Raw genomic sequence first — 72,089 nt, forward strand, 5'->3', positions numbered from 1 at the left:
TAATCGTTCGTTGTGGGCCAGGGACCGCAGGCATGGACAAGCTTTCTGGGTGACCGTGGAAGCTTATCAGCCAGAAGAGTGGATGGCATGCTTTCGGATGTCGCGTGATACGTTTTACTACCTGCTGGAACTTCTCACTCCAGCACTCACCAGGGGAAATCCAAACTACCGCAAGACCATTGAGCCGTGCAGGAGACTGGCGATTGTGTTGTGGTGGTATGCAACCCCGGGGGAATACTACACCATCGCCTGCTTAAATTTAAATGTAGTACCCACTTAGATTACCACAGCAGTGGCAAACGCAGGATTTGCATGGGGGGGTTTCCAGAACTGGGCGGAGCCAATCACGGGGGTGGGGACTGAGGTGACCCAGTATATGCTGGGTCCGTAAAACTAATGTGTCTCTGTGTGTGTGTGTGTGTGTGTGTGTGTGTATATATATATATATATATATATATATATCTCTACACATATATATGCTTGTGCCATTATGCCACAGTTTACACTGCACCACTGGCTGTTGGAGTGATGCAGGTCGTTGATTAAGTGGATGCATTAAAATCATTTATACTAAAGTCCTGGAGTGCCATGTCCTGTCTTGGACATTTGTTTGTTCTGACTCTTCTACATATATATATATATATATATATATATATATCTACACACACACATATATATATATATACATACACACACACATACATATACACGGGTGGTCTTCAGTATGCCGGCGGTCGGGCTCCCGGCGACCAGCATACCGGCGCCGGGAGCCTGACCGCCGGCATACCGACGTTTATTCTCCCTCGTGGGGGTCCACGACCCCCCTGGAGGGAGAATAGAATAGTGTGGCGCGCGTAGCGTGGCGAGCGCAGCGAGCCCGCAAGGGGCTCATTTGCGCTCGCCACACTGTTGGTAAGCCGGCGGCCGGCCTCCCGGCGCCGGTATGCTGGTCGCCGGGAGGCCGGCCGCCGGGAGATCGTAGTGAACCCATATACACATATACATAGCATATTAAACATGCATATATATATATATATATATATATATATATATACACACACATACAGTACACATATATATACACATGTATATATATATATATATATATATATATATACAAACAGAGAACCCAGCACTCACCAAAGTAAACTCACTTATCCTCAACAATTCAATAAATAAATGATGGGGGTTTAGTTGGTGGATTGGCCAATGCACGGAAGCCTGTATACCGATTCAAGGTACCCCACCTTCATACAGGTCCTACACTATCACAGAGTCTTAAAACCTGACTACCAGTGTGGCAGGTACACATTACATCTAGCAGGCAGATGATGCAGCAGTGTGGTAGTCAGGTTTTAAGACTCTGTGATAGTGTAGGACCTGTATGAAGGTGGGGTACCTTGAATCGGTATACAGGCTTCCGTGCATTGGCCAATCCACCAACTAAACCCCCATCATTTATTTATTGAATTGTTGAGGATAAGTGAGTTTACTTTGGTGAGTGCTGGGTTCTCTGTTTGTATTTATTAGAGCGATGTGGTCATGGGCTACATGCACCCCGCCCTGTGAGTGGTAAGTACAGCTGTGTACCCCGCTTCTGTGGTGGAGAGTGCAGTGTTACATGCACCCCACCCTGTGAGTGGTAAGTGCATAGCTGTGCCCCGCTTCTGGTGCGGTGAGTGCTGTGGTTTTTACTCTGTGTGTATATGAAGGGGTTAATCTATGGTTAGCTCTTATTAACCGTGGCCACTAGCTTTCTCATGCACCCCTGTGTGGACTTTATTATCCTGAACCTGTCTCAGCTGTTTTTTAGCAATCATCTTTGAGCCAGTGCAATAGGTGACTAGTGTGCCTTTAAAAGCCATAAAGTCTGTGGCAGGTACACATTACATCTAGCAGGCAGATGATGCAGCAGTGTGGTAGTCAGGTTTTAAGACTCTGTGATAGTGTAGGACCTGTATGAAGGTGGGGTACCTTGAATCGGTATACAGGCTTCCGTGCATTGGCCAATCCACCAGCTAAACCCCCATCATTTATTTATTGAATTGTTGAGGATAAGTGAGTTTACTTTGGTGAGTGCTGGGTTCTCTGTTTGTATTTATTAGAGCGATGTGGTCATGGGCTACATGCACCCCGCCCTGTGAGTGGTAAGTACAGCTGTGTACCCCGCTTCTGTGGTGGAGAGTGCAGTGTTACATGCACCCCACCCTGTGAGTGGTAAGTGCATAGCTGTGCCCCGCTTCTGGTGCGGTGAGTGCTGTGGTTTTTACTCTGTGTGTATATGAAGGGGTTAATCTATGGTTAGCTCTTATTAACCGTGGCCACTAGCTTTCTCATGCACCCCTGTGTGGACTTTATTATCCTGAACCTGTCTCAGCTGTTTTTTAGCAATCATCTTTGAGCCAGTGCAATAGGTGACTAGTGTGCCTTTAAAAGCCATAAAGTCTGTGGCAGGTACACATTACATCTAGCAGGCAGATGATGCAGCAGTGTGGTAGTCAGGTTTTAAGACTCTGTGATAGTGTAGGACCTGTATGAAGGTGGGGTACCTTGAATCGGTATACAGGCTTCCGTGCATTGGCCAATCCACCAACTAAACCCCCATCATTTATTTATTGAATTGTTGAGGATAAGTGAGTTTACTTTGGTGAGTGCTGGGTTCTCTGTTTGTATTTATTAGAGCGATGTGGTCATGGGCTACATGCACCCCGCCCTGTGAGTGGTAAGTACAGCTGTGTACCCCGCTTCTGTGGTGGAGAGTGCAGTGTTACATGCACCCCACCCTGTGAGTGGTAAGTGCATAGCTGTGCCCCGCTTCTGGTGCGGTGAGTGCTGTGGTTTTTACTCTGTGTATATATATATATATATATCTATCATGTGTGTGTTTATATGTATGTATGTATGTATGTATATACATGTGTATATATGTAGGCACATGGATATATATGTACTATAATTAAAATAAAGTAAACTTTTATTGCACTTGCAAGTGCCACCAGGAAGACAGCAGGCTGCAGAGGACGCTAGACAGTCATTAATAATACTCATGCAGCTAAAAAAAAAAAAAAAAAAAAAATTTTTTTTTTTTTTTTTTTTAGTGTAGGTGGGTTTTTGGGTACTCGGAAACCCCCCCTGGGTGCGCCACTGCACAGCAGCTGGAAGGGGTTTGTCAGACCCCACAAAAATAAACAATATACAGAAAAATACCAGCGCTAGGAGTTGTATCGCCAAATATTCAATGAATCAATTATATTGACAATGGATCAGTTAAAAAAAAGAAGTTTAATAAAGCATAGATACTAATAAATCACACATATTATAAAAAAAAAATTCATAAGAAAAGTACTGAATAAAATATGAATAGACATAAAAATAAATATTGGCTCTGAGATAAAAATTGTTTCAAGTTGCTGATATGGACCCAACCAATATTTAATGATCCCGGACTTTAATATAAAGGCAAGTTTCCTCCTCCTTAAGTAATTTGTACAGTCAGCTGGTAATACCCTTAGTGGTACCTCTCACACACAGTTCCACGAGGTGATGATTGTAGTTACTCGTCTGTGTAGATAGTTCAAGGGGTTTCCATGGTTTTGCTGAATAGACTGGAAAGGAGTGAAGAAAAGTTCTGGTCCTTGGAAATCCAAGTAAAACAGAAAAAGTCCTTATCTGGATCAAGCTGGATAATAGGTTGGAGTCCCACAGCAGTACCTTAACGCGTTTCTCTGAGCTAGGTCGCTCAGCTTCTTCAGAAGTAAACCTCAGAGTCATTAGGAGCCATTTTTATACCTCACTAATGAGTGATTCACATTACAGCTGTGTTTATTATAATTAACTGATCCAGAGTCGAAAATAAAAATGCATATATTTCCAGAGAGACAGTCCTAAAATAGTTACCATGAGTTCAGTTATACACAATTATTTTTAGTGCAAATGATAAAACAGACACAAATATGGCGGTCATGTGACCTATCTGGCACTCACCAGTTATTTCATTATATTATCTGGTGTGTTGTGAGCCATCCGCTAGGTCCTATGTTTCCCACACTGCATCAGGACGCCCACCTGTGTGAAGGGCGGGCGCACCTGTGTTGCGCTCCGCAGCGCGTTGCCACAACCCACGGACTCCGTGACCGGAAGTAGTCTGTGGGACGCACGGCTGGAACGCACCTGATGCCATGTGGGACCACATCACGTGCCCCAGAGTGGACACGTGATCGGAACAGTCGAATAGCCCACCTTGTTTTTCAGTTGCTAGGATACATTCAAATGAGGACAGTCCGTTCTCATACAAAGCAGCGTGTTAAAAAGTCATTCATTAAGATTGAATTGTTCATTCTAAGAATTCATCAGTATACTGGAGGCGTAATAGAGTGGTAAAGAGGGTGATATTCATTTGTACATACACTATAAAGATATATACATATTATAAAATCAAATTAAAAAAGTCAATTATTGTAAAGGTAGCAGCATTATTTATATAATAAATTATTTATATAATAGTTATTTGTTTAATCCCAGATCAAAACCATAAATAGAAAGTGAAATGGGGTATGTTGAAAATTTAGAGGTTGACAGATAATAAATGATAATCAAACAGACCTAATTTTACAGTAGATACATGCGTTCATAAATATGTAGATGTGTGTATATATACACACACAAGCACACATATAGAGAAAGGGGTTTCCCACTTATTAGACATACACACTGGAGCCCTATCATACATACATACATACATACATACATACATACATGCACACAAAGGTGAGCATATATATATATATATATATATATATATTGATATATAGGGTATTTCTATTTGTATTGTATAGTAGGATAGAATTTGGACTTTTTCTTAAAAATATAAATATTTTTAATGTCATATATTTTCTTTGGACTAACCGAATGTATCTCATTCTCTTGGATAAGTTCTTCGAGTGTCGCTAATGCTAGTTCATCTGAACTGTCTAATATTATCGGAATGGACATATCATTCTTTTGTTGTAAAGCTTTATTGGCGAAATAGCGCTTTCTACACATTGTACGGACATATCTATTCAGATCGACATATAGGTCGAATATATTTGGTGTACATGTGGGAGAAAATTTTAATCCTTTCGCAAGGAGGGACATTTCGGCACTATTCAGTTGTTTGGAGGAAAGATTAAATATATTGGTGGGGTCAGTTTTGGTTTTATCTAGTATCTCCTTTGGTTTTTTCCTTCCCGATCTACATCCCCTAACTCTTCTCCATTGTATTCTCTTAGTCTTTTGTTGCTGTTTTGAGGATTTTCCTGATTTTTGTGTGATTGGTCCCAGCTGTTCTGTCGCGGGCGTTTCTCTAAAAAATCAGATCTGGTTTTCCCAATCGATACTCTTGTTCTCCTTTATTGTGATCTTCCTGTATTTCTCTATTATAGGTCTTCCTCCTAGCCCCCAAATCTATTCTGGGTGATCTTTGTGGTGTGATGTTCTGTTCCCTAAGAACCTCATACCTGTTCTTATGTGCATAATTGGGCTCTCTATTTTCATCTCTATTTTCAAAAAATAAAAACTGAGGATAATAATCTATCATTTATCTGTAAATATATTTCATGTGCAGGGGAAATTAAAAATATTATAAAAAGAAACTATAAAATATTAAGACATGATAATATATTGGGGTCCATTCTTCCACCTACCCCTAGTGTTATATATAAGAAAAACAAATCTTTAAAATCGATGCTAGCTCCTAGTCATCTGAGAGATACTAAAGAGGAAACAAATGAGACTAAAGGGCCCTACTCATTTCCCGATGCGCCGCCGAGGTGGCCGACGAGCGACCCGGCAGCGGGGGGGCAGTGACGGGGGGAGTGAAGTTTCTTCACTCCCCCCGTCACGCGGCTGCATTGAAGTGCAGGCAAATATGGACGAGATCGTCCATATTGGCCTGCATGCACAGCCGACGGGAGACCAGCGATGAACGAGCGCGGGGCCGCGTATCGTTCATCGCTGGAGTCTCCACACTGAAAGATATGAACGAGTTCTCGTTCATTTATGAACGAGATCGTTCATATCTTTCAGAATATCGGCCAGTGTGTAGGGCCTATAAGGGATCAAACTGGCTAACTTCAATAGAAAGACCATCTGTTTTTTTCCAATGTGGTCACAATAAATGTATCACATGTAAATATATTGAGAGAAGAACAATACAAATAGAAATACCCTATAAAAAAAGAGATGTATACCATAAAAACTTTTATTAATTGTAATTCATCATATGTAATATATTTACTTCTATGTAGTTGTAATTTTCCCTATATAGGACGGACGACCCGAATACTTAAAACACGCTTTCTGGAACACAGAAGGAATATACTTAGGAAATATATGAAACATAGTGTATCACGACACTTCTGTGAAAAACACGATGGTAACCCTGAAACTTTAAATCTTATAGCTCTGGAACTAATACAGGCCACTGCAAGAGGGGGGGGATAGGTATACTAATCTCTGTAAGAGGGAAGTCTTTTGGATGCTACAATTTAATTCCCTGTACCCGGATGGGCTGAATGAGAATATGGAAATGAATTCCATTATATGAAAACTGTGGTCTATCTTCCCTCAGCATTGTTATTATTATTATTATTATTATTTTTTATATGCATATGCATCTATATCAATATATATATGTATATATTTATATATATATATGCTCACCTTTGTGTGCATGTGTATATATATATGTATGTATGATCGGGCTCCAGTGTGTTGGTCTAATAAGTGGGAAACCCCTTTCTCTATATGTGTGGTTGTGTCTGTATATATACACACATCTACATATATAAATAATGCTGCTACCTTTACAATAATTGACTTTTTTTTAATTTGATTTTATAATATGTATATATCTTTATGGTGTATGTACAAATGAATATCACCCTCTTTACCACTCTATTACTCCTCCAGTATACTGATGAATTCTTAGAATGAACAATTCAATCTTAATGAATTACTTTTTAATACGCTGCTTTGTATGAGAACGGACTGTCCTCATTTGAATGTATCCTAGCAACTGAAAAACAAGGTGGGCTATTCGACTGTTCCGATCACGTGTCCACTCTGGGGCACGTGATGTGGTCCCACATGGCATCAGGTGCGTTCCAGCCGTGCGTCCCACGGACTACTTCTGGTCACGGAGTCCGTGGGTTGTGGCAACATGCGACGGAGCGCAACACAGGTGCGCCCGCCCTTCACACAGGTGGGCGTCCTGATGCAGTGTGGGAAACATAGGACCTAGCGGATGGCTCACAACACACCAGATATTATAATGAAATCACTGGTGAGTGCCAGATAGGTCACATGACCGGCATATTTGTGTCTGTTTTATCATTTGCACTAAAAATAATTGTGTATAACTGAAGTCATGGTAACTATTTTAGGACTGTCTCTCTGGAAATATATGTTCCTTTTTATTTTCGACTCTGGATCAGTTAATTATAATAAACACAGCTGTAATGTGAATCACTCATTAGTGAGGTATAAAAATGGCTCCTAATGACTCTGAGGTTTACTTCTGAAGAAGCTGAGCGACCTAGCTCAGAGAAACGCGTTAAGGTACTGCTGTGGGACTCCAACCTATTATCCAGCTTGATCCAGATAAGGACTTTTTCTGTTTTACTTGGATTTCCAAGGACCAGAACTTTTCTTCACTCCTTTCCAGTCTATTCAGCAAAACCATGGAAACCCCTTGAACTATCTACACAGACGAGTAACTACAATCATCACCTCGTGGAACTGTGTGTGAGAGGTACCACTAAGGGTATTACCAGCTGACTGTACAAATTACTTAAGGAGGAGGAAACTTGCCTTTATATTAAAGTCCGGGATCATTAAATATTGGTTGGGTCCATATCAGCAACTTGAAACAATTTTTATCTCAGAGCCAATATTTATTTTTATGTCTATTCATATTTTATTCAGTACTTTTCTTATGAATTTTTTTTTATAATATGTGTGATTTATTAGTATCTATGCTTTATTAAACTTCTTTTTTTTAACTGATCCATTGTCAATATAATTGATTCATTGAATATTTGGCGATACAACTCCTAGCGCTGGTATTTTTCTGTACCATCGCCAGCTTGTTCGGTGTTGGCATATCGAAGGTGTGTGCTAGTGCGGGAAGTGACCCAGGCATTGCTGGATACCCTTCATCTCTTTACCGCAAAGTACCCGGCTGGATGATACCATCAAAGGTTTCCAGAAACGTAAATATTCCCAGTGTGCTGGAGCCATAGATGGGACCCACATACCCATTGTTGCCCCTAGAGACAACCCAGCCGATTACTACAACCGAAAAGGCTGGCGCTCCATCATCCTGCAGGCTGTAGTGGACCATAAGTACTGGTAAGTAGTATGGTGTTTTAATGTGATTCATATGCTGGGCCCATGATGTGTATTGTTAAACACAGCTAATACGTATACTATTCAGTTTCACAGATGTCTTTATTGGCTGGCCTGGTCGTGCTCACGACTCCCAAGTACTTGGCAACTCGGAATTGTTCCAGATTGCAGAGGAGAACCAACATGGCTGGTTGTTCCGTAGAGAGGTAAATATTTATCCTTTGATGGGTTATATTTTTGGTATATGGGTATATATGGGTAATATTACTGCAACTGTGGCAGACAGGGCATGCTGGCATGTCTAGTTCCACAACAGCATCTGGGAGGGTTAGTCGTTAGGGAAGGGTTGGGAGGGTTTATGATACTTATCTTACCCATGTCAGGATTAGATTGTTGGTATTCATAATTATTCCCTGTACTTTCCTGAACATTATGTGTGCCACCTATACTATATATTAATTTTTATTTCCCATTACAGAACTCAAAGTTTCTTGATGGGGTAGAGATCCCGATGCACCTTATTGGAGATGCGGCATACCCTTTGAGGTGATGGCTCATCAAGGGCTTCACACAGCATCTGCCATTCTCTCCGGAACAGGAGCATTTCACGCACACTCTCAGATCGGCCAGGATGGTGGTGAAGAACGCCTTTGGGAGACTGAAGGGGTGCTGGCGGTGTCTACTAAAGCGCAATGACATTGCCATCACCCTGGTGCCGGATGTGGTTGCTGCTTGCTGTATCTTGCACAACTTTTGCGAGATACAGAAGGAACACTTTTTACCTGAGTGGAATGTTGTGGACACAGAACTGTGCGATACTCCTTTAGTATCAGCCTACGAGGGGGAGATAAGTAGTGGCAGTGCAGAGGAGATACGCAACACCCTCACTGCTAACTTAAGTAATATGACACAGTAGAGGACACATGGGATATGTTGCAAAACATTTGTGGTTTTATTTTTTGTTCTTTAAAAGTTATGGTTTTATTGTTTCAATAAAGTTCTGTACATGTTACCTCACATGTATGAGTTTAATTATAACTTATTTGCAGTATAAACTGCTGAAAAGTGCTGAATACACATAAACATCATTCTCGAAAACATTAAAGAAGAAGAAAAAAAAAAAAAGAGTATTTGCCACTGTAGGCACATAAATAGAGGGTATAATGCTTGTACATTTTGCTAAACGTACACCCCCATCTATGGAAGTGGCTGAGGTAATGGCCTGGTTATTGCCGGACACTTGACAGGCCTGTAAAGTGCTGAATACACATGAACGTTTGCAAAAACATTGAAGAAGAACAAAAAAAGAGTATTTGCCAATGTAGGCACATAAATAAAGGGCATAATGCTTGTACATTTAGCTTAACTTACACCCCTATCTGTAGAAGTGGCTGAGGTAATGGCCAGCTATGGGCCGGACAGTTGACATTATTTACAACTGTCTGTACGAAGTGCTGCCCAGCGGACGGGTGAGTTGCCATGTGGAGTATTATTCACTGTGGCATCTGGATACGTATACACAGTGCCATGTGTAGTATTATGCCCTGTGCCATCTGAACTATTATGCACTCTTTCATGTGGACTGCTATGCATTGTAACATCAGGACTGGTCTGCTTATTGACTTGTGGATTGCTACGCGCTGGGTCGTGTGATAAATTATTTGCTGTGCCATCTAGATAACTGTGCACTGCGCCATAGTTAGTAGTATATTATGTGGAGTAGCAGTACGTTGATTTGAGTGGTTTGTTGCCATAAACTGCATGCCTCTGCTATGATGCTGGTAGTTTGCAAAATTGCCCTCAGAATATTGAGGAGGAGTATACACTGGATAAGGGTGTGGAGGGTGCGAATTGTGTAATCTAGACACCAGACCGTTAAGAAAGGAAATTTGAGCCTCTCTGTTCTCCCTAGAAATGCGTTCATGCATACCCACAAGTTGTGTGAGAAATGAATTTTGTAACTCTTTCTCGTTGTCAAAAAAGCGTTGTAGTCGGGTATCCTCCTGTGCCTGCATTTCAGCATCGGATTCTCGCAGCTGATTGACTAGGATTCTTGTCATAACGCGCGTAGCTTGCTCCATCTTTGAAGTTTTTTTCTTACGTTCTGGTATGTCAAACACTAGAAATGAAAGGTAAACAACATTTTTAAAATAGCAACGAGCAGTGGTGTCAGTATATATGTGCTTGAGGCCTTCTTCCTCAGGCGCACTAGCTTCACACTGTAACATTAAATTTTTTAGTATTGCTCATGACAAAGATATCATGTGTGATTTATGGAAGTGCGCAATTGTACAAACACTGCATGCTATGCACGATGTCTTTTTTCTTCGTGCTATTAGCATGCAGGTGTGGCCTATGATGTTGTTAGCAGTCGTTATTAGTCATAAATGGTGCAATAGGTAATGTGCCTTCTAATATTGTTGAAATACAGAAACAGACAGGAACTGAATGTGTAACGCAGCATTAAAAAATAATAACAAGTGCAAACAACATCATTGTGGAATACGGCCCATACTATATACTGGATTTTAAATATAAGAAAAATCTTAAGTGTGTGTAAAATAAAACAAAAACAACTTACTGTTCCTCCGCAACTTTGGCACCTCAGTCTGCGCAGAAGTCGGTGTCCCAGCCGGGGTCACCGTGCTGCTTCCACTGGCATCAACCTCGATAGTATTGGTGACTGGGTCCCCGATGGCAGCCATTGGATCGGTGTCACTGATCTCAGTGATGTCATCATACAGCATTGGTGGCATCAGTGGGATGGATTGGCTGTTCTCCGGGGTAGCACTTCGTGAGGACGCACAACTGGACGATGAAATGGCAATGGGATTAACCAGTGCAGAATTGCCAAATATTTAATTGCACTGATTGCAGTAAAGCCACTCCATTCTAGCAGCACCACTTTTCCTCCTGTTGTGGTCGTGAACTTTGTTGTAATATTTTCTGAGAGCTTTCAATTTATTCACTACCTGCTGCTGTGTCTGCACAATGCCCCTTGAGGTAAGTATCTTGGCAATGTTGGTGTACACTGTGGCATCCTTCACTGTCCCAGTGATCTGCTTCCGGATCTCCTCCTCCCCTCTAACAGAAAGCAGCTCCCTGATCTCTTCCTCCTTCCAATGCGCCATGCTGTCTCTCTCATCCGTCTCCCCTGCAGCACAATTGTGACCTCAGACGCCAGCGCCACGCCCGCTCAGCCAATCAGAGACCCTGCTGCTCAGCCAATCAACAGTGCACCGCCAGCTCAGCCAATAAGCGCTGTCAGCAGCGACCCATTTCTAAAATACCGGGTCGGACCCTTTCAGACAGCCGGCAACCCGTGTAAGAGCCGGGAAAAACCAAGGTAAATTCCTGGGTCGAATTCCCGGGAACTCAGTCCCGTGTTGACCCTTTCAGACAGAAAAAAATCCTGGGTCGACTCTTCAAGAGTCGGGAAATTACCGGGTTCTTTTCTCTGTCTGAAAGGGGTATTAGTTATTTCTAGCTGTGTATAAATCAAAATTTAAGGAATACTTGCATATACGGTGTACAGGGTCTATGGAAATTAACTATATTTTGATACGGGCAAGTTTTACTTGCCTCCTCTTACTTCGACATGACAATGTGTGTAATTCCTCTTTCTCGCTGTTATACGACCTGATGTATTGGCTACTATTTTTATGTTTACAATGTCACATTGTGTCATCATGCCGTGGACTACACTTGCGTTCCGGCCCTGCCGTTGTTTGACTCTGTATAATCTCAAGATGTGTCAATAAAAAATACTTTATTTAAAAAAAAAACACACACACTTGGTATACTGTCATGGACAAATAGGATTTTCAATGGGTAGTGGATGTGTCACCCCTAACTTTCACCAACATTCTCCCGTTCTCGGTTTAAAAATGTTAGCTAACGTATATGTACTGTATAACTTACTGTGGAACAGTCTACACACACAGCACAGTAAGGGGTAACCAGTTCTAAACAATTCATTATAGTGAATCATTCTGGTCTACTGGGATTATCTATCATCTACACAAAGATATACAGCAGACCGAAATACACTGATGGATAAAATCTAATGTCACGTATAATACAAACTGGTTGATTTCATTTAGATAGCAATTTGTAACAAGTGAAAATGAATCTCCAGCATAACATATCTGAAAATGAAGAAATCTGATACCATAAAATACTCAGTGACTTTGGGGGTAATTCAGAGTTGATCGCATCAGCAAATTTTTTAGCAGTTGGGCAAAACCATGTGCACTGCAGGTGTGACAGATATAACATTTGCAGAGAGAGTTATATTTGGGTCGGTTATTTTGTTTCTGTGCAGGGTAAATACTGGCTGCTTTATTTTTACACTGCAATTTAGATTTCAGTTTGAACACACCACACCCAGATATAACTCTCTCTGCACGTTATATCTGTGCCCCCCCCCCCCAGTACTGCACATGGTTTTGCCCTACTGCTAACATATCTGCTGCTGCGATCAACTCTGAATTAGGCCCTTTAATCAAACAAATACGAAAGTTGTTACTGTGTGCTAAATAAACAGAATGGGACATGTTTTACCTACATAGTGTCCCCTCTAATCCTTTTCATTCCTTAACTTTAGAAAAAGGTACATCTTTCAGTACATCCAATCACATATACATTATCCAGCCACTAGCACTGCCTGGTCACAGGAGGGAGTACAGTATAATCATTTTATGTGGCCACCATAAATGGTCTCTGTAGACTGAAAGATATCGCAGAACATTATAACATGCTCTTTGGACTTCTCCTGTCAGCCAATCTCTCAGCCAGTGTGCTGGGGATATAAAAGTGACTAGAAGGTGTTGAGTGTCGGGTGCAATCTTCATAACAAGGAAAGTATACTGCCCACTGTATTATACTAGGGGATAACGGATAACATTCTACATCTCTACTACAAAGGGATCAAAATAACAGGAATAATGCTAGGACAATTAGTGTAATTCCTATACCAGCACTGGTGAACTTAAAATACTTTTTGCATAGAAAGTGATCCAGAAATATAAAGTAAGCGCAAATAGTGGTTCTTAGGGCAGTGGTTTCCCAAGGTCAAAACTCGATTTACTCCTCCACCTCAATAGCTTAATGAAATTAAGGCTTGCATTGAAAATTTTGTCATGCTGAAAGACCATCTTGTAGAAGGTGTCAATGGGCAGGTCACCATTAGGATCAGCATACTTTAATGTTGTCATCGGGGTGTAGAGGGTGTTTGTCTGGTGACGGAATGGTGGGTTCTCGGACAATATAATCTTTAGCGTGTGCTGTAAATAAAATAAAATAAATAACCACAGTTACACATGTTATCGTGCATAAACCAGTCTGCTTTTCTAGCAGGAGACACCCACTTCCACTAGCAGCTCAAGTCTCCCTGTATCAACATGTTATTAATTACTTCATAACTATGTACAGGGGCGCCAGAACGTGTTGTGGTTGGGGGGGCATATATAAAAAATAAAAATTGGCGCTCCCCCCCCCCCCCCCCCCCCCGATTATCCACCCCCACCCCACCCCATGCGGGGAGCACTTACCCCCTAGATCACCGCGGAGAATCTGACTTCAAAACTCCGGCGCCACAGCGTGCTGCCCAGTGTCCTCCTGTCCTAGCCGTCTCTCACAGACACATTACTGGTAGGAGGCGTGGCCATGCTGAGCCTGCTGGGACATCCCCTCCTCCTCCTTAGAGTGTTGCCTCTGTGAAGAGCCGGCTGGACAAGACAATGCGGCGCCAGAGTTTTGAAGTCACAGTCTCCGCGGTGATCTGGGGGGTAAGCGGTCACCCTCCCCACGCCTGCGCCTCTGTCATGTTTGGGGGGGAGGCATGCTGCCCCCTTGCCCCCCCCCACCCCCCATTCCGGCGCCTATGACTATGTACATTTTCATTATTAGATAGTTAAAATGACAAGTCTGTAGAACAACATAGCAATGGCAGCCTGCACAGGGGGCACATGCAAGCAACATTTAGCATACAGAATTACAATAATGAGGGGTCTATTCATGAAGCAGTAAAAAGAGTGGAGACGTGAGCCTGTGGCAACCAATCAGCTGCTCGGTACACCTGTATAATATGGAAATGATAAATGTTACTTCAATGCTGATTGGTTGCCATGGGCAACTTCTCCACTGGCTTACTTCTCTACATTTTCCACTGCTTCATGAATAGACCACTGAGTCAGCTAATTGAACATCGATTGTAGGGAAAGACCCAAATAACAAGGCAAGTAATGGATCACAGCACAGTGCAGCACAATCCAGTGCTATATGAAAAAGGGGAACAAGAGGAAAGTGTGATAACTTTAGGGGTCTATTCAGGATGCTGCTTTACACATTAAAAATGTGGAAAGGGGTATTTCTGCGTTTTTAATACAACCCCGCTATTCAGCAAAGGCTTAACGGAGAAGTTAACACAGTTATCTTCTCCATTTATACCCATCTCGCTGAATATCGCACAGTAGGTTACTCCACTAATCTCTACTGTGGTTTAACGTTTTATGCTATTCAAGCAAGCATAAAAACGTTATACTTCCTGAAAAATATTTACTTTATATAATGCCATAAAATGGCGTTATATAAAATAAATCCTTAATTTTTGACCAAAAATCCCAGCAGAAAGGGATTTTAAACATATTGTTTACACCAGGGCATTCTTGTAAAACTCTTAGTGGGTGACAATGCACTTTATTTGCAACTGTATACTCCCTAGTCAATGCCAGTTTGTATAATGTCACATGGGCATAGGGAACAATGGGGGTAATTCCAAGATGATCGCAGCAGGAATTTTGTTAGCAGTTGGGCAAAACCATGTGCACTGCAGGGGAGGCAGATATAACATGTGCAGAAAGAGTTAGATTTGGGTGGGTTATTTTATTTCTGTGCAGGTTAAATACTGTCTGCTTTATTTTTACACTGCAAATTAGATTGCAGATTGAACACACCCCACCCAAATCTAACTATCTGCACATGTTAAATCTGCCTCCCCTGCAGTGCACATGGTTTTGCCCAATTGCTAACAAAATTCCTGCTGCGATCAACTTGGAATTACCCCCAGTATAATAATACTTAGGGCAGGGTGAATGTGCATAAATAACCCCTGTACTATAGGCATGATCCTATATGTAAGTGGTTCCCAAACATGTTTGAATCACGGCAAACTAGAGTATCAGTATTTTATTCAGAGCACCCCTAGGTCAAAAGTTTCTTAATGAGAAATTTATAAAAAAATATTACATCAAAAAAATTGTGTTTGTCATCCTGAATTCAGTTATGTTGTGAGACAGAATTTGCTTATGTTTGCATTTTTATGATTGGCAGCAACAAGCACTAGTTTTGCGCCTATTACATTTACCATAAATAACTTGAAATGGTCATGGGACCACCAATCCAAGGAACCCTTGCAAGTGCCACAAAGCACCCCAGGGTGCCACTGCACACTGTTTGGGATCCACTGCAATATCTCCAAACCAGTTTGATAGAGCTGGGCAGGATAAACATCTACACTTGTTACCTCTGCCACATCTTCTGCTGTCTGGCCAAGGCTTTGGAAGATCGATTTATAGTTTTTAAGATAGACATTGGTGAACATTTCAGCAGTTTCCTTATCTGCAGCAGAAAGGTCCATTTTCATTCCATCTTCAAAAACCTTCTTTTCAAACTCTGTGATGACTGGACCAGGTTCAATGAGGCTTAACCTGTAATACAATAATAGACACAGTTATGTCTACACCTTATTTCCATGCAAAAGACTCTCGACTGCGCACTCCTGATTAGAGATGTGTGGTTTGGTTCTCTAGAAATCCGAATCCACAAGAATTTTGTGGAGTCAGACCACAACTCAGTCCCAGTTTGGATCTTCGCGTGGTCTGGAATTCGGATTTTAAATCTGAATTTCAGGTTTTGGATTGCAAAAATGACATTATTTTTAGCTGTTTTTTTTTTTATTTTTATCACTGATTTTTTAAAATTGATTTTTAAACCAAACTGAATCCGTTTTTTTTTTTTTGTAAAAACCAAAACACGAGGGTGAAATTATAACCAAAATCAAAAAGTTCACATACATCTCTACTCCTGATGATTTTTATTTTTTTGGGGGGTCATTGCTTTGAGAAAAAAATAAATAAATCATTAACACGTTTCACTCTTCGTGTTGTTACAGGACCATCCTAGTATCACAGTGTTTTTTTAGCCTAGTCTAAATTTGTACCCAGGGGTGCCATGATGGGGTCTGAGGTACTTGGGCCCAGGACACTCCAGGAACCCAGGAGTGCAGGGGGGATGAAATCACACCAACTATGATTCTGTATCATTGCCTACCACAATACAGTAACCATGGCCTTCTATGCGGACACAGTAGGAATATTTGGCCTTATTCAGGTTTGTTAGCGAACCAAAAAAGCATAATAATGGGAAGCAGTTAAAATACCACTAGTCGGGATCCTGGCGGTCACAATGCCGCCGCCAGAATCCAGACTAGCGGTGAGAACCCGCTGCCGGAATACCAGCGCCACACGCTATTCTCCCTCTGTGGGTGTCCACGACACCCATAGATGTAGAATATAACCTGTGGCGAGCCACTGTGCCTGCAGCTTGTCGAGCTGTCGAGCGCAGCGAACCTGCAAGGGGCTTTCTAGTGCTCACCATGCTGCCGGCATACTGGTGGCCGGGATGCTGCTGTCGGTAACCCACACTAGTGGGCAAAACCATGTTGCACTGCAAGTGGGGGAGATGTAACATGTGCAGAGAGAATTAGATTTGGGTGGGGTTTGTTCAAACCGAAATCTAAATTGAAATGTAAAAAATAAAGCAGCCAGTATTTACCATGCACAGAAACACTATAACTCACTCAAATCTAAATCTCTCTGCACATGTTACATCTTCCCCACCTGCAGTGCAACATGGTTTTACCCATTAGTGTGCTTATCTGGTTTGCCAGCAAACCTGAATAATCCCCATTGTCTGCAATGGGGTATAGCTGCACCCCTTCCAGTGGCCACTTAATTTTTACGGGCTGAAGGCCAAAGGAGCTGAGGAAGTTTCCAAGGGAGGAGGTATAGATTGAGAAGAGAAGAAGACTAATAACAGACCCTTCGGGGACACCAACAGGTAGAGAAAGAGAGGGGGAGGGGGAGACAATGATAGAGATGGAAAAGGAGAGTTTGATGAAGTAAGAGATGAGCCATGAAAGGACAGTCACAGAGGCCAATGTAGTGGAGTGTGGGGAGAAGGAAAGTGTTCAAGGCAAACTGAAACAATAACTGCACTAGAATGTAGGGGGGAAAAATTAGTAAATATGACCCTCATTCAGATGTGGACAGAGTAGCTGCTTATGTAGAAAAGTATTGATGTTTGGTACTTTGCGCATGCCTCAGAGGACTGAGATTTCCTGGATTCTAGGTAGGACTTGCGACGGGCAGCTTGCACAACCCTATGAGTCACGCAGCTGGCTGATGGTGCCGGGGAAGATAAGATACTGCGTCTGTGGACACAGTTTGGATCAGTAATGTATCAGGAGATGCAACTCCTCCTGCTGCATTACCATATTAGAGCTTCTATGTAAGCAGCAGTGATAATCCCTCCCACCACATCTGAATGGGGGCCAATGTGTTGAAGGCAGCAGACAGATAAAGGAGGATAAGGAGAGAGAAGTGGCCCTTGGATTTGACCGTGAGAAGGTCATATTTGACCTTGGTGAAGGCAGATCCTGTAGAGTGGAGGGGACAGAAGCCTGACTGAAGGGTCAAGAAGTGAATGGGTGGAAAGGAATGAATTCAGGCAATGAAGTTGATCTCTTTGTGTTACAGTTCTCAGGTCTATGATTGCCTCTATGTAATCCAGCACTCCTCCCCATTTGGACATTTGTTCTAATTAGCATATTATATACATAAGCCAGATTGCTAGCTACAGTATATTTTCCCTCCTCGTATGCCTAAATAAGCTCATGATAAACATATAATCATTAGTTTCAAACATTAATTCAAAATGTTGGCGTAGTTCATGAAGAGGTCACCATGAATTGGTATAATGACTGATATTAATAAGATAATGCCACAAACGCGTAAGTGGTTTTTCCACAATCCTGATAGCTGAAGGACGTCACACTTACTGCAGTTTGAATTTCAGAGCCTGTATTGCAAGACTTTCACAGAATCCTTCAACAGCAAACTTGGAGGCTGCATATATGTCATTAAACAGAATACCTGTAAGAAGAACAGGTGAGTGTGTTTAGAAACCAGCCTATCAAGTAATTTGAGATATCAGTGAAAGTGTTATTCTATTTAATTCTAAAGTGCTTGCTGCATTTGCATGCGCACACACACACACACACACAATAATACAGTTGTGCTTTGCGTGCTCTTCGACAATGATGTGAGAATATGTGTTCCTGTAGCCACACCACATTTAGACAACTTTTACCCATTTTACACCGCCACAATAATGGCTTGTGGAAGCAGTGGATGCACCCTAACAAAATGGGTCTATCTGCTGCCAGGATTGCATCCAGATGCGGCCACAGTTTACAGCCCCGATCGGCCTCTGCTGACAGCCACTGTTCAATAGACCTACAAGGCTGCAGTTCCCAACTTCTGCTGTAAGCAGCAAGCCGTAAGACTTAAAACACAAAGCACCCAACAGGATTTGCACACTCTCCTCGGTCACAGATGGAACACTGTCTGGTGAGCTTCTGGGGATGAGGATTTGTTGATATAAAATCTAAAAGTGCTCCTATTATATATCCACAGCTGTGAGACAGTATACAGTGGTGCTTAAAAGATTATGAACCTTTCAGAATTTTCTATATTTCTGCTGAAATTTGGACTAAAACTACCTCACAAGTCCTAAAAGTAGATAAAAAGAAACAAACAAATGAGTCAGGTCTATTGGTAAGCTCTGGTGGTGTGCTAGCCACCACCATCTTGTCACTGGCCTCCTGTTTGGCTTGTATTCCCAACTTACCGATGGCTAATTCTGTGCAGCAAATCCTTCAAGCAATTCTTGCCTCTACGCAGAGGCTCCTTACGAAGCTCGGAGATTTGGTAGCTGTAACTTTGAATTCTGTCACTGCAGTCTGCGCTCATGACGTGCTGTTGCAGCCTCTGGATTTCTCCTTCCCAAGGCATGCGATTCCAACTGATATGGATGTTGCCTTAGTCCGTGGGTGCCAAGACTCCATTTTGAAGATCCGTTCTACACCTTTGCTGTCGGTGGTGACATTTACAGATCCTTTATTGCCATGCCTCAGGTACTTTTCTGTCCGTTCCCGCAATGGCGGGAGGTTCCTGGACTTATCCTTTACGTACTTTATGCCCCGATGTGTTTACCCTTGGATAACCGGAGACGAGACTGATACTGTAATATTGCACGCGATGGAGGCCTGGCCGGATTAATTCTCATCTTTGTTACCAATATTTTTGTTTTATTATTTGTATATTTTTATTACCTGCATTTATGATATGGTCGAATATTCTCCTATCTATGCTATGTATACGTTTATATACTGTTTGGTATGCTATATGGGAGGAACGCTATATCCTTTTGTGGGAGAGCCAGACTTAGCCTAGCTTAAGGTCATTAGTTTATTGCTCCTGTTAGTTTCGTGTTCTATTATCCTTCTGGAATGGGTGGGGGGTTGCTAGTTAGAGTAGTTAAGGGGAATGGGGGGGATTTGATAGTTAGTGTAGTTAGGGTAGGGGATGGGGGGTTTTAGGGATCCAAGTATACCTAAGTTGGGGGTAGGCTATACAGGGTGGGGGGTTAATGGGGTGGTTTGTTTTTGTGGGTTTTGTTTTACTTTATGTGGCTGTTTGGCAGATGTTTTATATCCTATTGGATTATATTTATCAATGCTGTGTCTTTATGGTGACATGTGTATGGGACTAGGTACTCCCCTCTTTATTCTGTGGATAGAATGTATGGGCTCACATGGCGCCTGTGGGCCTCTGCGCAATATGGTATGGGGAGACAATCTGCATATCCTGACTCGTATGTCATGTGTCCTCTTGGTTTGTAATTTATGATGTATATTCTATATTCTGCCTCGTACACCTGCCCTTGCTACTGTATTTTCAGTTTGTTCTTTGTTTTTATTTTTGTACTTCTACAAAAATATAAACTCTCAATAAAAAGTTATTGAATTAAAAAAAAAAAAATTAGATGTTAAACTATTGGATGACAATCAGGTGTGAATGGACAACCCGTCTTTTTAAAAGAACAGGGATCTATCAAAGACTGATGTTCACGACACTTGTTTGTGGAAGTGTATCATGCCACGAACAAAGGAGATTTCTGAGGACCTTAGAAGAAGAATTGTTGATGCTCATCAGACTGGAAAAGGTTACAAAACCACCTGTAAAGAGTTTGGACTCCACCAATTAACAGACAGGCAGATTATGTGCAAATGGAGGAAATTCCAGACCATTATTACCCTCCCCAGGAGTGGTCGACCAACAAAAATCACGCCAAGAGCAAGGCTTCTAATAGTTTGCAAGGTCGCAAAGGAACCCATAGTAACCTCTAAGCAAATGAAGGCTTTTCTCACATTAGCTAATGTTAATGTTCATGAGTCCACTGCCAAGCCAGAAGGCTATTGGAACATTGTTTCGTGGACAGATGAGTCCAAAATAGAGCTTTTTGGATTAAATGAGAAGTGTTATGTTTGGAGAATGGAGAACACTGCCTTTCTGCATAAAAATGTCTTACCATCTGTGACTCATGGTGGTGGTACAGGTTGAGTATCCCTTATCCAAAATTTAAAATCCCACATTTTTGGGTCCCCTACTGAGATAATGACATATATATATATATATATATATATAAATATATAAATTATATATTATGTGTATATATAAATATATTATATAGATATATAGCATAATATATATAGATATATAGTATAATATAATATACATATATATGTGTCATTATCTCAGTAAGGGAACCAAAAATGTGTGATTTTGAATTTGAAGGGATACTCAACCTGTATCATGGTTAAGGCCTGTTTTACTGCATCTAGCTCAGGACGACTTGCCATCATTGAAGGGACAATGGGGGTCATTCCGACCTGTTAGCATGCTGCCGTTTTTCGCAGCGCAGCGATCAGGTCACTACTGCGCATGTGTCGTACGAGTACAAAAGCGGATCGTTGCTGAGTGATTTAACGACGAATCCATTCGCACAGTCAAACACAAGGAGATTGACAGGAAGAGGGCGTGTATGGGTGTCAACTGACCGTTTTCTGGGAGTAATAGGAAAAACACAGGCGTGACCAGGCGTTTGCAGGGCGGGTATCTGACGTCAATTCCGGAACCTCCGCCGCTGGAATCATCGCACAGGATAAGTAACTACAGGGCTGGTCTTGTTTTGCACAAAATGTTTTTGTACCGCGCGGCTGCACATGCGATCACACACTTGCAAAGCGAAAATACACTCCACCGTGGGCGGCAACAATGTGTTTGCACGGCTGCTAAAAGTAGCTAGCGAGTTATCAACTTAGAATGAGGGCCTTTGTACGGTGGAATGGGGTACAATTCCTCCAAGCTGATGTTCAGGACTAATCAGCAATTACCGGAAACATTTCCATGCAGTTATTGCTGCACAAGGGGGTCATATCAGTTACTAAAAGCAAAGGGTCATATACTTTTGACACTCACAGATATGTTATAGTGGATAATTTTCCTCAATAAGAAAATGAGCATGTCTAATTGTTTTGTGTCATTTCTTTGATTTAGTTCTCTTTATCTGCTTTTAGGGCTTGTGTGAAAATCTGAGGTAGATTTAGGCCACATTTTAGAAGAAATCTAGAAAATTCTGAAGGGGTCACAAACTTTCAAGCTCCACTGTGTATAACTTGATCCAGTACAAAGCTGCTTAACAATTACTAACATTTGGATACTAATGCTGTGTTATTTGGGCTGCTCAGAGCCGGTCCTAACCAATATGATGCCCTAGGCAAGATTTTGGCTGGTGCCCCCTAGCACCACCGCTGGTTCTGCCTCTGACCTTGCACCTCTTTCCCAGCACCATCACCCCTCACCCATAGCAGTCCTTGTACCCCCTATATTTTAAATAGGAACAGTTCGCACATTTGACGCACAGCCCAAAAAGGGGTATCTTCTTGCTGGGAAGGGGCATGGCCACACAATAGTAACCCCAATTCCAATTATGCCACACAGTACTGCATCTTTATTCACATTTTATCTTGCGATAGTGTCCATAATGCATATTACATCCCACAGTAGTATCACTTTACCTTATAAACGTTACTCCTCACAGTAGAGCCCCTTATGCACATTACATCATACTGAATTGCTCCTTATTCACATTACTCCACACCTTATTGCTCTTTATTCACATTAGACGACACAGTAGTGCCCTTTCTATATGCAACGCCACATAGTAGAGCACCTTATACACATAATGCCACACATTAGTAATGCATTTATACACAATTCCACACAGTAATGCCCCTTACACATATGAGACACATTAATGTCCTTATAAACATAATGCACCTTACACATTATGACAACCTTTATTTGTGCCCTTTAACACATAATGTCGCACATTATTAATGTCCTTATACACATAATGACACACATAGTGCCCCCTACACATTTGCTGCACATTATTAGTGCCCCTATACACATAATGACACACATACAGTAGTACCCTGTTACACATATGCCGCACATTATTAATGCCCTTATACACATAATGACACACATAGTAGCCCTTTACACATATGTTGCACATTATTAATGCATTTTTACATGACACACATAATGCTCCTTACACATATTCCGAACACTACTGCACAACCAACCCACTCACATGCACACAGCACTCACACTTCCACTAACACTGTGACCTCTGCCTCTGCTTGGATACAGATGTGTCCTCACAAATCTTGCATCAATGCTAACGTCGGGCACCTTTTTTTTAATGAAAATACATCTTATTTGCATTGCTATGTGGCTAGGATGCACAAGCAGCTTCTGCTGATCAAACTGATATGCAGCATGCCTATATACCATGTGAGACTGTGGCTGTATCTGCATATGAAATGCTACATACAGAATATAGGCATGCCGCATATCATTTTAATCAGCAGAAGCTGATGATGCCCCTAGGCATATCAAATGCCCTAGGCAATTGCCTTGTTTTCCTATGCCTATGGCCGGCTCTGGGGCTGCTACTTGTTGCATGCTTAATTGGATCTGAAAAGAAGAGCTATACCAACAGTGCATAAGATTTTGGGGGTAATTCAGATCTGACCGCTGAGCTATGTTTTTTGCTGCCCTGCAATCAGATAGTTGCTGCCTACGGGGGGAGGGTTAAATCGCTGTGCAACTGTGCGATCGCTTGTGTTGTGCACTCTGCGCAGCCCAAGAATTACTAACCCAGTGTGATAGAATCCTGATGATCAGGCTGGAGCTGACGTCAGATACCCTCACTGAAAACGCTTTAGCCCGCCTGCATTTTTCCAGACACTCCCTAAAAATGGTCAGTTGCCACCCACAAACGGCCTCTTCCTGTCAGTCTCCTTGCGAACGCCCATGCGAATGGGTCATTCACACCATCCCGTCGCTGACACGCGATGCCCATTGTAGCCTTCCGACGCGCCGGCGCATTGCAGTGCATATGCACGCGCAGTTAGAAAATGATCGCCCATTGTGCGAAAATGCACAGCAGCGATCAGATCTGAATTAGGCCCTTTGTTTAATATATTTTTTCTTCCTGCTTATACAAATCATGTAGTGATGATGCATGGATATATATTTTTATACTTTTAAGTTTGTTGCCTTGCTTATGAGAAAAGCAACTATTAGTTTATATTGCATTATTTTGACAGTGTATTTTCTGTGGATTGATAGGTATTTTATTCAAAGATAGTAATAAATGTGAATATGAACACCCAAATGCTTATGGACAGCACTCCTATATGTTCTTGTCAGATTGTACTTTTGTGAGGGTCAGCTCCTCTTATCCGTGGAGAATAGATGCAGTCCATTTCAGAGGGCTTATATTCTTGTGAATAAGCACAGCAGTTAGCACACACCAACTAGCTCCGTCCTATTGTTGTTCTGTTTAATAAGGGAGAGACCACACTGCAGAAGGAAATTTTGAAATGAAAGATCTGTTGCCTAACCCTTATTATTTCTCTACTGGCGTTTGTTATAAAACCAAATTAACGGACAGAATGCAACTTTTTAAATGTATAATACAGGAGGTGAAGAGTATGTTGCATTGTGAAAGGAATGATAAAATAAACCCTGTAGTTACTGCCTTGGTAGGAAGATTGTTAAGTACTCCTCTTCTGACACCCCCGCTGACATACAGTAGGTAAAACTGGGGGGTGGTCCGGGGGAGCACCAGACTACCCAATAAGCTGGGTACACACGGGACGATCTAGCCAACTATTTATTATCGTTCCGTGTGTACAGGCTAGATCGTTCACTAGGCGCGGTCCCGCGGGTAAACGACAAAGTCATTGATAGACTGTGCAGCAAGGACAATTTTGGCTAGATCGTTCATGATCGTTCACTGTCTACATGGTGTGTATGAACGATGAACGATTTTGGCTAGATGATGTCATCTAGCCACTAAGAAAATATTTAAATTTGGAGCCAAAAACCATCTAGCCAACATCTTTGAAAGACTGAAAGATTTGGCTAGATCTTTCCATGTGTACACTCTAGATTGTTGAGTCAGGAGCAGGGAGCTGAAAGTGAAAGATTTTATCTTTCGGTCTTTCAGTTTTTCGGTCTATTTGTGTGTACCCAGCTTGAGCCTGAAACAACTATTTATAAATTTAATTAGTGTCCACCCGGTCAGGAATGCAATTACTGACCGTGAGGACGATAGCTGCGTTATAGCTCCACAGCTCCGCCTCCCCGTGTTAACAGTCAATATAATCATATTGTATGTGCGCGGCGTGATGTGATGACATTACGCCGCACTTGCGTGGCCCAAGCCCTCCAGGCCGCACTGTCTGTGATGAGTGAGGAGAAGCTGCTGTGCTGTCCTCCCTCCCATGCTGTCTGACTGCCTCTGTCCTGCGGGCTGCAGCCATACTACTCTGTCCGCCCAAGCCCACCTGGCTGTGCTGTCTCAACTCATCAGAAAAGCTGCTGTCCTCCGTCCACCCGCGCTGTCTGACTGTCTCTGGGCTCTGTCCTGCGGCCATTCCACGTTCCTGCACAGATTGCTGCCTTGCTGGGTATTATAATAATACTTGGGGGATCTGGAATAAAATGTCAGAGGGCACCTTAATGTGGGAGGTGAGAGGATGTGGCCCTGTGAATATAGGAAGTTGCCATGCCTCTGTGAAGCAGCACTGCACCACTGGGAGATGAATGGGCCATTTGTGGACCGTCACATTTCTGAGTGACGCGGGGTGGGAGATGATGTTTTGCAGAGAGAGACAGCGCATGCGGAGATAATGGTGTGCTGAGAGATGATGCAGGGGGAGATGATGGTGTGCTGTGAGATGATGCAGGGGGAGATGATGGTGTGCAGAGAGATGATGCAGGGGGAGATGATGGTGTGTTGAGTGACGATGCAGGGAGAGAGGATGGTGTGCTGAGAGATGACGCAGGGGGAGATGATGGTGTGCTGAGTGACAATGCAGGGAGAGAAGATGGTGTGCTGAGAGATGATGCAGGGGGAGATTATGCAAGGGGAGATGATGGTGTGCTGAGAGATGATGCAAGGGGAGATGATGGTGTGCTGAGAGATGATGCAGGGAGAGATGATGGTGTGCTGAAAGATGATGCAGGGGGAGATGATGGTGTGCTGAGAGATGATGCAGGGGGAGTTGATGGTGTGCTGAGAGATGATGCAGGGGGAGATGATGGTGTGCTGAGAGATGATGCAGAGGGAGATGATGGTGTGCTGAATGGCAATGCAGGGGGAGATGATGGTGTGCTGAGTGATGATGCAGGGGAAGATGATGGTGTGCTGAGTGACAATGCAGGGGGAGATGATGGTGTGCTGAGTGACAATGCAAGAGGAGATGATGGTGTGCTGAGTGACAATGCAAGAGGAGATGATGGTGTGCTGAGAGATGATGCAGGGGGAGATGATGGTGTGCTGAGTGATGATGCTGAGTGGGAGATAATGTTCAGAGAGAGACTACGCAGGGGGAGATGATGGTGTGCCGAGAGATGACACAGGGGGTAGGTAATGGTATGCTGAGAGATGACATGGGTAGGTGATTGTGTGCTGAGAGACATCGCAGGGGGATGTGATGGTGTGACTAAGAAACGACATGAGGGGGAGATAATGGTGTGCTGAGTGAGGATGCAGAGTGGGTGATGATGTTGTGCAGAGTGAGACTACGCAGGGGGAGGTGATGGCTGGTCACTAGGGACTGTCGCGGCTCATAACCAGCGGACCCGACGTTCACTCTGGGGAGCAGGGCCACCCATTAAACGTGCTGCAGAAAATACCTGACGCCTGCTCCCGATTCAGTCCTGGCTCCTTCAGTGGGCCCTTCTGCTCCCGGCTCCTTCTCTGCACTGACCTCCGCTGCAGCCTCCCCCCGCTGCCATCATTTATACACTCCACACTGCGGAGTGACAACATGTGGCAGCAGACACACTAGGTGAGTGCTGCTGCATATGGGTTGATACAGGGAGGGAGGCAGTGACAGGACTACTGTGTGGCACAGTGGCAGTGCTGCTTAATGTGCATGGGGTGTTGTTGCTGTGTGGGCAATATATGTCTGCCAGGCATTATTACTACTGTGTGGGCAATATATGTATGGGCACTACTTCTACTATGTGGCCAATATGTGTATGGGGCACTACTACTACTGTGTGGACAGTACGGTGCTGTGTAATGTGAATAAGGAGCAATACAGTGCTGTGTAATGTGTGTAAGGAGAGATACGGTGTGGTAAAATGTGAATAAGGAGCAATACTGTGAGGTGTAATATGTATAAGGAGAGATATGGTGCAGTGTAATGTGTATAAGGAGAGATATGGTGTGGTAAAATGTGAATAAGGAGCAATACGGTGAGGTGTAATATGTATAAGGAGAGATACAGTGCAGTGTAATGTGTATAAGGAGAGATACAGTGCAGTGTAATGTGTATAAGGAGAGATACGGTGCAGTGTAATGTATATGAGGAGATATACAGTGCGGTGTAATGTGACTAAGGGTCGATACGGTGCGGTGTACAATACTGTGAATACGGATCGATATGGTGCGGTGTAATGTGTATAATGGGTGTTACAGTGCAGTGTAATGTATATGAGGAGCTATACAGTGCGGTGTAATGTGACTAAGGGGCGATACGGTGCGGTGTACAGTACTGTGAATACGGATCGATATGGTGCAGTGTAATGTGTATAATGGGTGTTACGGTGTGGTGTAATGTGTATAAAGAGCAGTGCAGTGTAATGTGTATGAGGAGCTATATGGTGTGATGTAATGTGTATAATGGGCAATATGGTGCAGTGTACTGTGAATACGGATCGGTACAGTGCGGTTTAATGTGAATAAAGGGCAGTGCAGTGTAATGTGTATGGGGAGCTATACAGTGCGGTGTAATGTGACTAAGGGGTGATACGGTGCGGTGTACAGTACTGTGAATACGGATCGATATGGTGCAGTGTAATGTGTGTAATGGGTGTTACGGTGTGGTGTAATGTGTGTAAAGAGCAGTGCAGTGTAATGTGTATGAGGAGCTATACGGTGTGATGTAATGTGTATAATGGGCAATATGGTGCAGTGTACTGTGAATACGGATCGGTACAGTGCGGTTTAATGTGAATAAAGGGCAGTGCAGTGTAATGTGTATGGGGAGCTATACAGTGCGGTGTAATGTGAATAAGGGGCAATACGGTGCAGTGTACTGTGAATATGGATCGGTACGGTGCGAGAAATGTGTATAATGGCGATATGGTGCGGTGTAATGTGAATAAGGAGCGATACGGTGCGGTGTAATATGTATGGAGCAATACAGTGCAGTGTGATGTGTATAAGGAGCAATACGGTGCGGTGTAATGTGTATAAGGAGCGTCACTGTGCGGTGTGATATGGTGCAGTGTAATATGTATGGAGCAATACGGTGCGGTGTAACATGAATAAGGAGCGATATGGTGCTGTGTAATGTGAATAAGGAGCGATACGGTGCGGTGTAATGTATATGGAGCAATACAGTGCGGTGTAATATGTATGGAGCAATATGGTGCAGTGTAATCTGTATAAGGAGCGATACGGTGCAGTGTAATATTTATGGAGCAATATGGTGCAGTGTAATCTGTATAAGGAGTGATACGGTGCAGTGTAATGTGTATGGAGCGATACGGTGCAGTGTAATGTGAATAAGGAGTGATATGGTGCAATGTAATGTGTATGGAGCGATATGGTGCATTGCAATGTGAATAAGGAGCGTTGCTGTGCAGTGTAATATGTATGGAGCGATATGGTGTAGTGTAATGTGTATGTAGCGATACAGGGCGGTATAATGTGAATAAGGAGCAATATGTTGCAGTGTAATGTGTTTAAGGAGCAATACGGTGCAGTGTAATCTGTATAAGGGGGGTAATTCCAAGTTGATCGCAGCAGGATTTTTTTTAGCAGTTGGGCAAAACCATGTGCACTGCAGGGGAGGCAGATATAACATGTGCAGAGAGAGTAAGATTTGGGTGGGTTATTTTGGTTCTGTGCAGGGTACATACTGGCTGTTTTATTTTTACACTGCAATTTAGATTGCAGATTGAACACACCACACCCAAATCTAACTCTCTCTGCACATGTTATATCTGCCTCCCCTGCAGTGCACATGGTTTTGCCCAACTGCTAAAAAATTTCCTGCTGCGATCAACTTGGAATTACCCCCAAGGAGCGATACTGTGTAGTGTAATGTGAATAAGGAGAGATACGGCAGGGACCTGCAGTCAGGGGAGGCAGTGCCTCCCCTGTCATTACTGATTAAAATAATATAAAGAAGATACTTATGACACATATTCTGTGTCATAAGTATTTGCTTTATATTATCCTAATCATCCCAGTCCTGTGTAAAGTGTTTGGGAGGCACCGATCGTGGTGCCTCCCTGTCAGATAGGGAAAAGTATGGGAGCGGGGGGCGGGCGCGGGCGGGGCCTAGCAATGGGCATTAAAAGCCCATTGAAAAATCATGGGAAAGCGGCACCATTAGTGGTGCCGCTTTCACACAGGGACGTGCTTTCAACCTATGAAAGCACGTCCCCTGTCAGTCAGGCCACAGTGATTGGGCAGCGGATCCGTCACTGGATCCGCTGTCAATCACTGTTGTGGGCGCGGCGGAGGTGCGGGCGTCGGCATGGGTGCGGGCGGTGGGGGTGCGGCGGGGGTGCGGCGGTGCGGGCGGCGGGGGTGCGGGCGGCGTGGTTGCGGCGGTGCGGGCGGCGTGAGTGCGGGCGGCGGTGCAGAGTTTGAGCAGCGGAGCGGTAACCCATTTAAAAAATGGCACCTTAGCGTCATTTTTGAAATTGAAGATGGCTGCCGCGAGCCAATCACGGCTCGCCGCGTCATCGCTCCGCCCCCTCTGGCTGACTTATATAAGTCAGCGCGAGGGAGCGGCTGTCAGTCCGACGGCGGAGGAAGAGCGGAGAAGAGCTCCTGAAGGTTGAAGACGCCGGAAGTCCTGGATGGGCGGCGGCTATGCAAAATAGCTTAGCAGCCGCCGCCCAGCAGGTGAAGACGCTGGAAGCCCTGGGGAAGGCGGCGGCCATGCAAAAGAGCTTTAAGGCCGCCGCCTCCCAGGTGAAGACTTCAGAGGAAGACGCTGGAAGCCCTGGGGAGGTGGCGCCCCCCCAGGTGAAGACGCCTGCAGCCCTGGGGAAGCGGCAGCCATGCAAAAGAGCTTAAAGGCCGCCGCCCCCAGGTGAAGACCCTGTGCAATAAAACTTATTTTTTAAGACTGTGTGGTGTTTTTATTTTAATATTTTCTTTACAGGTGGGCAACAGGTGCCAGCAGGCCATTTATGTCCGGGCATGCTGGCACTTGTGGTTCTCCAAGTGCCAGCATGCTGGGGCAGGCTTGCTGGGACCTGTAGGCCACCTGTAAAGAACAATATTACTATTCTTTACAGGCGGACTACAGGTGCCAGCGGGCCCATTATGTCCGGGCATGCTGGCACTTGTGGTTCTCCAAGTGCCAGCATGCTGGGGCAGGCTTGCTGGAATCTGTAGGCTTGCTGGGATCTGTAGGCCACCTGTAAAGAACAATTTTAACAATGAACCCCGCACCCACCGCCACCAGAGGTGCGGGGCATAGCACCGGGCTATCAGCCCAGTGCTGGTTATTGCTCGGGAGGGGGACCCCATGTTTATTTTTTGGGGTCCCTACTTCCGAGGAATTCCAGCCCTGGGCTGACTAGCTCGGGGGGGTAGATTAATGCTATGGCAGAGGGACCCCATACCGAGTGTCTCCCCTGCTATGGCATTACCCCCCCCTGGATGGTTCTGCCTGGTGCTGGTTTTACAAATAATGGGGGGGCTAGGTTTTTTTTTTTTCCTCTATGGGGGGGGGGGGGGGGGGTGTTAGCTGCTTGTGCCTCCCCAGCCACTGACCTCACCGCACGCTACTGAGATACGGTGCAGTGAAATGTGAATAATGGACACTACTGTGTGACATAACTGAGAGGAGCTGGGTCAGAGGCGGAACTAGCGGCGGGGCTAGGGGGCAGCAGCCAGAATTTTGCCTAGGGCATCAATGGTTTTATTTTTCGCCCCTGTGGTGGCCAATGTGCTTTATTTTTTTGCAAAGTTTTTTGTCTATACATGCCTCTGAGTTTCACCGTGCATGCGTCCCGATGAAGTTTGTGCAGAGTTGTAATACAGATTCAGACGCATGCAGTAGTGTATTAAAAATGTGTGGGAATTCCTAGGTGGTTACAGGGGGTTGGCTAATAACACTTATACGTATCGTAGTCAGAGCCGGTTCTGGGGCTTTGCGTGCCCCGGGCGGCAATGGGGGCATGGCTTCGTGCAGGGGGCGTGGTCATTTACGCCCACTGTACAGACTGAAATGTGCCCACCGCTGCCGCTGGCCGCTGTGAAGCCCTTCGTGGAGAGGTCCTTTAATGGCGGTGCGTGATGACGTCATCGCGCACCGCACAGTAAAGGACCTCTCCACGAAGGGAAACTCTAGTTTCCTTTCACAGCGTCCAGGGGCAGCAGGGGGCACAGCAGCAGCGGATCTTGCCCTGGTGCGGCGCCCTCCGGAAGGCGGCGCCCCGGGCAAAAGTCCTGCTTGCCCGTGGCAAGATCCGCTACTAAACGTAGTGCAGGTGTGTTGCTGAACGTGGTTGCGTACAGAGTAGTGATGTGCACCGGACATTTTTCGGGTTTTGTGTTTTGGTTTTGGAATCGGTTCCGTGGCCATGTGTTTTGGATTCGGACGCGTTTTTGGCAAAACCTCCCTGAAATTTTTTTTGTCGGATTTGGGTGTGTTTTGGATTTGGGTGCTTTTTTACTCAAAAACAGCTTAAATCATAGAATTTGGGGGTCATTTTGATCCCATAGTATTATTAACCTCAATAACCATAATTTCCACTCATTTCCAGTCTATTCTGAACACCTCACACCTCACAATATTATTTTTAGTCCTAAAATTTGCACCGAGGTCGCTGAATGACTAAGCTAAGCGACCTAAGTGGCCGACACAAACACCTGGCCCATCTAGGAGTGGCACTGCAGTGTCAGACAGGATGGCACTTGAAAAAAATAGTCCCCAAACAGCACATGATGAAAAGAAAAAAAGAGGTGCACCAAGGTCGCTGTGTGACTAAGCTAAGCGACCCAAGTGGCCGACACAAACACCTGGCCCATCTAGGAGTGTCTGCAGTATCAGACAGGATGGCAGATTTAAGAAATAGTACCCAAACAGCACATGATGCAAAGAAAAAAAGAGGTGCAATGAGGTAGCTGTGTGGCTAAGCTAAGCGACACAAACACCAGGCCCATCTAGGAGTGTCACTGCAGTGTCAGACAGGATGGCAGATTTAAAAAATAGTCCCCAAACAGCACATGATGCAAAGAAAAAAAGAGGTGCACCAAGGTCACTAGATGGTTAAGCTAAGCGACCCAAGTGGCCGACACAAACACCTGGCCCATCTAGGAGTGTCTGCAGTATCAGACAGGATGGCAGATTTAAGAAATAGTCCCCAAACAGCACATGATGCAAAGAAAAAAAGAAGTGCAATGAGGTAGCTGTGTGGCTAAGCTAAGCGACCCAAGTGGCCGACACAAACACCTGGCCCATCTAGGAGTGGCACTGCAGTGTCAGACAGGATGGCAGATTTAAAAAATAGTCCCCAAGCAGCACATGCAGCACACATATGGGTAGTATACTTGACGACACAGAGGTAGAGCAATGGACTACTGTACCGTACTGCTATAAAATATATTATATACTGGTGGTCAGCAAACTGTGCAAAACTGAAATGCACCACAGGTATGGATGGATAGTATACTTGATGACACAGAGGTAGGTAGAGCAGTGGCCTACTGTACCGTACTGCTATATATTATATACTGGTGGTCAGCAAACTGTGCAAAACTGAAATGCACCACAGGTATGGATGGATAGTATACTTGACGACACAGAGGTAGGTAGAGCAGTGGACTTCTGTACCGTACTGCTATATATTATATACTGGTGGTCAGCAAACTGTGCAAAACTGAAATGCACCACAGGTATGGATGGATAGTATACTTGACGACACAGAGGTAGGTAGACCAGTGGCCTACTGTACCGTACTGCTATATATTATATACTGGTGGTCAGCAAACTGTGCAAAACTGAAATGCACCACAGGTATGGATGGGATAGTATACTTGACGACACAGAGGTAGAGCAGTGGACTACTGTACCGTACTGCTATATATATAGTTATACTGGAGGTCAGCAAACTGTGCAAAACTGAAATGCACCACAGGTATGGATGGATAGTATACTTGACGACACAGAGGTAGGTAGAGCAGTGGCCTTTTGTACCGTACTGCTATATTATATACTGGTGGTCAGCAAGCTGTGCAAAACTGAAATGCGCCACAGGTATGGATGGATAGTATACTTGACGACACAGAGGTAGGTAGAGCAGTGACCTACTGTACCGTACTGCTATATATTATATACTGGTGGTCAGCAAACTGTGCAAAACTGAAATGTACCACAGGTATGGATGGATAGTATACTTGACGACACAGAGGTAGGTAGAGCAGTGGCCTACTGTTCCGTACTGCTATATGTTATATACTGGTGGTCAGCAAACTGTGCAAAACTGAAATGCACCACAGGTATGGATGGGATAGTATACTTGACGACACAGAGGTAGAGCAGTGGACTACTGTACCGTACTGCTATATATATAGTTATACTGGAGGTCAGCAAACTGTGCAAAACTGAAATGCACCACAGGTATGGATGGATAGTATACTTGACGACACAGAGGTAGGTAGAGCAGTGGCCTTTTGTACCGTACTGCTATATTATATACTGGTGGTCAGCAAGCTGTGCAAAACTGAAATGCGCCACAGGTATGGATGGATAGTATACTTGACGACACAGAGGTAGGTAGAGCAGTGACCTACTGTACCGTACTGCTATATATTATATACTGGTGGTCAGCAAACTGTGCAAAACTGAAATGCACCACGGGTATGGATGGATAGTATACTTGACGACACAGAGGTAGGTAGAGCAGTGGCCTTCTGTACCATACTGCTATATATTATATACTGGTGGTCAGCAAACTGTGCAAAACTGAAATGTACCACAGGTATGGATGGATAGTATACTTGACGACACAGAGGTAGGTAGAGCAGTGGCCTACTGTTCCGTACTGCTATATGTTATATACTGGTGGTCAGCAAACTGTGCAAAACTGAAATGCACCACAGGTATGGATGGGATAGTATACTTGACGACACAGAGGTAGAGCAGTGGACTACTGTACCGTACTGCTATATATATATATATATAGTTATACTGGTGGTCAGCAAAATTCTGGAATGTCTCCTACTATATACTACAATGCAGCACAGATATGGAGCGTTTTTCAGGCAGAGAACGTATAATACTGGTGGTCACTGGTCAGCAAAACTCTGCACTGTCCTCCTACTATATAATACTGCTGGTCCCCAGTCCCCACAATAAAGCAATTAGCACACTGAGCACAGATATTTGCAGCACACTGAGCACAGATATGGAGCGTTTTTCAGGCAGAGAACGTAGATATTTGCACTTGCAGCACACTGAGCACAGATATTTGCAGCACACGGAGTACAGATATTTGCAGCACACTGAGCACAGATATTTGCAGCCCACTGAACATAGAAACTGAGAGGACGCCAGCCACATCCTCTCACGATCATCTCCAATGCACGAGTGAAAAATGGCGGAGACGCGCGGCTCCTTATATAGCATACAAATCTCGCGAGAATCCGACCGCAGGATGATGACGTCCGGGCGCGCTCGGGTTAACCGAGCAAGGCGGGAGGATCCGAGTTGCTCGGACCTGTGCAAAAAAAGGTGAAGTTCGGGCGGGTTCGGATTCCGAGGAACCGAACTCGCTCATCTCTAGTACAGAGACACTGAATCGATGACATTGGAGGCTATACTCAAATGGATAATCTGCACCTAGCACAGCGCTGGTAAAAGTTTCAATGGTGTGACGGATGGTGGCATCAAAAGATGCACAAAGCATGATTGCAGCATCTATACATACTGACAGTGGGTGTCTCACTCATTGCACATTGGGTGCATGAATGTACACCAGGAAAGTGTATTGTAACGCTATTAGCATGCTGCAGCAAAAGATGCAAGCAAGGCTGCAACTGCATCCAACTTAGTAACAGGGCCTATGAGGAGGGATCCCGCCCCACTTGGCAGGCCACCCCCCTCAGCAGACCCCCGCCCCCATTAGGGCTGCTTCCATAAATTTCCCGGGCTGGTTTTCCATCCCAATCCGCCCCTGGGCACCTCCCATTACCAAATGTAAAGTTTTGCCTATGTCTGTTGACAAGCAGTAGTTACTGTAGGTGTGTAGTCTGTCATCATTACTTACAGTGAGATTCTAAATCTATCGCAGACATGCGGTTATACAAATCATTACTGCTAGAAACAGATTGCCGCACTACAGGTTTGCTGGCCTACTGTAGGTTCTGGTCTGTGTGGTCTTGTGTGGTCTTTTCAGAAATCCAGACTACAAATTGCCTTAAGTTAATGTTGTGCTGCATTAACTGATATGAATGTTAGATATACAGGTCAGAGAAGAGTGCATAGATGGAGCTGGTCACTGTACCTTGTATTCCCATGACACTGCTGATTATTACTATATGTCCTTTCTTCCTCCTCTTCATGTCTGGTAATATTTCCTTCAGTAGTCTGACCAGTCCAAAGAAATTTGTATCCATCACAGATTTCATTTCTTCTATGCTTTGGCATTCAATGGGACCAATAAGTCCAATTCCTGCATTACTAACTGTGGGTGATATAGAAACAGTTACAATCATCCAGGTACCTTACAGTCATGGGTGCAACTAGATATTACTGGGCACTAAGAGCTCATAAGAGTAGACAGACTGAACATATCAGTGTACATACAGGGGGTAATTCCAAGTTGATCGCAGCAGGAAATTTTTTAGCAGTTGGGCAAAACCATGTGCACTGCAGGGGGGGCAGATATAACATGTGCAGAGAGAGTTAGATTTGGGTGGGGTGTGTTCAATTTGCAATCTAAATTGCAGTGTAAAAATAAAGCAGCCAGTATTTACCATGACCAGAAACAAAATAACCCACCCAAATCTAACTCTCTCTGCAAATGTTATATCTGCCCCCCCTGCAGTGCACATGGTTTTGCCCAACTGCTAAAAAATTTCCTGCTGCGATCAACTTGGAATTACCCCCACAATTGTAAATAGTATCAACAATGTCGGGATCCTTGCGTTCAGGATACCGACGCCGGAATCCTGACAGCTGGCAATGTCGGCACCTGGAATACCGGCGCAACAGGACTATTCCCACTCTTGGGTGTCTTGGTGCCCGCAATGGGACTCTTTGTACTCGCACCACTGCCAGCATACTGGCGACCGGGATGCCGCTGCCGGTATATTGACGGCCGCCATCCCAGCCGCCAGTAAATCATACTGAACCCTTTGTAATTGACAAAAATACAATAGGAATCAGAACAAGTAAATGGAACCAAAAAAAAAGAAAGTATGGGGTCGTGGGAGAGCTAGACACGGGGGATGGAGGTGTGTGTGTGTATGGGCTGGGGGGTGTTCAGGTCTATTTGAGTAGACAGAACATCTTCAGAAGCATCAGATGATGCACAGAAAATATCACAATAGCTATGAAGTAGAGTACCTATCCAAGGGTAATAGAACGGGGAAGGGTGAAGCGAGGAAGATGGACCTCACCGTTGTGCATGGGTACATTGGAGGAGGTAAGTATAAGGGTCAAGGGTGAGGGGTGCCTTTGTAGGAGAGACACTGAGCCCACATTTGGGTGAACACATGGTCCCTATCGTGGACATAATAAATAATATTTTCCATCTCCACAATATGGCAAATTTGCGACAACACAGGCAGAGATTGCGGGAGGGATCTTTTCCTATTGCGAGCAATCAGTTTTGTGGCAGCTATTAGAATGTGAGACAACAGCATCTTGGAGAGCTTGGAAAGATCAAAGGGGGGTGGGAGGGGGGAGTAGCATAGCTGAAAGATTCCATGGACCTGAGCTTCAAATAAGTATGTGCTGAGGTCCAAAAAACATCAAGGACCGGGCAAGTCCACCGGACATGGGTAAGAATATTTCGAAGGCCACAGTTTACGAGAGCCTTATTGGGGTATAATACCAGCTGTAATACAATTTGTAAGAAATTTCCTTAAATTGCGTGGAAATGGAGGATTTGACAATAGCCTGTGTTATGTTGTCCTAAGCTTCCTCATCTGGTGGGTGGACGAGGTCCACCTTTCAAAAGGATTTGTGAGGGCTATAGTTGGAAAATGCAGCATCAATGAGGATACCATCAATTTGGGAAATCATTTCTTTGGACACAAAGTGGAACCTACAAAGGCATTCAAAGGGGTGAGGGCACAAAGAAGTGAGAATTGTGGCGTAGAGTGAAGGAAGTGCCGTATTTTATAGTATTTGAAGTGGCTGAGAGGTTGGGCAGGGACTTTCGATTGTAGATCTGAAAGGGAAAGCCAAAGCCCATATGTACTAAAATGCACAGCAACTTTGAGGGCCAAAACAAACAGGAAAACAGGGATTATTCCATGTTTTGGGGTGAGAGTGAAATGGGGGAGGTGATGAGGAATTACAGCATATGGGGGTAAGAGTGAAAAGGTAATTCAGAAGGGGAGTAGGATGAAGTAATTTGGGAGAATTGGGTAACCAAGTAGTAGTCTAAAATCTGTAAGACCCCTACCGCCCATAGAGATGGGCTTTCTGAGGATAATCTGGGGATTTGCCATTCCAAATAAAGAGAGTAATGCTTTATTGGATTTTATGCAGGATGGACGTATAAACATCTACGGGGAGAGTCCGGAATAAATAAGCCATTTGGGAAGAATATTCATTTTTACAGCAATTATTCTGCCCAGCCACGAAATGAGAAGTCGTTTTCAGGAGGACAGGTCCGCATGAAGTTTTGTGAAAAGGTGTGAAATTTCCTGGTACAGTAAGTCATAGCGAGAAGTAAGGAAAATCCCCTATGGACATATTTTTAAGAGACCCTTCAACATTTTTATATTGTACCTACTATAATATTTCCCCACTTTACTCACTTCCACCTGTATTATACGTACATTTATTTTATTTTTCAGATATTTATATAGCACACACATATGCCGCTGTGCTCTACAGAGACTTTTTGGCAACTCACAACAGTCTCTGCCCCAGTGGAGCTTACTATCTATAGTCCCTGTCCAGTGGTGGGGCCAAAACAAAAAGAGTGGAGACACACCAACCGCACAACTTAAACGTCGTCAACACCACTGGCCGGGAATCAGAGCGTAGACACCGGGGACCAGTAGCTGCCGGGTGCAGTTGAGGACAGCAGCAGCAATGGGTCAGCCCGCCCCGCAGTCTCCGGTTATAACCAGCTTTTATTGGCTAGCTATTTGCCTGCCTGTATCCTGCGGTTGGGGGCAATTGGTAGATCGTCTATCACTTTCTGCTCTGCTTAGCAGAGTAGTGGCGTCTATTCACTGGCAGAGAGGGACGGGGGCATGGCCAGCAGCTCACAGAGTGCTGTTCATGCCCCCATAGTAATGAAAACTAGTCATGAGGTCACGCCCCTATATTTCGGGAGCACACAGATATCCCTCTTAGAAACATAGAAACATATAATTTCATGGCAGATAAGAACTACTTGGTCCATCTAGTCTGCCCCTTTTTTTTTTAACCGTATTTTTATCTCAAACCTTAGTTGATCCTTATGTATATCTCATACATGTTTAAATTGCTCTACTGTCTTAGCCTCTACCACCTCTGATGGGAGGCTATTCCACTTGTCCGCTACCCTTTCTGTGAAGTATTTTTTCCTTAAATTTCCCCTGAACCTACCCCGCCTCCAGTCTCAGTGCATATCTTCGTGTCCTGTTGCTTCTCTTCATTTAAAGAATGTTTCCCTCCTGGACTTTGTTAAAATCCTTGATATATTTTAAAGTTTCTATCATGTCCCCCCTTTCCCTCCTCAGACAATGAAGTTGGGAGGTATGCTACAGTATATGGAATTAATATATATCATGGCTTCCATAATAATATATATGCAGTTGAACACAGGGCCTAATTCAAACCTGATCGCAGCAGCAAATTTGTTCTGTGCACTGCAGGTGGGGCAGACGTAACGTGCAGAGAGAGTTAAATTTGGGTGGGTTATATTGTTTCTGTGCAGCGTAAATACTGGCTGCTTTATTTTTACACTGCAGATTAGATTTCAGTTTGAACACACCCCACCCAAATCTAACTCTCTCTGCACATGTTATATCTGCCCCCCCCCCCCAGCAGTGCACATGGGGGGTCATTCCGAGTTGTTCGCTCGCAAGCTGCTTTTAGCAGCTTTGCACACGCTAAGCCGCCGCCTACTGGGAGTGAATCTTAGCTTATCAAAATTGCGAACGAAAGATTAGCAGAATTGCGAATAGACACTACTTAGCAGTTTCTTAGTAGCTCCACACTTACTCGGCATCTGCGATCAGTTCAGTCAGTTTCGTTCCTGGTTTGACGTCACAAACACACCCAGCGTTCGCCCAGACACTCCTCCGTTTCTCCAGCCACTCCGGCGTTTTTCCCAGAAACGGCAGTGTTTTTTCACACACACCCATAAAACGGCCAGTTTCCGCCCAGAAACACCCACTTCCTGTCAATCACATTACGATCACCAGAACGAAGAAAAAACCTCGTAATGCCGTGAGTAAAATACCTAACTGCATAGCAAATTTACTTGGCGCAGTCGCACTGCGGACATTGCGCATGCGCATTAGCGACTAATCGCTCCGTTGCGAGAAAAAAATAACGAGCGAACAACTCGGAATGACCCCCATGGTGTTGCCCATTAGAGAACAAATTTGCTGCTGCGTTCAGGTCTGAATTAGGCCCACAGTCTGTATCCATTGTAGAGCAAATCAAAATTAAAATGTTTATAATATCAACCCAGTGCTCACTGCACAGAAACTGACATTTTCATTCAAATAGAAAGTTATGATATAATTTAGATTTTAATTTGAAATAGTTAATGTATTACATGGACTATGACTACAAAATAAACAAGCTTGTCTTGTTGCACAACAGGGAGTGCACATAATGAATAAACAATTCTTTCCATCCTGTTTCTTACCATGATAGGAAATCACTGTTTGTTCACGGCACTAAAATGTAAACTCACTGTGCAGCAAACGTTTGTTCTAGAAGAGCAGACGAATGAGCATCTTTATGGTCTGACGGGAGTTGAGAAAAAAATGATAACAACAATACAGGCCTGCAAAATGTAAGTCCCTGAAAATTGGCAGCAATTATTTGTCTCTCATTCATTTTTCATATTCGGTCTCGTGCCCTGAACAAGCCACTTCCCTATACAATGCTTCCCTTACTTCTGCTCTTGACTCTGTCACTCCACCGATCACTATTCACCCTAGCAGATCAACACCTCAACCCTGGCACACTAAATGCACCAGGTATCTGCAAAAATGCTCACATACTGCCGAGCGACAGTGGAGGAAATCACGCTCTAAGGCAGACTTCCTCCATTTCAAGCATATACTCAGACCCGGGGCTACCCACTCAGCAAAGTGATGGAGAGCAGGGAGGCGCCATGCTGGAGAGGTGCTCTCCCTGCCCTGCATCCCTGCTGCTGCACCTGTTCCCCCTGCTGCTGCGCCTGTCACATTGTTTGACAGGCAGTGGTGCCGGCAGCTTGAAGCTTCCCCCCCCTCCCCCCCTGACAGCGTCAGTGTCTGTGTCCAGCCTGAAAAGGGGGCAGATCTACATGGCATCGGGGGAAACGGAGCTACCCAGGTCCAGGCTGCTGCTGATCTGGCCAGCCAGACTGTGTGATAGGTAGGTAGTGGATGGAAAGAGAGTGAGTGAGTGTGTGTATGTATATGTGTATGTGTGTGTGTCAGTGATGTCACCGGGGTTAGTGTCACCCAGTGCAGAGGGGGGGTGGCTTCATGTCCGTGAGGTCACTCACCCTGATGAATGCTGTTTGGGGTGCTTGCTCGTCAAGGATCCCCAGCGGTATCTACAGGCAACCATAATGTAGGATGCAGTCATCATCTGGCTGGCTCCAGAGGACTCACACACTGTCACATATGCCTGTATCCTGATGACACACACTGAATATCATGCTGACTGACAGCAATCACTTTGAGTGGCGATGTGGCCCTGCTCCCAGTGCCGACATGGACAATGAATAAATTATACCATTTTCACACCGCAATGCCGGGTCACACCCGGCAACTGGAAACGGGTCCTTCCTGGGTGCAACCCCTGGCAACCCGGTACTTTTCATACTGGCTTCCCTGACCCAGCAATATGCCGGGTTTGGGTTGCCATCGGGGTCCGCGGCATCATCGGAGGCGGAGGGAGCGCTGGGAGATCATCATGAGATCATCTCTGCGCCACCTTGCCCTATGTAGTAACCAGGTCCCGGGTCGCATCGACCCAGCAACCCGTTCACACTGCACCTGACCCTGTATTCAACTCGGGAATAACACTGCTTTATTCCCGGGTTGAATTACCGGGTCGGGCGACCCGGAAATTTGTCATGGCCCATTTCACACCGCACAGCAATCCGTGTCGACCCGGCAATATACCGGGTCGATACCGGGTTATTTGTGCGGTGTGTGCGCTAGTGGAGGAAAGAACAATGTAAACAAATCAATGTGTAATTAAAATTTTTTATTAAAAAACATTAATTCTTTAGAAAGCAATAGTTCTGTGCAAGATAATGTGCCAAATATATGCAGAAAAAAGATAGAATTTGCCAATGCTATGCAAAAATAGGAATTTACCCAAGGTGTTGGTACAGGATTAGTGGAGGTAATTCTCTAGAGTCCGTTCCTTATTTTGCCCATCAATATAGTGTCCAGTAATAATCCGGCGAGGAGAGTCCCTTTTAGATGTTACTGAGGAGAGTACTTACCCGTTGGAATAGGATATCTCTGAATTGGACCCGAACCAGCCCATTCTGCCGACCAGTTATCCGGAGGAGCCCGAGAGAGGCACCAGCCTATTTCCGCATTGCATGAGGTACTCTACATCTATGAGACATTGCACTAATCCTCTAGCGGTATATAGAAACTTTCCATGGACTCTCCTCAGTAACATCTAAAAGGGACTCTCCTCACCAGATTATTACTGGACACTATATTGATGGGCAAAATAAGGAACGGACTCTAGAGAATTACCTCCACTAATCCTGTACCAACACCTTGGGTAAATTCCTATTTTTGCATAGCATTGGCAAATTCTATCTTTTTTCTGCATATATTTGGCACATTATCTTGCACAGAACTATTGCTTTTTAAAGAATTAATGTTTTTTAATAAAAAATTTTAATTACACATTGATTTGTTTACATTGTTCTTTCCTCCACTAGCGCAGCCTCCTTCCTTTCTTGTATTTTCCACCTGGGAGTGACTCCCCTGTAACATTGGCTGCTGCTTAGCCAACCATCTCGTCTCACAGCGCCCGTATACCTTTGGGTATATTTTACCTTATTTGTGCGGTGTGCCCAGCATCCACTAGGACGTCAGAGAAAGGGATATTACACATCGCCCCCTTTGTGTGCTCTTAACACACATCTCCTGGCACAGCGTACCCTCACACTGCACACATACACTATCTGTATGGAGATCTCTGGATCGGTACCTGGAGGCGAGGACTGTGCATCAGCGAGCACACTAAAAGAGGTCACATATGGCCAGGTATCTCGGGTTTCTTTCCGCCTCTCTGGCTACGTATAGATAGAACAATGCTGATGATGCAGACCACATACCAGGCACTGTTCCACTACCTTGGAATGGACTGTTAGCACAGGTGCCCGCTTCTTTTCCTGGCTTGCTTTAATCTCATGGGAGCAAGCCACACACACAGTGTATGTCTGTGTTGTCTAAGCCAGCTAGCAGAGAAGCAGGGCCAGGATGTGGGACAGAGGAAAGGTCACTACTGGGCTACAGGGAGCAAATGAGGAGGGGTGTTCTCTGTGCTGTCGCTAGTAGCAGGTATCTATGGCGTGGATCCGTCTGTCATCCAGCCTCTCCACGTACAGTGTACTGCTTGATGACACAATCCGAATGGGTGACACCAAAAGAGCAGAGCAGCTCCCAAGATATCTGGCTGGGAAGAACAATTAACAGGCTCGGATGGGGACAGCTGCTGTGAAGTTTTCCGGTTTCCCAGGGCTGATTTTAAAAAATCTGGTACCCCTGGAAAAAGGGGACCCGCAGCTTTCAGCCTAGGGGGTACATTTACTAAGCAGTGATAAGAGCGGAGAAGTGAGCCAGTGGAGAAGTATCCCCATCAACCAATCAGCAGCTCTGTATAATTGTATAGTATGTAAATTATAGCTGTTACTTCAGTGCTGATTGGTTGCCATGGGCTCTTCTCCACTGGCTCACTTCTTCTCTCTTATCACTGCTTAATAAATGTACCCCTAGGTCCTTCATACTCCTGAGGCCCTTGGGCAATTGCCCATTGAGCCCATACAAAAAGATGGCCCTGTCTGTACAAAACTTCAAACAGGCTCTCAAGACCCACTTCACCAAACCCAGTCATCTTTCATCCTAACCCTCAGTTCCACACTCACTTTCTACCCCATCTGTGTTGCCCCTGTCTGTGTGCCCCTTTTCTTTAGTATGTAAGCTTTCACCAGCGGGGCCCTCTTCCCTTATGTGCTTTTCTGTCTCTTACTTAACCTATCTTCTTTTCAATACTCCCTTGACAGCGCCAAATCCCTCAGTGGTCTGCTGCCCTGATACTTATTTCAGTGTCGTCCGCAGTCACGTGCGGTGAGGTGAATGGCTGGAGAGGCACACGTGGATGGGTCTGAATGCTGGGATCTCATCCCCTACTCACTGTAACTCTCCCCTCACTACACTAAGCAACAGTGTCCATTGAGTCTCTTACCTGCATCCCTGTGTCTTCTCTTGCTGCTGCTGACTGAACTCCTACTGCAGTGCACTTCCTAGTCACATGACACACCCAAGTGTCCATCAGTGCACAAGGCACATCCCCACACTCAGAGGCATGCCTCTATTAGTAGAACCGAGGCAGAGCTATTGCTGCCTGATCTCCCTGCAGCTCCAGGTATCTCCACAAAGCTGCTGAGTGTTAACGATAAAAAGGATTAAAACAAAGAAGATGTTTATGTTAGAAATATCTTATATGTATTATTCTAATCGTTTTTATGTAAAATCTCAGGAGTTTGACAGAGAGTATGACACCCTGTATTTGCCCTATATTGTCTTGAATTGTAAGTAACTGTTTTCTTGTTTTGCTTATTTGTTTATGTACTCTGTAATTGGGCGCTGAATCCCATGTGGCGCCAAATAAATAAGGGATGATAATAATAATAATAATAATAATAATAATGTACTGTTTCCACTTCCTTTACTGCCTTTTTCTTTTCCCTTCAAAGCTACATTTGTTACTTTTTCTTCTATACCCTCATCTCTGTACAGTATCCTACAGTGGCCTCCCATAAGGCTGATGTTCCATCTTCCTGGTATCATTATTCTATTTCCTTTATATCTTGGTGGAATCTTTCTCCTTTCTCTTCACTAACGGTTCCAGGGGCGAATTGGCCATAGGGCTCACCCGGAAGATTCCTGGTAGGCTGACGTGTCTTTGGAAAATGGGGAGAAAAAAGAAGGCTCTTGTGTGGGCGCACTCTTGTAGAAGAAGCAAATTTGATATGATAATTGAGATGAAATATTTAAAACATAACTTTTATTAGCTTTTTACGATATAAAGTTCTTCCCTGAGATCTATCCTTCTAAATGCAAGATAGAAGGCATCTTGATAAATAAAATGTTCTGGTCTCTTATCGGTAAAGAGTGTGTGGTAGGGTTGTAGACATTAATTGGTCGTACACCCGTTCCCCTTGACCAGTACAGACTTGCTGTATTAATGGAACCACGGGGTGGTCAAGACACGAAAATATATCAGGCTATACTCTTTGGCTTATAGGAGATTAGGGTAATGATCAAAAGTCACTCCTCTAAATGCAATACAGAAAATTGGCATGCACCTATCTGGATTCGAGACAATGAAAAATGGAGAAAAATGAAATGAGCATCACGGCAGTGCCAGTGACCATAGGTCTTAGAGATTACTGGATAGAAAAAAGTGGTGATACTGCTGTTGGTGTTGCTATCACATAAGTGAGGAAAATCCTAATCTACAACACCAGGTATTCACAGGTGGTCTGCCTTCCTGATACTGACCTGGCCCAACGCTGTTTAGCTTCCAAGATCAGACGAGATCGGGCGCTGGCAACGTGGTATGGTAGTAGAGAGTTTTATGTGAACACCAATGAGAGTGCACCTATTTAGGAATGTTGAAATTTAGGACCGACAGAAAAGTTATTGAAGAAGAATCGTGGAAATGTGTGGATCTGCTTTTCACGTTAGATCCGATTCCAAAATTCCCACTCACGTGGTGCAATGTACCGGAAATCGTGAATGAGAGTCCACGAAAATTAGTGATCTAAAGAAGATGAAGTTGTCAAAAATGGCACTGTTAATTACAGTCAAAGAAATCCCTGACTGCTTGTATATTATGGTTTGTCCAAACAGACAGTAATTGACAAGGAATACTGAATAAACAAGGTGAATACGAAGTCACGCTATTAACACAATTATTTGAATCTCAAGAGGAGGTTTGGAGTCTGTCAAATTCACCCAAAACTGCACACATATATATCTGTTATCCATATGCATTAACTGATAAGTCATAGGATATTAGCCTTCAGACAGGATGTTAAATGCTTAACACATGATAGGTATATGCTATTTATATTCATACATCTGTTTGCCGAGGAGGCAGAAAATAGGAAGAGATAAGAGCAAACACACTCTGAAAAATAACAGGTATATGTTAATCATATGCATTAACTGGTGAAACCTGGGATATTTGCTGCTAGATTTCAAACACAGGGCTAGATGCTAAATATATAATAATTGAGACCCCTGATCGGTTACCACTGTAATACACATTAAATGTGAGATAATCTAAAGCAGTTCTGCTGAGGTTTGCAGTGGAGGTTGCTATCCGTGGCATACAGCCACAGGATAGTGGGGCTTACGGTTTCACCAGGGAGATAAGAAAGCCAAAAAGAGCAAGAAGATAGATGTGGCTGATGCCAAGATGAGGTTGTGTCGACGAGACCCCCTTTCTGGATGCGGAAGACGCGTTTCGCCCTAAGGCTTGTTCACTTCCGGGTTTTTCCTAATTTTAGCATTATTCTTACTCAGTCAATCCGGTGCCGGATCGCCCTAGGTTTCTAGGCTGACGTGTCTGTAGGACCTATTTTGTGGGGCCTATTTGGCCCCACACCCCCCATGACATTGGGGTAGGGGGGGGGGAGTGGCCCCACTCCTACTCCCCCCTGCATTGTCCCCATTCATTCTGTTATTCCATCTCTGCAGTACAGCAACTCTGCCATCCAGTGATGCCGCCATGGCTACACTGTATGTTACACCTCTTGTGCTGCCCATGTCAGGCCACAACTACAAAATTTTACAGGGACACTTTTAGTTTCTAATCTGCCCCTGGTCTCAGACAAAACTGCAGCAAAAGAAGCAAGGAAGGGCGCAATTGTGTACAATCAGCCCCTATGAGAAGCAATCCCGCCCCCCTCAACAGACCCCACCCCCTTATCAGGACTGCATCCATAAGTTTCACGGGCTGGTTTTCCGTTCCTATCCGCCCCTGTATGATTCTAAGGTTTTCAGGAAAATATCCCAAATCATCGTTCAGAAAGTGCACAATTAGCGGCGGTCTTATGCAGTGGATGGTGTTATTATTATTTATTACCAGTTATTTTTATAGCGCACACATAGTTTGCAGCGCTTTACAGAGAATATTCAGTCACTCACATCGGTCCCTGCACCAGTGGAGCTTACAATCTATATTCCCTACCACGTGTGGGAATCGAACCCTTGACCTCAGTGCTGTTAGGCAGTAATGCTAACCATTGCACCATCGTGTTGCCTTTTCAATTGCAGCTCACAATAAGCCGGTAGGCTGCAAATAACTTGAATTTCATTTTTTTCACACAATTTTTTTCATCACAGACCTGTGTAATGCATCAATAATTTTTTTTGTGAATTACCTATATTTTACAGACATGTCATCCTACTTACCTAAAATATCTACTTGGCGGTCTGGAATGCTATTGACACAGTCTCTGATGGACTCTTCACTGCACACATCCAGCTGTTTAATCTCCAGAGTTTTCCCCACATATTCTTCTGTAGCTTTTACCAGGTCGTCCTTCTTCCCCAAATTTCTCATTGTTGCATAAACTAATAAAACAGTAAAGTAAATTAATTGATTAAAAAAAAACCAGTGCAAGTGCAAAATATTATATTTTTAAGATTATGATTATTATTTATTTATGTATTTATTTATTAACAGTTTCTTATATGGCGCAGCAAATTCCATTGCGCTTTACAATTGGACACAATTATAAAACAAAACTGGGTAATAACAATCAGTCATAGAGGTAGGAAGGCCCTGCTTGCAAGCTTACAATCTATAGGGAAATAGGCATGGATACACAAGGATAGGTGCTATCTATTGCATAGTTGTCCACCAGATTGCAAAGGTACTAGGTGGGCTGCATGATATCACATCACAGCAATGATGAACCAAGGTCAGAAGGAAGGGAAAGTGAAGATAGAGAAAATATGTGGAGGATATGTGTGGACTGTACAGTGGGGATATGGGTGGTCATTCAGAGTTGTTCGGTCGTTGCCGATTTTCGTTATATTGCGATTAGTCGCTTACTGCGCATGCGCAAGGTTCGCAGAGCGCATGCGCTTAGTTATTTTACACAAAAATTAGGTATTTTACTCACGGCATAACGAGGATTTTTCATCGTTCTGGTGATCGTAGTGTGATTGACAGGAAGTGGGTGTTTCTTGGCGGAAACTGGCCGTTTTCTGGGCGTGTACGAAAAAACGCTGGTGTTTCTGGGAAAAACGCGGGAGTGTCTGAAGAAACGGGGGAGTGTCTGGGCGAACGCTGGGTGTGTTTGTGACGTCAAACCAGGAACGAAACTGACTGAACTGATCGCAATGGCTGAGTAAGTCTGGAGCTACTCAGAAACTGCTAAGAAATTTCTATTCGCAATTCTGCGAATCTTTCGTTTGCAATTCTGCTATGCTAAGATACACTCCCAGAGGGCGGCGGCTTAGCATGTGCAATGCTGCTAAAAGCAGCTAGCGAGCGAACAACTCGGAATGAGGGCCATTATTGGATAGGAAAGCTTATGAAGGTTGAGTGAGTGGTTCTGGATTTGATAAGCTTGCCTGAAGAGGTGAGTTTTCAGTGAACGTTTGAAGGTTTGGAGACTAGGGGAGAGTTTTATTGTGCGTAATAGGGCATTCCACAGAGTAGGTTCAGCCCAAAGAAAGTCCTGCAATCGTGCATGGGAGCGAGTAATGAGTGTGGATAAGGGCCCTCATTCCGAGTTGTTTGCTCGCTAGCTGCTTTTAGCAGCATTGCAAACGCTAGACTGCCGCCCTCTGGGAGTGTATCTTAGCTTAGCAGAATAGCGAACAAAAGATTAGCAGAACTGCTACTAAATAATTCTTTGCAGTTTCTGAGTAGCTCCAGACCTACTCACAGATTGCGATCAGCTCAGTCCGTTTAGTTCCTGGTTTGACGTCACAAACACGCCCTGCGTTCGGCCAGCCACTCCCCCGTTTTTCCCTGACACGCCTGCGTTTTTAGCACACTCCCGGAAAACGCTCAGTTACCACCCAGAAACGCCGCTTTCCTGTCAATCATTCACCGATCAGCAGTGCGACTGAAAAGCGCCGCAGGATCCACAGCAAAACTGCTAAGTTTTTAGTTAAATAACTAAGCGCATGTGCCCTGCGTGCCTTGCGCATGCGCAATTAGCAACAAATCGCAGCATAGCGAAAATCGACAACGAGCGAACAACTCGGAATGACCCCCAAGAGACGTAGATCTTGTGAAGAGCAGAGAGGTCGGATTGGGAGATATTTTGAGATAAGCGAAGAGATGTACATTGGTGTAGTTTGGTTAATGGCCTTGTATGTGAGTAATGTACATTGGTGTAGTCTGATTAATGGCCATGGGGGTCATTCCGAGTTGATCGCTCGCTAGCAGTTTTTAGCAGCCGTGCAAACGCATTGTCGTCGCCCACTGGGGAGTGTATTTTAGCTTTGCAGAAGTGCGAACGCTTCTGCAGCAGAGCGCCTGCAAAATCTTTTTGTGCATAACAAGACCAGCCCTGTAGTTACTCTTCGTGTGCGTTGATTCTTACAACGGGGGGATGGCTTTTGACGTCACACACCCACCCAGCGAACGCCCAGCCATGCCTGCTTTTTTCTAAGCACTCCCTGAAAACGGTCAGTTCACACCCAGAAATGCCCACTTCATGTCAATCTTCCTGCGTTCGGCCGTGCGACAGGAATGTTCGTTAGACTCTGTGCAAACCCACAATGCTCATTGTACCTGTACGACGCGCCTGCGCATTGCGGTGCATACGCATTCGCAGAAATGCCGATTTTTAGCCTGATTGCTGCGCTGTGAACAACGGCAGCTAGCGATCAACTCGGAATGACCCCCTTGTGTGTGAGTAGTTTGGTTAATGGCCTTGTGTGTGAGTAAAAGTATTTTATATTGAATATGGTAGAATACAGGTAATCAATGCAGGGACTAACGGATTGGATCTGCAGCCGATGAACGTCTAGCGAGGAAGATTAGCCTCGCAGCTGTATTCAGAATGGATTGTAGGGGTGAGAGTCTCTTTTTGGTAAGACCAGTAAGGAGACTACTACAATAATCAATGCGGGAGATAATGAGAGCAAGGATTAGAGTTTTTGGAGTGTCTTGTGTAAGGTATGGTCGTATTTTGGATATGTATTTTTTAGATGCATGTAACATGATTTTGAGACAGACTGAATGTGGGGAACAAAGGACAGTTCAGACAGGATAATAGGATAATAAGTTCTGACAGTTATGATAGGATAATGGCCATCATTCCGAGTTGATCGCTTGCTGCCGATTTTCGCAGCGCAGCGATCAGGTAAAGAAAAAAAAAACGGCAAAACTGCGCATGGGTACGGGCAGCAGTACGCACGCGCGAAGTACTTTCACACAAAACTATGCAGTTTTACACATGGTCACTTTTCTGTCGCTCTGTTGATCGGTGAGTGATTGACAGGAAGTGGGTGTTTCTGGGTGGTAACTGCCCGTTTTCAGGGAGTGTGCTTAAAAACGCAGGCGTGACAGGTAAAAACGCAGGCGTGCCTGGGGAAACGGGGGAGTGGCTGGCCGAACGCAGGGCGTGTTTGTGATGTCAAAGCAGGACCTAAACTGAGTGAGGTGATCGCAAGCTAGGAGTAGGTTTGGAGCTGCTCAGAAACTGCATGAAATATTTTTCGAGCAGTACTGCTAAACTAAGATACACTCCCAGAGGGCGGCGGACTAGCGTGTGCACTGCTGCTAAAAGCAGCTAGCGAGCGATCAACTCGGAATGAGGGTCAATATGGGATAAAAAGGGTAATTCGTAAGGCCATTACACACGGATGAGATGTGTGCTGAGCGATCTATCACAGACCACTCAGCACATCTCTCTCCCCTGCTCAGCACAGCGCGATGTGTACTGAGCAAATGGATGGGTGGGTGGGGGGGGGACGCTCATTTCACACAGCGGTGAAATGAGCGATGTGCTAGATTATGCCTGAGATGTCCGTGCTTAAGTTCTAACCAATTTAGAGGGTCATTCCGACCAGTTCGCACGCAGCAGTTCTTCGTTGCGGTGCGAACGGGTCGGGACTACGGCTGCGCAGCGGCCGCAATGCAAACGGTCATCGCTGGGCTGCGACGCCGGCAGCGCTGAAAGTGATCACAGCGGCGATCGCTAGAAGATTGACGGCGGGGAGGCGTTCCGGGGCGTCTACTCACCGTTTTCCAGGCGTGGTGAGGCAAACGCAGGCGTGTCCAGGCGTTTGGAGGGCGGATGTCTGACGTCAATCCCGGGACCTTCGTCGCTGTATCCGTCGCACAGGGTAAGTAGGTCTGACCCTGGTCTTGTTTTGCAGGAAACTTTTTTAGCATAGCAGGGCTGCACAAGCGATTGCAGCCCTGCTATGCTAAAATACACTCCCCCATAGGCGGCGTCAAGTTGATCGCAAGAGCAGCAAAAAGTTGCTACGTGCGATCAACTTGGAATGACCACCTTAGTCAGATTGCTTAGAATTTAAGCACGGATCTCTCCATGTGTACCCCCCTTAAGGGGCGTTCCTGTACAAAAGGGCACACAGCCATTTTCATTCCACCAGCTTAGAACTGGCAAGATCACACCTAGTCCTATAATTTAATGAGAGCATTTTCACCTTCCACTTTTGCTTAGCAGAGAAGCAAATTTAAAAATGAAACACACAAATCAGTAAATCAATAAGTCAGTTAGCACCACTTTGTGTATGTAGTGTAAATGTTGCCACCATTAATTGTATTTTCTGACTTGTTTAAGGGGTGTTTTCTCACTTGTTTAAGGGGTGTATTGGGGAACAGACAATGGAGTAGGGCAATTGGAAAACATGATAAAAAAGGAAGCAAGGCACTTTAAGGAATGTAGCTTTTATAACAAACCTTGCTGAAGCCTAAATGTTTTGACCTGAATGCAGTAAAGTGTAAGCATTCCTATACAACTTCTATAGATCTGCAGCAAGTCCAAACTGGCATGATATGATGTGAAATGAAGTGAATTCTTGTCAGAGAGTGTGGGGAGATAAGTGGGATGGATATACCTAGACCAAGTGGGATGGATATACCTACTAGACCATTATCTTACATGCTAAATACTGTACTAACAACTAGTGCAACTTCTTTTCCCTAGAGAATGTGAGTGTACAGTCCCATTTACTTAACTGTACTTTTTAGAGATTCAGCATCACAGAGCTATTACTAGGCTTTTTTTTTTTTACATGTGTTAAATATGCTATGACCACTTGTACAGAACATTCTACAAATATACTTTTAATTGTCAATATCTATTTTGATGGCAGTTTTGAAAACAACATTCATTAACCTCAAATAATGCTTTTGTTTCTACGGTTCCGATCATAAAAGTAACGCTATCTTAACTGCTGGTTGCTAGGGAACTTACTGGCAGGTGGCAGCTTGTCACACATCTCATGCAATCACAGCTTAACCCATTTAATTGCTGAAAATACCCTGGGAATAGTCCAATGTAGTTAACTGAGGGATAGAAAAATCCCAAGAAGACGGCTCCTAAAGTCATTGTGCAGATTACTTCAAATTATTTTTTTGCAAATATTTTCTATATCTGCTTAATTAGTCATATACAGTGTATGTGTGTGTGTATATATATATATATATATATATATATATTTATTTCTATAGAGCATCCCTTATCCAAAATTCAAAATCCCACATTTTTGGGTCCCCTACAGAGATAATGACATATATATATATATATATATTACATGTTATATGTGTATATATAGATATATTATATACATATATATGTATGATTTTGAATTCTGGATAAGGGATAAACAACATGTATGTATGTATGTATGTATGTATGTATGTATGTATGTATATACATATATATATATATATATATATATATATATATAAACAATGGTAAGTCAGCTGCTTCCTTTTCCTCCAGAAACCACAAGGATGCAAGAGATAATATCTTGTTTGGAGATTACACGTTTTGTTCCAAAGATTCCTCAATGGAGGGCTGCTCAGTTTCTACACATGCTGCTGGGGTACAGGCATAAGAATCTGGAATCAATAAAGTTGAAACAAGCGCCTCATAGTGTAGTATTTTCCAAAATACTACAATGCTCAATACTCAATGCGTTTCGCCTCAATAACTCCTGATGAAGCTTGACTGAGGCGAAACGCGTTGAGGACTACTTACCTAACTCCTCCTGAACTTTGGACAATTGCTGTGGTGTAGCTAAGCTAAGCCCCCCACTTTTATTTATATATTTCTCTACTTTTTAACTTTTTTTTAAGTGTGTTTTTTTATTTGTGTGAAAACTAAATGCTCCCCCATGTTTTACATATGAACTGTAATTTATCCGTTTTTTTTGGGACGTCGGAGCAATTGAGACTATTTTCAGAAATCTGGTGATCCTTGATTGTGACATGCACGATTAACTTTATCATTCTGGTACGCACGAAATCTCTATTACTACAATACACGATAGAATAAGGAATTACTGCACCATGAGGTGTTTCTCTCATTCTTGATTATAGACCTTCCAGAGAGAGGCACGAGGCAGACAATTGTGATACGCCCAATTGGATTATCTATCTGGTACAAAGTATACCTGTCTAAGTGTTGTGTGTGGAAAAGGGGGTTTTCTTGACTGTGATATACATGATTAATATCATTCTTCTGGTACACATGAAATCTCTATTGTCGGTATAAAATAACAGAATAAGAAATTACTGCACCATGAGGTGTTCTCCCTATTTCTATTAATTATAGATCATCGTAAGAAGAATACGAGACAGACAGTGGTGACACGCTCAAATGTATTTAATTATCTGGTACAAAGAGCACCTATTTAAGTGTTGTTTGTGGCTCTATTTTGGGAAATACTACACTATGAGGCGCTTGTTTCAACTTTATTGATTCCATATATATATATATACACACACACACACACATAGAAAATAACGCACAATTAAATCCTTAGAAATACGTTATGAAGACAATATCAGCATGTATAGTTGTACAGTGTGATTGCTCAGCAGTTAATAATGCCTGACTCACCTCATTAGAGACTTGCAGGGTACTGTAATAGCCAAGGCAAATATTAGTTTTTAATCTTCCCAGGGTGATATTTTTTTGGCCGCACAGAACACCTGATAATTTGCTTCCACGTGTCAGTACAGATACAGAGCAACACAGAATATTTTACCAACAGAATGGGAAAAAGCTGGATGATAAATATCAAACAAACATAAATGTATTGTGCCAATGGCAGTAAGAATGTTCTAATCACAGATAGGAGCAGTTGTATGAAGTAATGTTTTCATTATAAATATAGATTTATTTGGAGCTTTTTGGGGAAAACAAACCTTTTATGATTTTTTAAGGTGTGCTGGATAATTAAATAACTGAGTGTTAAAAATAATGCAAACAACATTTTTGGAATTACCATATTAACCATGTAAATATGGACATGGAAGACATGTAACTTTTAGCCTAAAGAGCCATTGGATTAAGAGGTATTACATGGCAGAAATTAAGGGTTTGCCCCTGGAAACATCATATGGCTTTCCTAGCCTTCTCTCTTGATGGAAATGACCACTTGCAGATAGGTACACTGCTGCCATGCACTATATTCACAACAATGTTCCAATTATTGTACCTGTATTGTTGACAGTCAGAAAAATAGATCCATGAACTCGTGTTGCTTTGTGGTATCCTGGTCCTTCCATCATCTTGAAACTGCGGGGAGCAGGATTTATGAGACCAGGCAAATATCCAGTCATGCACTGTCCTCCAGTGTGTGTGTTTCTTATCTCACTTTAATGGTAACTTCTTATAGGACTCAGTGGTATCGCTTGTTGCCATATAATATCCACGATGAACTGTGATGAGTCCTGTATCCTTATATTCCTCTTTCAGCACTGTTGTCATTGCTGTTATTTGAATGTATTATTTTACCTTCTTTTTTTTTATCTGCCCTTTTCAGCATCCAGAGGCTTCTTTAATCAGCCATTTTTTATTTCCACCCACAGGACCGCCATTTGATGTTAGGTGGTTAGTGAACCATTCTTGATACACCTTCACAAAACCATGCTTTAAAGCCTTAGCAGTGTGTCTTGGATACACTGATTCTGATGCAGTGTTGGACTGGGGCATGAAGGGCCCATCAGGGAATGCAGTAGTAGTTGGCCATGTTTAGGGGGGTGGTTAATCTCCAGAGGGGGTGTGGCCAGCCGCTACATTGGTTTGCCTAACCAGTGAGTGCATGGGCTGGGTCCTTTGACAAATATAAATACTGCTAGTGCCAGGGCTGTCTTAACAGCAGTGTAGGCCCCTGGGCACAGCAATGCACTGGGGCCCCTAACCATGCTCCAGGGGTAGGGGTAGGAGGAGCTATCAGCAGCAGCTTTGATGTCCCGCGGGCGGTAGGGGGTGTTCTATGTTCTGCTCAGCATGTAGGACCTGGAGCAGTAATTACTGCTAATTACTCCTTTATTGCACAGATGGGGTAGGAGGGAGAACAATAAACTGCAGAAGGGGGCATTGGGCTGAATGAAGGGGCCCTGGTACAAGACTTCCAGGGTGGTAGGGGGTGTTTAATACGTAGGTGAGGGGTGGATAGTGGAGTGGGCTTAATATTCATAATTTTCTGGTGGGAGGGCAGCTTGCTTGACCACAGATATCTCCAGTTCCTGGATATAGATTTCTTAGCTTTGAATTGGATAAAAAACTAGAGAGTCCCACCTTTCAAAAGGTACTGGGGACTTGGAAATCAGAGTTCAGCAGCCAAAGCAATCCACCAACAAAAATATAAAACTGCATATTATGCGTGTGGAGCTGTAGCAAGGACCAGCTGCTTGAAGGCTGATATCTCTGGTTCTGGCAATAGTAGAGACAAGCTGCCAGTTTCCACTAAAAGGGAAGAGTCCCATCTTTTGGAGTATACCCTCAGAAAAACTCTAAGTTAGACAGAACCCGAGATATCTGGCTAGGAAGAGCAATTAACAGGCTTGGATGGGGACCACTGCTTTGAAGTCCGATATCTCTGTTTCCCCAGGGCCGATTTTCAAAAATCCAGTACCCCTGGAAAGAGGGGACCCTCAGCTACTAGTCTAGGACCCTTATACTCCTGGGGCCCTTGGGCAAGTGCCCATTGAGCCCATACAAAAAGACAGCCCTGGCTAGTGCACACATGATAATGTACCAGATAAATACTGGCAATGCACTATAGAGAATGCATCATAGTCCTGTGCAGTATAAGGAAACATATGTATAATGTATAATTCAAGAGTACAGTCTAGAAACTGATCACTAGAGGAGGAGGAGGGGCCCCAGGCAGTAGGGCCCACTGGGGTTTTCCCCTGTATCCCCGTGGGCAAGTCCAGCCCTGTTCTGATGCATCTAATACTATACATGTCCTTCACCACATTTTTCTTTTCACGGAAAATATTCAGCAGGTTTCAAAGTTACAAAAATCCTCTGTTCTTGCCAGTTCTAATACTGAATTCTCGCACAAAACATTGTTACCTGACCGCATGCTTGAAATAGCAGTCTCTGCACATAGGAATACATAATAAGGGCTGGTATACCTACATTCTGGGGCATAAACTACCATAGGTTATGGGACCCACATCTGATGGGGTCCTATCTTCCTTGTCTGTCCCATGTTTCTATGGGAAGTTTTTTATGGGTCCCACACATGCCTTTTTGCACCCCTCAGCTACATTCTACCTGCTTAGAGTAAATGTGTAGTATCCAACACATCATAAAACAGACATATGTTGGGAAATGTGAGATACATAAAACACAAACACTGTTGCCTATGAACACTACCTAAACTGTGCATTTTCTACAAGTTTTAAATGATTGTAGGTTACATTTGCTATTGGATTCGACAAGCTATGGAAATATTGTGGGTAATTCCAAGTTGATCGCAGCAGGAATTTTGTTAGCAGTTGGGCAAAACCAAGTGCACTGCAGGGGAGGCAGATATAACATGTGCAGAGAGAATTAGATTTGGGTGTGGTGTGTTCAATCTGCAATCTAAATTGCAGTGTAAAAATAAAGCAGCCAGTATTTACCCTGCACAGAAACAAAATAACCCACCCAAATCTTACTCTCTCTACACATGTTATATCTGCCTCCCCCGCAGTGCACATGGTTTTGCCCAACTGCTAACAAAATTCCTGCTGCGATCAACTTGGAATTACCCCCATACTTTACAATATATGAGGAGCTTAGCACATGAGATAGTGGAAACCGTGAACATAGTACGGTCAATGTATAATATTGGCTACAGGTGTTACCCCAGCTCTGCCTCACAATGAGAATAAACAGCTATTATAATACACGATAGAGGTTTGCGCTTTATCACCACTTATCCAAAAATTAACCGTATGTATATTAATGTCTACAGATTCTAGTTATATGACATGTGAAATTATATTGCCACCATTCTGTGATCCCAACCATTACACGTTAATAACAATCATCCGTTACCTTTGAATCTCCTCTGCTCGTCCTTGGCCAGTTTTGCTGCAATGGACAAACCAATTCCCGATGAACATCCTGTAATGAGAACGTTCTTTAGAGCCATCACTGGGCCACTCTGTGTAAGAAATGCCAGACGTGAACTCACAGAGGCAAGTAAAGTATATTTCTGGGCTTCAGTCAGTGCCTCTTAGTGCTTTATCTGTATCCAAGCTGTGTCAGCAGGGCCAAAAATGCAAACCTGCACATTTATGTCTAAAGCTGGATAATCTCTTTTCTGACATTAATGGGGGTGAACAGCATAATGACATAATCTGGATAGACTGCAGTGTGAGGCTGGCAGAGTAAAGCAAAGGTTGCTTTAGTCTACAGTCTCTAGTGTGTCTGCATGGTTCATATACTGTATATTAAATATGGTTCTGCTATTAATTATCAAGAGTTAAAAATGTATGGGGGGGAAAAATGTAACCTGTGTACTGACATTTTACATTGAATGGAACAGATCTTCCTACAGGGATCAGTACTAAATGCCGCCGGCCGGAATCCCGGCGGTCGAAATACCGACGCCGGAATCCCGACCACACAATCCCGACAGGGGTGGCGAGCGGAACGCAGCCCCTTGTGGGCTCGCCACACTGCGGGCACACTATTATATTCTCCCTCTATGGGTGTCGTTGACACCCACGGAGGGAGAATATGTCGGGATTGTGGCGGTCGGGATTCCGGCGTCGGTATTTTGACCGCCGGGATTCCGGCCGGCGGCATCTTGACCGCATCCCTTCCTACATGTACTATGCATGCCTCCATATCTGTGCTCTCTGCTGAATGGTGACAGTTCCCTTACACACATTAACCTTCAACACAGCAAACACATTAATAGTATTACTGTTACTCATATAAACATGTACGCATACATTAAACATTGTTAAAAGATAAAATATTTTGTTAAGCCTAAACACCACAAAAGTTTTTGACACTGCATTATGGTCAGATCTATTTTCGGCCCTGCAATCCAGAAATGTACTACAGGATTTCACTAAAACCATTCAGAATTTGTATACATCCCCATCAACTTCTCTATTACTCAATGGGGGTAATTCCGAGTTGATCGCAGCAGCAAGTTTCTTAGCAATTGGGCAAAACCATGTGCACTGCAGGGGGGGCAGATATAACATTTGCAGAGAGAGTTATATTTGGGTGGGTTATTTTGTTTCTGTGCAGGGTAAATACTGGCTGCTTTATTTTTACACTGCAATTTAGATTTCAGTTTGAATACACCCCACCGAAATCTAACTCTCTCTGCACATGTTATATCTGCCCCTCCTGCAGTGCACATGGTTTTGCCCAACTGCTAACAAAGTTGCTGCTGAGATCAACTCAGAATTAGGCCCCATGACCACTGCAGCAATCCAATCATAATGCACCGAGGAACGCATCAGGGATGCCCCCTCTCCCTTATTTAATTTGGCTATTGATCCCCTCCTACGCCTTTTACAAAATTACTCTCAATTTCAAGGGACTAAGATTGGGCGCAGAGAAATAAAGCTGACAGCTTTCGCTGATGATATTTTACTATACATATCTAAACCAGCAGATTAACTAATACACATCTCTTTTACAATCATATGGTAATGTTTCAGGATTTTGTATAAACTGGTCCAAATCAGTGGCACTTAGACTGGGCTCAGGTAATTTTCATAGAGACAGTGTTGATGGATAGCCGTTGACCTGGAGATCTGACTGTATAATGTGCTTGGGAGTTCAAATTCCCAGAAGACTGGAAAACTTATATAACCTTAACTTTACTCCTATCATTCAAAAAATCTCCACTGAGTTGGAGAGGTGGAGATCTCTTTCTTTGTCCTATATGGGAAGAGCAAATTTAATCAAAATGGTGTCATTCCCCCATCTCAAGTATGTCATTCAGGCCTTACCTAATATGCTGTCACCTAAAGATATCCAGCACATTAATTTCCTTTTTAGGAAAGTTATCTGGCAAGCGAAAAACACACATATAGGATTGATTAAATTACAACAGACTATCTTCAATGGCGGGCTAAACTTCCCGAATGTCTTGTGGTACTCTCAGGCAGCTCAACTGAGATATCTTCAAGACTGGCTACATAATCAGGAAAATTGTGCCAACACAGATCTTGAAAGGGAGTTCTTACAGGGTGGGGACATAGTACCCTTTTTACATCTTCATGACCAAGAAGTCCCCTTCCATGTTAAGGAGAACCCATTGTTATGGTTTACCAAGAAATGATGGACTTGGATGAGGCACAAACATAACTTTAATGCACATAAATCATTACCTCTTCCTTTCCTAGATAGTCCAGACTTTCAAGATGGACGAGCATATCACCCTTTAAATATTCAGAGGTTGGGAGGGGTACTTAATGTTGGCAATTTGGTCAATGACCAGACTCAAAGGCCAGGAAGATACTGATAAATTTCCTGTCCTAGTGGTTTATCCAGTAGCATTTCTCCTGGCCCAGCACTACATCAGTTCCTTTATATGACTTTTCTCCCCAGCTGATTGGCAGAATCCAGCTAACCTGTTGCTTGGATGGGAACCATTGAGTAAATTGCAATCTCAATAGCGTATGAACGCTTCCAAATAGATTTGGACCACTCAACAAGTCAAAAAGGTCTGTCAGTTTGGCGAATATACCTCCCTAATCTGGAGATAGATGACCTGTTGCAAGCCCATCTTAAATCATTTAAGACACTATCCTCCTCACGATACAAAGAGATGTTCTTGAATGTGCTCCATAGAACGTATCTTTCATCACAGACATTTTTTTGACAGGCTTTTCAACTTCTCTAAACTGTTGGAAGAATGGTGAACCACATGCAGACCCTTTCCATTGTCTTTGGCTCTGCCCATTGATTTGACGGTATTGGGTGAAAAATTTGTAACTACTCAACTGAGCACCTAGTTAATTATTTGTCTCTAACCCCAGAGCGGGCACTTTTTGTCATCTTTCCAAGTGGTCAAAACATATCCAAAGGTAGCAAATGATTACTGCTGGCAATAAGTGCAGCAGCTCGTAAAGCCATCTTAAAAGTGTTGATACATCCCAAACCGCCATCCCTGTCTTTATTTAAAACTAAACTCTTTTTCCTTTTTTCGAATGGAATGGGTGGGAGTGATACTGGAAAGAGATAAGAAAGTAGAACTACTCTTTGGAGTATGGGAAAGTTACACTGCAACTTTATCTCGTGCAGTTAGATCACAAATTCACAGCTCATAATCTAATACTGTGTGGTACATGTCACCAATAGCAGAGGGCGATCCTCCTATTGTTTTATAATTCTACCTTTCTCGACTTAATGTAGTGTGTTTCATTTTCCCCTATGAGGGGGGAGTAGTAGGGGGGGTTGAGGGTGGACAATTTTCTTTTCTTTTTACCTTTTATTGTTATTATTTATATGTATTTTGAACATACAATGTAACATATCATGCCTTATGTTCTTTGTGAAATTCCATGGTTCAAATGTCACACTTTGTCGTTTATCTTCTATGGGTCACGCTGTAACTAAGAACTCTGGAGACAAAGACATTGTATATTTACTTTTGTTTTATTGTTCAAACAGAATGTGAAACATAAGTTTTATTTGTAAAGTGATATTATTATACTCATTGCTTCAATAAAAAAATATATAAAAAACATTGCTAAACTAAAGACTGAAAATGCAGTAAGCCCTAAATAGGATAAGGCAAAGTGTTCATCTCACTTAAGACACTGACATCACTGGCGTATTTATAACGGGCGCACACGGAGTCCAGCGATGGCCCCCACCGCACCCATTATTTATATTGCCAGAGACACTATGTAGCAGTATGTTAGCAATGTTTTGCCTCCCAGTCGTTGGGCTAACTCAAGTGTCCTTGGATTGTATATACTTACAAGCGTTCTCAAGTCCGTTCCTGCAGGTAGCGTAGCTGCATGGGTGCCAGTGGATGTTACAGCGCCGTATATATCCAGGTAAATGAAGCTTTGTATCCCGGTCGCGCTCTGTATAGTGCGGCAGCGGCTAAAAGTGGAATGTAGCTGACTCCTCCCAACTTGCTGGAATTGCTCTCCACTGCACTGCGGTCATTACTACCACTGTCGTCTACATTCCACCTTCAGTGTCTCTGGCCATAGCAATATTCGGCTACTATTTGATACAGCGACCAATCCCGGAATGCCTTCAGGCGCTAACTGACAAACGAGACCTCAGACTGCTACTTAATGAATACAATGTATTTGAGTTGAACATCGACATCGGCTATATCCACAGCTAATACTGCTGATGCTATTAACAGCCTGTGTAAGGATATCCACAAATTCCTGGCCTGCTATTAACCTCTTCCATACTTGTTAAATGTATTGCTGCCAATAGCAGCTTTTTTTCATTCATTTGGTTTTATGTATAAATTCAAGTCTACTATTTATGTGGAAATGTGTTCTCTTAAATGTATGCATATTAAATGTACTTGATTTTTTTGACACCTCAGGCTTGATATTATTTCATGTGTGGTTTTTGATCCCATGAGCGCTGCTATTCTATACTTTTGCTCTTCCAGTGGTCTACCTGCAAAATCGTGACTCTCCCACACTGTCCAGGCGAGTAGGTAAATATGAGCATAGGATGTATTGTATGATGGTGTACACTGAAGACACATGCTATGCATAGTAGGTTGGAGGAGCATAGTAGATTGGAGGAGCTTTTAAACTAGGAGCTGGGGGGGGGGGGGGGGGGGGGCAGGGTTGAGCTAGAGAATATGGGTCAAGCAGTGAGAATAGTAGGGATGGTGGTAGTGAGATAAATGGGGGTGGAGACGGGGAGGGAAAGTGCAGCCGGTAAGGGCATGTACATGGGTTCTAATAAGGGTATCAAGAAAGGTATTGCAAAAGCATTCACTAATAACAATTATGTGTCAGCCTATAGAAAATGATGTATGGGACATAAGGGAAAATACTTATGTCAGGGTGGTAAATTTAGATGGGAATATTGGGTTGATCAAAGAGAAATGTAAGGTGGGCAATACTAAGTACAGTGGGGTTGGAGTGGGAGCGAGAAGGACAGTCTGTATCAGTAAATCAAGGGATGCACGAGTAAAGGATAGGATATCTTTAAAAAAACAAAAACAAATAAAGGAACAGCTAAACTAAAATGTATGCTTGCAGACGCTAGAAGTCTAGCAGGTAAAATGGGGGAATTGGAATTGTTAGCATCAAAGGCTGAGTATGACATTATAGGTATTACGGAAACATGGTGGGACGACTCTCACGACTGGGTTGCAAACTTGGAGGGGTATTCTCTTCAGGAGGGACAGGGCAAGCAAAAGAGGAGGGGATGTATGTCTTTATGTTAAACCATCACTTAAACCATACTTAAAGGAGGTTATCTGTGAGGAAACTGGTGATAATGTGGAGTCACTATGGGTTGAAGTCTCAAGTGGGGGTATTGATGCAAAAAAACTAGTCATAGGCACGTGCTACAAACAGCCAAATATTAGCATACAGGACGAAGAACTCTTGCAACAAATCGAAACGGCTGTGGGATTGGGGGACACCCTTGTGATTGGGGATATTAATTACCTGGATATAAACTGGAGTAACGATTCATGTGCTAAAACGAGGGGCAATAGGTTCTTAAATACAGTATGTCAAAGGATCACTATTTATCTCAATTAGTCGAGGACCCAACTAAGGGTAAAGCTACCTTGGATCTAGTAATTACTAATAATGTGGATATTATATAAAACACTAAAGTTGGGGAGACCTTGGGTAACAGTGACCACTATATGATCACATTCAACATCAGTTTCAGGAAACATAGCTACAGGGGTTCCACAAAACTTTTATTTTAGGAAGGCTAATTTCAGTATGCTGAGATGTGCACTTAACGACATAGAGTGGGAGATTTTGTTTAATAACAAGAATACTTCAGAAATGTGGGATGTTTTAAAGGGGTTGCTGGATAGCAAATATTCATAAATTTATTCCTATGGGCAGTAAACGCAGGAGTATTAAACTCAAGCCGATGTGGCTTAACAAGAAGGCAGAAATGGATTAAAAAAAAAGCGGGCTTTCAAAGCATTTAAATCTAATGGAAAGGAAGAGTCCTTCAAGTATTACAAGGAATGTAATAAGAAATGCAAAAAAGCAATAAGAGCAGCTAAAATTGCTATAGAGAGTAAAACCAATCCTAATTTTTTTTTAAATACATAAACGGTAAAAGGCTAAAAAAGGAGAATATAGGTCCATTAAAAGATGAATTTGGAAAATTGATAAATGATGACGAAATAAAAGCAGAAATACTGAACAATTTTTTTTCATCAGTATTCACCAGAGAAGAACTGTTGGTGGGAGCAGAGCATAACATTTGTGACAGTAAAGATCCATGGCTAGAAACTTGTTTAAGTGAAGAAGTAATCCGAGAGAGACTACGCAAAATTAAGGTTAATAAATCACCTGTTCCTGATGGACTTCACCAGAGGGTTCTTATGGAGCTTAGTTCGCAACTAGCACGACCCCTATACTTGATTTTCAATAGTTCAATTAGATCAGGCATGGTACCGAATGATTGGCGTATAGCTGAGGTAGTACCATTATTTAAAAAGGGATCCAAAAATCTTCCGGGTAACTACAGACCAGTTAGTTTGACGTCTATAGTGGGGAAAATATTGGAGGGAATTCTTAGGGACAGAATACAGGAGTATCAACAGACCACTAGGATTATTAGCAAGAACCAGCATGGGTTTGTGAGGGATAGGTCATGTCAGACTAACTTAATTAGCTTCTATGAGGAAGTGAGCAATAATCTTGATCAGGGAAAAGCAGTGGATGTAGTCTTCCTAGATTTTGCAAAAGCATTCGATACAGTGCCTAACAGGAAACTGATCATCAAATTAAAGGAGCTTGGTCTAGGAAAAACTATTTGCACATGGATAAGCAACTGGTTGGATAGCAGGGTACAGCGAGTAGTGGTCAACGGGAAGTACTCAACCTGGTCCCCAGTAGTCAGTGGTATACCACAAGGGTCCGTACTCGGTCCACTACTGTTCAACATATTTATCAATGACCTAGAAATAGGCCTGGAAAGCAGTGTCAATCTTTGCAGATGATACTAAACTGTGTAAGGTAATTAACTCGGAATTGGATGTGGAGTCCTTACAGAATGATCTATGTAAACTTGAACTCTGGGCGTCTAAATGGAAAATGAGGTTCAATACAGACAAATGCAAGATTATGCATTTCGGGACTAAAAACAAACTTGCAGCCTACATACTAAATGGGGAACGACTAGGTAAAACAGATTTGGAAAAGGATTTGGGGGTACTTATTGATAATAGGCTTAATAACCATACACAATGTCAAAGCGCAGTTAAGAAGGCAAGTAAGGTGCTAGTGTGCATAAAAAGGGGAATTGAGTCAAGGGACTCGGATGTAATCCTGCCGCTGTATAAAGCATTGGTACGTCCGCACCTGGAATATTGTGTTCAGTTTTGGGCACCACTGTATAAAAAAAAGATATTGTGAACTCGAAAGGGTTCAAAGGCGAGCTACTAAACTGATTAAAGGCCTAGAGGGATTATGAGGAAAGGCTTAATAGGATGATTATGTATACACTAGAAAAGAGGCGTCTAAGAGGGGATATTATTAATATCTTCAAATATGTAAAGGGACATTACAAAGAGTTATCAAAGGAATTATTTATTAAAAGAACACAGTTTAGGACACGTGGCCACTTGCTGCGGCTGGAGGAGAGAAAGTTCCGAACGCGACGGAGGAAAGGGTTCTTCACTGTTAGGGCAATTAGGATGTGGAATTCCCTGCCAGGGAAGGTGGTAATGGCGGACTCTGTAAATGGATTTAAAAAAGGAATGGATACATTTCTGAATTAAAATTATATCCAAGGTTATAATATTTAAAATATCAAAATGGTTAATCCGGGGGTTATATGAGTTATAGTAGTTAACTAGTCATAAAACATACTCAGCGGGGTATGTAGATTCATCACAACTTAATACAGGTTGAACACGATGGGCAAATTGCCTCTTTTCAACCTCAATTACTATGTTACTATCTGGAAGCTGATTGTTTGCAACGGGCAACTCCTACACTTGTCCACTCTTTAGAACGCTTGATACATTTCCTGCTCTGTCAGATGCAGAAGCACTTGTGTGGTTAAGAACTAGAGATGTGCGGGTTCGGATTTAGCCGGATCTCAAAATGGCATCTTATTTGCTCTCAGATGTCACATGGTGTTGAGATGTGGTCCTCTTCCCATTGTGCCATCTGGGAAAATAACCACTTACTGAAACAGATAGCACTATGGAAATGCTACATCGACGATATCATCGTCATCTGGAAAGGAACACCGAGCGAACTAACCGAATTTACAAAACACCTCAACACCAACAATCTCAATCTTGAGTTCACGGAGACATACAGCAATAGAACCATCAATTTTCTGGACCTAACCATCTACATTGAGGACAATAAGATCCACACCAAAACTTACACCAAGCCTGTAGACTGCAACAACTATATACCAGCCACCAGTAATCATCATAACAACTGGCTAAAGGGAATTCCAGGAGGACAGTTCAGAAGGATTAAAAGGAACTGTTCAGATAACGGATCCTTTGAAGAACAATCTAGAACCTTGAAAGAAAAATTTCTAGAAAGAAAATAAGAATTTACTCACCGGGAAATTCTATTTCTCGTAGTCCGTAGTGGATGCTGGGAACTCCGTAAGGACCATGGGGAATAGACGGGCTCCGCAGGAGACTGGGCACTCTAAAAGAAAGATTAGGTACTATCTGGTGTGCACTGGCTCCTCCCTCTATGCCCCTCCTCCAGACCTCAGTTAGGGAAACTGTGCCCGGAAGAGCTGACACAATAAGGAAAGGATTTGGAATCCAGGGTAAGACTCATACCAGCCACACCAATCAGACTGTACAACTTGTGATAACCATACCCAGTTAACAGTATGAACAACAACTGAGCCTCCTTTTACGGATGGCTCCTAACAATAACCCTTTAGTGAAGCAATAACTATATACATGTATTGCAGAGAGTCCACACTTGGGACGGGCGCCCAGCATCCACTACGGACTACGAGAAATAGAATTACCGGTGAGTAAATTCTTATTTTCTCTGACGTCCTAGTGGATGCTGGGAACTCCGTAAGGACCATGGGGATTATACCAAAGCTCCCAAACGGGCGGGAGAGTGCGGATGACTATGCAGCACCGAATGAGCAAACTCAAGGTCCTCCTCAGCCAGGGTATCAAACTTGTAGAATTTAGCAAATGTGTTTGAACCCGACCAAGTAGCAGCTCGGCAAAGCTGTAAAGCCGAGACCCCTCGGGCAGCCGCCCAAGAAGAGCCCACCTTCCTAGTGGAATGGGCTTTTACCGATTTAGGAAGCGGCAGTCCAGCCGCAGAATGTGCCAGCTGAATCCTGCAACAGATCCAGCGAGCAATAGTTTGCTTTGAAGCAGGAGCACCCAGCTTGTTGGGTGCATGCAGGATAAATAGCGAGTCAGTTTTTCTGACTCCAGCCGTCCTGGAAACATACATTTTCAAAGCCCGGACTACGTCCAGCAACTTGGAATCCTCCAAGTCCCGAGTAGCCGCAGGCACCACAATAGGTTGGTTCAAATGAAACGCTGATACCACCTTTGGGAGAAAGTGGGGACGAGTCCTCAATTCTGCCCTGTCCATATGGAAGATCAGATATGGGCTTTTACATGACAAAGCAGCCAATTCTGACACACGCCTAGCCGAAGCTAAGGCCAACAGAATGACCACCTTCCACGTGAGATACTTTAGCTCCACGGTCTTAAGTGGCTCAAACCAGTGTGATTTCAGGAAATCCAACATAACGTTAAGATCCCAAGGTGCCACTGGAGGCACAAAAGGGGGCTGAATATGCAGCACTCCCTTAACAAACGTCTGAACTTCAGGCAGTGAAGCCAGTTCTTTTTGAAAGAAAATAGATAGGGCGAAATCTGGACCTTTATGGACCCCAATTTTAGGCCCATAGACACCCCTGACTGTAGGAAGTGCAGAAATCGACCCAGCTGGAATTCCTCTGTTGGGGCCTTCCTGGCCTCACACCAAGCAACATATTTCCACCATATGCGGTGATAATGCTTTACTGTCACATCCTTCCTAGCCTTTATCAGCGTAGGAATCACTTCATCTGGAATGCCCTTTTCCGTTAGGATCCGGCGTTCAACCGCCATGCCGTCAAACGCAGCCGCGGTAAGTCTTGGAACAGACAGGGCCCCTGCTGTAACAGGTCCTGTCTGAGAGGCAGAGGCCATGGGTCCTCTGAGATCATTTCTTGTAGTTCTGGGTACCAAGTCCTTCTTGGCCAATCCGGAACGATGAGTATAGTTTTTACTCCTCTCTTTCTTACTATCCTCAGTACCTTGGGTATGAGAGGAAGAGGAGGGAACACAAACCGACTGGTACACCCACGGTGTCACTAGTGCGTCCACAGCTATCGCCTGAGGGTCCCTTGACCTGGCGCAATATTTTTTTAGCTTTTTGTTGAGGCGGGACGCCATCATGTCCACCTGTGGCAGTTCCCATCGATTTACAATCTGTGTGAAGACTTCTCGATGAAGTCCCCACTCTCCCGGGAGGAGGTCGTGCCTGCTGAGGAAGTCTGCTTCCCAGTTGTCCACTCCCGGAATGAACACTGCTGACAGTGCTAGCACGTGATTCTCCGCCCATCGAAGAATCCTTGTGGCTTCTGCCATTGCCATTCTGCTTCTCGTGCCGCCCTGGCGGTTTACATGGGCGACCGCCGTGATGTTGTCTGACTGAATCAGTACTGGGCGGTTTTGAAGCAGGGGCTCTGCTTGACTCAGGGCGTTGTAAATGGCCCTTAGTTCCAGTATATTTATGTGTAGTGAAGTTTTCAGACTTGACCACTGTCCTTGGAAGTTTCTTCCCTGAGTGACTGCCCCCCATCCTCGGAGGCTTGCATCCGTGGTCACCAGGACCCAGTCCTGTATGCCGAACCTGCGGCCCTCGAGAGGATGAGCACTCTGCAGCCACCACAGCAGAGACACCCTGGCCCTCGGGGACAGGGTGATCAACCGATGCATCTGAAGATGCGATCCGGACCATTTGTCCAACAGATCCCACTGAAAGATCCTCGCATGGAACCTGCCGAAGGGAATTGCTTCGTAAGAAGCCACCATCTTTCCCAGGACTCGCGTGCAGTGATGCACCGACACCTGTTTTGGTTTCAGGAGGTCCCTGACCAGAGATGACAATTCCTGGGCCTTCTCCACCGGGAGAAACACCTTCTTCTGTTCTGTGTCCAGAATCATGCCCAGGAAAAGCAGACGCGTCGCAGGAATCAGCTGCGACTTTGGGATATTCAGAATCCAGCCGTGCTGTTGCAACACTTCCTGAGAGAGTGCTACGCTGACCAACAACTGCTCTCTGGACCTCGCCTTTATGAGGAGATCGTCCAAGTACGGGATAATTATAACTCCCTTCTTCCGAAGGAGTATCATCATTTCGGCCATTACCTTGGTAAATATTCTCGGTGCAGTGGAGAGACCAAACGGCAACGTCTGGAATTGGTAATGACAGTCTTGTACCACAAACCTGAGGTATTCCTGGTGAGGTGGGTAAATGGGGACATGCAAGTAAGCATCCTTGATGTCCAGCGACACCATAAAATCCCCCTCTTCCAGGCTTGCAATAACCGCCCTGAGCGATTCCATTTTGAACTTGAACTTCTTTATATAAGTGTTCAAGGATTTTAAATTCAGGATGGGTCTCACCGAACCGTCCGGTTTCGGTACCAAAAACATTGTGGAATAGTAACCCCTGCCCTGTTGAAGGAGGGGGACCTTGATTATCACCTGCTGGAGGTACAGCTTGTGAATTGCCGCCAGTACTACCTCCCTTTCCCTGGGAGCAGCTGGCAAGGCTGATTTGAGGTAACGGCGAGGGGGAGTCGCCTCGAACTCCAGCTTGTATCCCTGAGATACAATTTGTACAGCCCAGAGATCCACTTGTGAGCGAACCCACTGGTTGCTGAAGTTTCGGAGACGCTCCCCCACCGCACCTGGCTCCGCCTGTGGAGCCCCAACGTCATGCGGTGGACTTAGTGGAAGCAGGGGAGGATTTTTGTTCCTGGGAACTGGCTGCCTGGTGCAGCTCCTTTCCTCTACCCTTGCCTCTGGCCAGAAAGGATGCTCCTCTGACCCGCTTGCCTTTCTGAGGCCGAAAGGACTGCATTTGATTACGGTGCTTTCTTAGGCTGTGAGGGAACCTGAGGTAAAAAAGTCGACTTCCCAGCAGTTGCTGTGGATACGAGGTCCGAGAGACTGTCCCCAAACAATTCCTCACCCTTATAAGGCAAAACCTCTATGTGTTTTTTAGAATCAGCATCACCTGTCCACTGCCGAGTCCATAATACTCTCCTGGCAGAAATGGACATTGCATTAATTCTAGATGCCAGCAGGCAAATGTCCCTCTGTGCATCCTGCATATACAAGACGACGTCTTTTATATGTTCGATAGTTAGCAAAATAGTATCCCTGTCGAGGGAATCAATGTTGTCTGACAGGGTATCAGTCCATGCTGCTGCAGCACTAAACATCCAGGCTGAAGCAATAGCAGGTCTCAGTAGAGTACCAGAGTGTGTATACACAGACTTCAGGATAGCTTCCTGCTTTCTATCCGCAGGATCCTTTAGGGCGGCCGTATCCTGAGACGGCAGTGCCACCCTTTTAGATAAGCGTGTTAGCGCCTTGTCCACCCTAGGGGATGTTTCCCAACGTAACCTATCCGTTGGCGGGAAAGGGTACGCCATCAGTAACCTCTTAGAAATCACTAGTTTCTTATCAGGGGAACTCCACACTTCTTCACACAAATCATTTAATTCATCAGATGGGGGAAAAGTCACTGGCTGCTTTTTCTCCCCAAACATAATACCCCTCTTGGTGGTAACCGGGTTAATATCAGAAATGTGCAATACATCTTTCATTGCAGTAATCATGCATCGGATGGCTTTTGTAGACTGTACATTTGTCTCATCCTCATCTACACTGGAGTCAGACTCCGTGTCTACCATCAGAGCTAGAGGGTGTTTATGAGCCCCTGACGGCTTCTGAGTCGCCTGGGCAGGCGCGGGCTGAGACCCCGGCTGTCCCAAGGCTGCTGCATCATCGAACCTTTTATGTAAGGAGTTGACACTGTCGGTTAAGACCTTCCACATATCCATCCAATCAGGTGTCGGCCCCGTCGGGGGCGACACCACACTTATCTGCCTCTGCTCCGCCTCCACGTAACCCTCCTCATCAAACATGTCGACACAGCCGTACCGACACACCGCACACACACCGGGAATGCTCAGACTGAGGACAGGACCCCACAAAGTCCTTTGGGGAAACAGAGAGAGAGTATGCCAGCACACACCACAGCGCTATATAACACAGGGATTTACACTGCTAATAAGTAATTTTCCCAATAGCTGCTTGTCTATCGATTTGCACCTACATTTATGTGCCCCCCCTCTCTTTTTAACCCTTCTTGTACCTGGATACTGCAGAGGAGAGCCTGGGGAGCGTGCTTCCAGCGGAGCTGTGAAGGGAAAATGGCGCTGGTGTGCTGAGGAAGAAGGCCCCGCCCCCTCAGCGGCGGGCTTCTGTCCCGCGTTTTCTGTAACTTAATGGCGGTTTTTTTTACACATATACAGTTAATCGACTGTATTATGTGTATTTTATGCCAAAAGGTATTATAATTGCTGCCCAGGGCGCCCCCCCCCCCCCCAGCACCCTACAGTGACCGGAGTGTGTGGTGTGCTGTGGGAGCAATGGCGCACAGCTGCAGTGCTGTGCGCTACCTTAATGAAGACAGGAGTCTTCTGCCGCCGATTTCATCGCTTCTCTTCTGTCTTCTGGCTCTGCAAGGGGGACGGCGGCGCGGCTCCGGGAACGGACGATCGAGGTCAGGCCCTGTGTTCGAACACTCTGGAGCTAATGGTGTCCAGTAGCCTAAGAAGCACAAGCTAGCTGCAAGCAGGTAGGTTTGCTTCTCTCCCCTCAGTCCCACGTAGCAGTGAGTCTGTTGCCAGCAGATCTCACTGAAAATAAAAAACCTAACAAATACTCTTTTCTAGCAAGCTCAGGAGAGCCCACTAGGAGCACCCAGCTCTGGCCGGGCACAGATTCTAACTGAGGTCTGGAGGAGGGGCATAGAGGGAGGAGCCAGTGCACACACCAGATAGTACCTAATCTTTCTTTTAGAGTGCCCAGTCTCCTGCGGAGCCCGTCTATTCCCCATGGTCCTTACGGAGTTCCCAGCATCCACTAGGACGTCAGAGAAATTACAATGAAAACACTGTTCAAAAATCCATAGAAGCAACGAGGGGAATGAAAAGAGAAGATTTAAGAAGATTTACTCAAGTACAAGGATAAGAACTCAGAAGAACAGAGGGAAGTAACTTTTATTACCAATTATAACAGCCAATACAGAACTTTGGAGGGGATACTCAAGAAGAACTGGCACATACTTAAAAAAGACGAAGAAATCCGGGAATATGTACAAGAACGACCCAGGATTGTATATAGAAAAGCGCCAAACATCAAGCAAGAACTAATCTCCAGCTTCATACCTGAAAACAACAACAGAACAACAAAAACAACCTGGCTCAACGATACAGCACCAGGCTTCTATTACTGCA

The 72,089-nt window shown here is 44.0% G+C and overlaps 1 protein-coding gene and 1 pseudogene across 1 annotated transcript; both read right to left on the reverse strand.

Annotated features, from left to right (window-relative positions):
• Positions 1-12,832: 12,832 nt before the first annotated feature.
• Positions 12,833-57,537, reverse strand: LOC134956840 (retinol dehydrogenase 8-like). Its single transcript, XM_063938749.1, has 6 exons — positions 57,372-57,537; positions 47,275-47,436; positions 35,703-35,882; positions 18,509-18,602; positions 15,914-16,097; positions 12,833-13,673 (listed from the first exon to the last, which is right to left on the reverse strand). The coding sequence occupies exons 1-6, from the start codon at positions 57,466-57,468 to the stop codon at positions 13,440-13,442; spliced, it is 951 nt and encodes a 316-aa protein (XP_063794819.1). The 5' UTR covers positions 57,469-57,537; the 3' UTR covers positions 12,833-13,439.
• Positions 45,306-45,424, reverse strand: LOC134962615 (5S ribosomal RNA; annotated as a pseudogene).
• Positions 57,538-72,089: the final 14,552 nt, after the last annotated feature.

The sequence above is a fragment of the Pseudophryne corroboree genome, chromosome 9 (assembly GCF_028390025.1).
Source record: "Pseudophryne corroboree isolate aPseCor3 chromosome 9, aPseCor3.hap2, whole genome shotgun sequence".
NCBI classification, from domain to species: Eukaryota; Metazoa; Chordata; class Amphibia; order Anura; family Myobatrachidae; genus Pseudophryne; species Pseudophryne corroboree.

Excerpts from the sequence above, each read along its gene's own strand:
- LOC134956840 (XM_063938749.1), bottom strand. The coding sequence starts at position 57,468 with ATGGCTCTAAAGAACGTTCTCATTACAGGATGTTCATCGGGAATTGGT. Across the intron at positions 47,437-57,371 it reads CGAGCAGAGGAGATTCAAAG|TTTATGCAACAATGAGAAAT; the intron begins GTAACGGATGAT and ends CTGTTTTATTAG. Across the intron at positions 18,603-35,702 it reads CAGTGTCATGGGAATACAAG|GTATTCTGTTTAATGACATA; the intron begins GTACAGTGACCA and ends TTCTTCTTACAG.